The following is a 72089-nucleotide window of genomic DNA, read 5'->3' as shown; positions in this document are numbered from 1 at the left end:
AAATATTGTACTGTCCCCTGGAGTAATCACACGTCAACTTTCATAAAAGGGGAGGAAAGTCATTTATACAAGACTATGTGCAGTGTGGTGTGCATGTTCCTTATTTATTTATGGTCCTCTGTCCCAGGAAAATTACAAATGACTTATTAAATCAGTTACGGTTGCTTTGGTGACTCATGCCAGTTAACTGGGCCAGAAGCAATGTTTTAAAATCAAAAGTCTATGGGACTAAGCCTCTCTCAGCTGGCAAGGCAAATCCTGAAAGAAATTATTTCACTGGATGTAAAGGTTCAGATAAGCAGATTTATTTTAGTAAAACTATGAAGCCATTACAACTTCATTCCAGTGACTCTTGCATACCACATGGAAGCTTTCTTTATAGCACAGTACTCAATTTCTTGTCCCTCTTTCTCCTGCCTGCTCAACATAAAGAGCTAGAAGGTATTCTGTTTGGGGTGGGAGACACACTTTCCAACAATTATTTGGTTTGGTTACAGCCTGATCAGTAGCAGTTTGTTTGCTTTGAACCATGTGAGAGCTAAATTTGACATATGGCAACTTAATGTTTATGTTATAGAATCTCACAACCTTGCAGTGTTTGCTGAATGACATCAACATCTCTGCCAATTAAACCAATATATCAAAGGCATCTCTCTCTCCCCCGCCCCCCTCTCCTCTCTCTCAACAATCTCTGACAAACAAATAACAAAAACCAAACAGCAGCCCTCAATCATCCAAATTCCCAGAGAATGCTTCTGGGCCAGTAGCAACTCTATTTATAGGCTATCTGGCCATGCCCCTCCCCTCACACATCAGTTAGGAACCAGCAGGGGCAACATTGTTGTCCAGAGATTATGGCTGGGAGACATCAACCCCATTTCTTTCTGAATGCTGTGTGAAGCTTACTGCAGCTTGCTGCAGCCACCCACCGCCAGGTTTGGGAATCAACGTTCCTATCCCCGATATTTCAAGATTCTTATTCTTCCTGGACGACCAGAGAACAGCTGTGCCCACAAGAGGATGTGTCTGGGAAAAAATGGGTGTATGGTGACCCAACTGTCACTTGGGACATAGGAGACATACAGTTATGATGTATCAGACCCATCACTTAGTCCAGCTTTCTATGGTCCCACTTAGTCCAGCTTTCTGTGTCATATAGTGGCCAAGTGGACAAGGTTGTACTGGAGGGTGGTAGGCCCCTTTCACTGTCACTACCCAGCCACCAACAATTAAGGCACGAATCCAATAGCTCAGGAAGTACTAAATAGCTGTCACTGTTTGACAGCCTGATCCATCATGATCAGCCATGATCCATCAGTGCCCCTTTAAAACCATCCAATTTGGCTCCCATTACTGCAACAGCTGGCAGAAAATTCTACAGTTTAATTGTGTGCTCTCTGAAAAGGTATATCCTTGATTCTCCCAGCATTTAATTTGAACAGATGACCTTGAGGGAAAAATACATTTCTGTCCATGTTATCTATGCCAGGGTTTTTCAAACTGTGTTCTGTAGAACCCAAGAATTCACAAAAACTTGACGGTGGGTTCCATATGAGACTAAAGGCAAAAATAAATAATCACTTGAATACAGTCAATGCCTCTTGATAAGGGATCCTAGGGGCATTCACACAGATTCTACAACCTAAAAAAGTTTGAAAACCCCTGATCTATGCCATGCATATTTTATATAGTCTGTCGTGCCTCTTTTTCCCTTCCTTCATCCCAAAGGGAAGCACCCCAACTAGTCTTTTCTCAAAGGAGAGCTGCTCCAGACTGCCAATCATTTTAGTTGGCCTTTTTTAACGTATTTTCTAACTCCACAAGTAAGATCCTTCTTAAGGTGCACAGTGTTTCAAGAGTTATCTTACTATAAAGTTGTATAATAACAGCATTATTATACAGGCAGCTCTGTTTTCAGTTCCCTTCCTAATGATTCCAAGCATGGAATTTGCCTTTTTCCCAGCAGTGGCACCCTGAATTGATATTTTCATTGAATTGTAACCCCATGTTCCCTTTCCATCTGATTAGCTGCCATCCCATTACTGTAAAAGTTAATGGTAGATTTTCTGTGTAAACATGATTACTCTGCTTTTTACCAGCTTTTGTCCATCTCTTGCCACAGTTCTTGTCTCATTCATTTTTATCCTCAACCCCCATGTCACTTCCTCTTTAATTTGAGGCAGGCAACCTTATGACAGCTGGGCCTTGCATGCTTTAGAGGAAACATTGCAGCCAAACTGGTGGTCAACAAATAGAAAGATAACATGATGCTGTCACTAAAGGAGGCAGGTCCAGAACTTCTGAGAGAGGAGAAAGATTGATGAAGCACTTCTGGTTGTTGTATTTGGTGTATTACACCTAAATCATGGTTTACATGTCAGTTTTCCTCTTTTTATTTCCAAACATGATGAGAAATTACATTGCTATTTCTCAGCAATGTCCCACTTAATTTTGATGGTACTACTTCTAGGGGCTTACAGAAAAAGAGGTCTTCTATTTCCTATTCAGTATTTTTCAGTTTGAAATGTGTTCCCAGATAAGTCCTGCTGCTGTTGTCAGGGGCACACTGAGGGCTAGGGGCTTCCACAGAGTCTTTGTTCCAAAACTAATGGGATTTTCAGTCCTATGCCGCTTCCTGAAAAGCTAATTATCCAGGCCAGGTCAGGACAGGTGTGTGTGTGTGTTAAAAAAACCTTTTGCAGCTCATCCCAGGTTTTCAAGGATTATACATGTTGATCAACAGGAAAATGTCTGGTTGTTCACATTCTTTTATTTTGAGTCTGCAGGTTTCATTTGTGAAGTCAAAAGGGGTCTTTCAAAATGAATTACCCAGATTTATTCACTACTAGATTCCACTTTTAAAACTCAATCTTGCTTGCTGGATTCATTGGGGAAAATGTACCTAGGCACATAAAATCCCAAGTAAATCAGAATAACTTCTCTTTTTGGTAATGTTGAATAGCACAAACTAAGAATAATTAGGAGAGAGATGAAGCTATGACATATGAGCAGTAACATGTTTGTTTGCATTTATAAGCATTGTTTTATGTGATGTCAAAAAACCCTCTTTTACAGATTTAATATAGCTTTTTTTCCCCTTCAGGTAAGCAAAAACTAATAAACAGATATATTACAAAAATCCATCTCAGAAAAGCCATTACAGTTCAACAACCATATTAGTTGCCTTGCAGGGTTGAATCTGCTACCTTTTGAAACCAGGAGTATAGTTAATCAATGCTGAATGCTCACATACAATTTGCAGTATTGTGAAATTTGCAGGCACAATCTGAAAAATCTTACTTAGCAGTAAGTATAGAGGCATAAACTTACAAGCCTATGCATGTTTCTGAGTAAACATGCATAGACCTGCACTGTTGGACATGTCTATTTGTGTACTGGATTATTTCTAAATTAGAACCAGAATTAAACATCATGAAACAATCTGCCACAATCAGCTGTTTCAGGTCTCAAATTCATTTATATAATTTTATCTCATGTTAAATTATTCAACACATTGTTAAAAATTTGAATAATAAATGCAGCTCCCTCTACACTACATACCCTATATAATACTTGAGCACCTATACATATATGCCAAATAATTGTGTGATCTACTTCATCCCCATTTTGGAGAGAGAAATGATTAAATGTTGTCTCTGAATTGATGGGGCTCTATCTGGAAAACTGCTGTCAGATGTTGTCTTCATCAAAGCCTGGGAGAAAGAAAGAGGGAAGGGCATAAGCTTACTCCTGTATCTCAAGTGTTCTTCAGTAAATTTTTGATCATAGAATTGCCTCCCAATTGTACTGTACAGAAAGCCTATATGCCAAGCAGGACAATGAACCTTGATTTCTTTGAATATGACCAGAATTGTTCAAATCCTGAAGGAATACCTAGTCATTTCTATTCCTAAATGGTAATTATCAAATTTAAAATTGCTTAACTCACCCTCTTTCCCTCTTTCCCTTTCATCACTTGTTCTCCGTTCTCTATTGCTATTTCTCCCTATCTCACACCCCTTCAGTTTTCCTTTTTTTCCTTCTCCATTCCTGCTGTCCCCCATGTTCCTAATTTTCTTCTAACATTAAATTGAAATTTGTCTCCCTATAACTAATATCTATTATTCCATGCCTGTACTCTGAAGTAAGAAAGAATAGATCTTTCTCCTGTGCGACATCCCTTCAGGTATTTTAAGATTCCCCAGCAGTTTTCTCTTCTCACAGCTGAACATGCCCAGCTCCTTCAAGTTCTCTAGAAGCTAGGATATAGCTACTAGATCCTTGATCATCTACTTTATCCTTCTCTAATCCTGCTCCAGTTTATCTGAATCCTGTTTAAATTATGATGTCCACAATTAGACATATTACTTGATATGAGGTCTGACTAAAACAGAAGAATGTACAATTGTTCCTTCCCACAATTTGGAAATTATACTTCTATTGATGCACAATAAATTGCATTTGCCCTTTTTGCCACACACTTGTACGACTTACTCATACTCATACAGTTTACAATCAACTACTATTCTAAGAACATTTTCAGATTTTTTTTCACCAAGACAATATTCCCTATCATATACCCATTCCTTCAGCAAAGGATCATTACCTTGTCGTGGTGCTGGAGCTTGAGCACCTCAATGATGCCATGAGCTAAACCGTGAAGCACCACCCAAGACAGGAAGGTCATGACAGAGAGGTCAGACTCAATGCGATCCCTGGGGAAGGTAATGGCAACCCACCCCAGTATTCTTGCCGTGAAAACTAAACGGATCAGTACAACCAGAGATATGTCAGTATACCATCGGAAGATGAGACCCCCAGGTCGGAAGATGGTCAAAATGCTACTGGGGAGGAACAGAGGATGAGTTCAACTAGCCCCAGACGTGATGACGTAGCTAGCTCAAAGCCGAAAGGACAGCTAGCAGCCGACGGTGCTGGTGGTGAATGGCGAATCCGATGTTCTAAGGATCAACACACCATTGGAACCTGGAATGTAAGATCTATGAGCCAGGGCAAATTGGATGTGGTTATTGGTGAGATGTCAAGATTAAAGATAGACATTTTGGGCATCAGTGAACTGAAATGGACTGGAATGGGCCACTTCACATCAAATGACCACCAGATCTACTACTGTGGACAAGAGGACCACAGAAGAAATGGAGTAGCCTTCATAATTAATAGTAAAGTGGCTAAAGCAGTGCTTGGATACAATCCAAAAAACGACAGAATGATCTCAATTCGAATTCAGGGCAAGCCATCTAACATCACAGTGATCCAAATATACGCCCCAACCACAGATGCTGAAGAAGCTGAAATAAAGCAGTTCTATGAGGATCTGCAGCACCTACTGGACAACACGCCTAAAAGAGATGTTATTTTCATCACAGGAGACTGGAATGCTAAGGTGGGCAGTCAAATGACACCTGGAATTACAGGTAAGTATGGCCTGGGAGAACAAAATGAAGCAGGACATAGGCTGATAGAATTTTGCCAAGAAAATTCACTCTGCATAACAAACACTCTCTTCCAAAAACCTAAGAGACGGCTTTATACATGGACTTCACCAGATGGACAACACTGAAATCAGATTGACTACATCCTTTGCAGCCAAAGGTGGCAGACATCTGTACAGTTGGTAAAAACAAGACCTGGAGCTGACTGTAGTTCAGATCATGAACTTCTTCTTGCACAATTTAGGATCAGACTAAAGAGATTAGGGAAGACCCACAGATCAGCTAGATATGAGCTCACTAATATTCCTAAGGAATATGCAGTGGAGGTGAAGAATCGATTTAAGGGACTGGACTTAGTAGATAGGGTCCCGGAAGAACTCTGGACAGAAGTTCGCAGCATTGTTCAGGAGGCGGCAACAAAATAAATCCCAAAGAAAGAGAAAACCAAGAAGGCAAAATGGCTGTCTGCTGAGACACTAGAAGTAGCCCAAGAAAGAAAGAAAGCAAAAGGCAACAGTGATAGGGGGAGATATGCCCAATTAAATGCAAAATTCCAGAGGTTAGCCAGAAGAGATAAGGAATTATTTTTAAACAAGCAATGTGCGGAAGTGGAAGAAGACAATAGAATAGGAAGGACAAGAGACCTCTTCCAGAAAAGTAGAAACATCGGAGGTAAATTCCAGGCCAAAATGGGTATGATCAAAAACAAAGATGGCAAGGAGCTAACAGAAGAAGAAGAGATCAAGAAAAGGTGGCAAGAATATACAGAATACCTGTATAGGAAGGATAACAATATTGGGGATAGCTTTGACGGTGTGGTCAGTGAGCTAGAGCCAGACATGCTGAAGAGTGAGGTTGAGTGGGCCTTAAGAAGCATTGCTAATAACAAGGCAGCAGGAGATGATGGCATCCCAGCTGAACTGTTCAAAATCTTGCAAGATGATGCTGTCAAGGTAATGCATGCTAGATGCCAGCAAATTTGGAAAACACAAGAATGGCCATCAGATTGGAAAAAATCAACTTATATCCCCATACCAAAAAAGGGAAACACTAAAGATGTTCAAACTATCGAACAGTGGCACTCATTTCACATGCCAGTAAGGTAATGCTCAAGATCCTTCAAGGTAGACTTCAGCAGTTCATGGAGCGAGAATTGCCAGATGTACAAGCTGGCTTTAGAAAAGGCAGAGGAACTCGGGACTAAATTGCCAATATCCGCTGGATAATGGAAAAAGCCAGGGAGTTTCAGAAAAACATCTATTTCTGTTTTATTGACTATTCTAAAGCCTTTGACTGTGTGGACCATAACAAATTGTGGCAAGTTCTTAGTGGTATGGGGACACCAAGTCATCTTGTATGCCTCCTGAAGAATCTGTATAACGACCAAGTAGCAACAGTAAGAACAGACCATGGAACAACGGACTGGTTTAAGATTGGGAAAGGAGTACGGCAGGGCTGTATACTCTCACCCTACCTATTCAACTTGTATGCAGAACACATCATGCGACAAGCTGGTCTTGAGGAATCCAAGGCTGGAGTTAAAATCTCTGGAAGAAACATTAACAATCTCAGATATGCAGATGATACCACTTTGATGGCTGAAAGCGAAGAGGAACTGAGGAGCCTTATGATGAAGGTGAAAGAAGAACGTGCGAAAGCTGGCTTGCAGCTAAACCTCAAAAAAACCAAGATTATGGCAACCAGCTTGATTGATAACTGGCAAATAGAGGGAGAAAATGTAGAAGCAGTGGCAGACTTTGTATTTCTAGGTGCGAAGATTACTGCAGATGCTGACTGCAGACAAGAAATCAGAAGACATTTAATCCTTGGGAGAAGAGCAATGACAAATCTCGATAAAATAGTTAAGAGCAGAGACATCACACTGACAACAAAGGCCCGCATAGTTAAAGCAATGGTGTTCCCCGTAGTAACATATGGCTGCGAGAACTGACCATAAGGAAGGCTGAGAGAAGGAAGATCGATGCTTTTGAACTGTGGTGTTGGAGGAAAATTCTGAGAGTGCCTTGGACTGCAAGAAGATCCAACCAGTCCATCCTCCAGGAAATCAAGCCAGACTGCTCACTTGAGGGAATGATATTAAAGGCAAAACTGAAATACTTTGGCCACATAATGAGAAGACAGGACACCCTGGAGAAGATGCTGATGCTAGGGAGGCAAAAGGAAGAGGGGCCGACCAAAGGCAAGATGGATGGATGATATTCTAGAGGTGACGGACTTGTCCCTGGGGGAGCTGGGGGTGTCGACGACCGACAGGAAGCTCTGGAGTGGGCTGGTCCATGAAGTCACGAAGAGTCGGAAGCGACTAAATGAATAAACAACAACATATACCCATTCATTTAATTTTTAAATCTAAGTAAATAAAATTGCATTTTTCTATGTTACATTTTATTCAGTTACTTTTAGCCCATTTCTTTTACCTGTCAAGAGGGTTTAGAATTTCATTTCTGTGTGCTTTGGCATATTCCATCCCACCTGGTTTTGTGTTATCTGCAGATCTGAAAAATACCCCCTCCAACACTTCATCCTAATCATTGATACAAATACTGAAGAATAAACAATTTAGGACTAACTCTTCTGGCACCTCAGTTGATGCCCAACTCTAATTTGTAAGTTGACAAGCCAATATAATTTTTTCAAGCCAGCTGTGTATCCACTTAATTGTTAAGACATCCAAGCTTAACTACCATGCTAATCAGAATGTCATGTGATACTTTCCCAAAATGAAGTTGTATTATGCCTGTAGCATTCCAGCAGTCTATTAAGAAAGTTAACAAATCCACATGAAAGCATTTGTGTGGCAAGACTTCTTCTTTACCAATCCATTCTGATTTCTAGTAATTATACATTGTTTCCAAGACACTTATAGATCATTTTTTTTGTGATCTGGTCTAAAATCATTTCAGGAATGTCAGAACTGAGTGGTCACTAGTTTCTTGGATCTTCCTTTCTCAACTTTTTGATGATCAAGCCAACATTTTTTTTCTATTCCACTCATCTGGCATTTCATCAGCTCTCCAGGAATTTACAAAGATCATGAGGGTTTGACCAGCCATGAGCTAATTCTTTCAGTTCTCTAAAATATGGTTAATCTGAACCTAGATGTTTATGATCATTTAAAGTAAATAGGTATTCCATTTCCATGTTTCTGTCAGTCTCAGGCTTCAGTGATGTTCTTTCATACTGTTCTTTACAATGTCCTGAATGGAACACATACTTAATTGTTGGAGAAAATGAAACAAATCTACTCCAGAATACTTAGAGATCCTCTGGAACAGCACACAGAGTTAGATGAGGGGCTGCAGAAAAAAAATAGGAATTCACTAAAATTACTATTTTCTTCTGCTCACAGAAGCTTTTCCTGGAACAGCACTAAATACAGACTTGCTGAGTGTAATGGGCTTACCCCATTATAAGTGTTTAGGGTCATTGTCTTTAGCATTTCAGAGAAGCAAGATCCAGTGGGGTAAACACTGAATGAACATAACTGTGAAAATGTCATGCTTGCCTCTAATCTTTTCAGACTGTATATTCTAGGCATCTTCATTTCACTAAAACTGCCTGGAGAAAGAAGCAGAATCTAAAGGTGCTTCTCCAGCCTCATTTGTAATATCAGCTAGAAGAAGGGGACAAACACATCCACAAAAAAACTTTTAAAAAGCCCAGTGGTGATTGCACTACTGCAGTTAATAAGGCTGATAAAGTAATTATATCTAGCTCTGCTCACTCCATTTGCATGCTTTACTTAAACCAGTGTTTCTCGACCTTGGCAGCTTTAAGATGGGTGGACTTCAACTCCCAGAATTCCCCAGCCATCCCCATGCTGGCTGGGGAATTCTGGGAGTTGAAGTCCACCCATCTTAAAGCTGCCAAGGTCGAGAAACACTGACTTAAACACTGACAGCTTGGATTGTAGCTTTAAAAAGAACCAAGGTACACAGTCTTTGTTGCTATAACAAGATGACATGCAGTGCATTACACATTTAGTAACAATGCTATTTATAGTGTCACCAAATTATCAGGTGACAAGGATCAAAAGTACTGTACATGAACAAGGGTGGATCGCAAACAAAACAGTTACTAAATGGTAGTTAATCATCTAATCCTTTTTTTAAAAAAAAGACTATGCAAAACTTCAGCAATCCACATTTTTATTGTATTATTGTCACTGTCATTCTTATCTTTGTTGGTTACATTTCACTAATTAAATAAAATAAAGCAATCCATACTACACACTTCATGTGAATTATTTCAGCAAGTATTAACATCCACCATGCAGGCGCTTATTAAAAGTTAAGAATGGACTATATCTAAGATTGTAGACATGATTTATAATATAATAAACAACAAATACGCCATGTTGGGGGCGAATACTTTAAAATGTCAGTCAATGTTACCTGTGGCTAAATGTTTTGCACTTGGTGAGCAAAGTGCAAAAGCCCATTCATGATGCTATTTTGTATAGATTTTGTTATATTCTAAAATGATAAAGCCATAAAATGTGCCCCAGTTCTCACATTCGTTAAAACCTGGTTCATATTGATCATATAGTTACATCTGGGAAAGAACCCAAAGCAATACAATTTCACAACAAATCAGATTTCCAAAATGTTAGCCTGAATTGTATTTGCCGCATTTGATTTGGCAGTATTCCTTTAGAAGCCTTTAAAATATACAAAATTCTGCCCTTGTCTATTCAGAAGTACATCCAACTGAATTCAGTGAGACACAGTCTCAAGAAGTACATGTGAGACTAAGAAGCAAAGTCAAACTTGCCTTCGGTCCATATGCAGAGAACTGAGAGTACTGCAATGAATATTTAAAGTATGCAAATCAATTATCTTCATAGACATTTGATTCTCTGACAATATCATATTTGTTTAATTCAGTCATTTGCTCCTCGTAATGCTTTTGCATTGATTACAACGCATTAAGCAGATTTAATAAATTTCACCAGGCTAAGTTTAAATCCTGGGCCAGGCAGTCACTTCATCCTATTTCTCTCTCTCCTAAAATCTCTGCCAAATGTGTACATTCAGAAGCTCAACTTGAGACCGCTCAGCACAGCTACTGAATATGCTTGTTGCTTCAGGGCCCTGAGAAGTAAGCCTGACCTATGCAGAGCCCGCCATTCAGAACTAACCTTTTTGAAGTTGGGAAGAGAAATGGCAGCCAACTTTCCATGGCTTGCAAAAAAGAAAAGAGAAGAGAAATTAAAGCAGTTCATGTCTATAGGCCTTTAGAAAATACAGAAAACAAACAAACAAAAACAAAAAGAAAGGAAAGGAAAGGAAACTAGATTCTGTTTAACTATGTAACTCACAGTTAGAATAGTGGATGGGAGTAGATTGCAGTGGAGATCTTTCTTCTTTTGGTCTGAAAGGGTTTTTTTTTTTTTTTGGCCCAGGGAAAGTGAACTGAGACCTATTAATGAGGAGTTCTGAATCCATAACTTGCTTTGCTTCCCTTCCAGCTTGTCCAATTTGAACCCCCTGTATTCACTAGGCCCGGCAGATCTGGGCTGCAAAAATCCTGATGACCACTAGAAGACAGCAAAGAGTTGTAGGTGCCTGTACCATCCCATTTGCCACCTAAAAGATTTCTCCCCCTTCTCAAGATGAGGTCTCCTCAAGCAGGACACCAGAGTACTTCAGTCTCCAAAATGTATTATGGGTTTGCAAAGCCAGGTCAAGCACAGATGGACATGGTCAGCCACATTCCATGGGCAAGACTCCAGTACACAGGAAACAAGGTGTATTTATAATCAGGCAACAAGGAAATACGAAGTAATAAATGTGATTGGTTACACATCTATTATAAAAAGACAAAGTTTAAAATAGACCTATGTTGCTACCTTGTATCTGCTAAACGTACCTGCTAAACATCAAACCACAGCTTCTAGCTGCCCTGACCAACTTCCTCTTGAAGCTTACCACAAATACAGTATAGATACTATTTTTATTATCCACTTTCTTTTAGGGCTTGCTAAACATTTGCTGTTAGTTTCAACTCTTATTATGCTTAGGAGCTCCATGCCAAAACTTTTATTCATATTCAAATTGCTTAAATTCTTCCACACTTCTCAGGGAGGGAAGAGAAAGGCAGTCATTCAAAGGAATTGAGAACAGGTATTCATCTTAATAGAGACCTCAAAAAGTAGGTGGAGAAGCCGGGAAGGATGAATTTGATCTGTTGGCTAGGAGTCCCCAACTCTGAGTGAGATGATGAGGTTAGTTATTCTCTTGTTGAGGCCACTTTCTCAAAAGAATTTTAATGTACCATTTTTAATTACACCAATTGCCATTCACACACAAAAGGTACACACTTTCAACATTGAGAGCCAGTTTGGTGTAACGGTTAAGGTGCTGGCCTAGAAATCAGGAGACTGTGAGTTCTAGGCCTCCCTTAGGAGAAAGCTGGCTGGGTGACTTTGAGCCGGTCACTCTCTCTCAGCCCAACCCACCTCACAGGGTTGTTGTTGTGGGGAAAAAAGATGGGCAGGAGTATCAGGTATGTTGGCCACCTTAAGTTATATATAAAAAAGATGGAACAACAGCAACAGTTATAATGATGATGATAATCCCAAGTGAGCAGAAGGAAGTCTCTTGTAATACATTTTCCTGAAACTGGAGGCCTGAGTTTGAATTGGCAGTTGATAGCATCCTTTGCCTTTTCTTGTAGAAAGTTTTTTTCTTGTGGAAAGTCTTCTTGCAGGACAGTTTTAAGGCGCTGTTTCTTTAAGCCTAAATTTAATTTGTCAGGTAAAGTTTTGATAAAAAACATTTTATTCAATCTAGAATTTCGAATTTTATAATTAAAAGTTCTCCAATTAACCAACACAGTTTTGTTGTGGTTTTGTTCACAACGTAACACCTTCACACAAATACCATAGAATTATGGAACTGGAAAGTCCCATAAGATTCATCTACTCCAACCCGCTGCAATGTGCAGAAAAACCAATTAATCCATCCCTTAGAAATGACTGTAGGAAAACCAACAACCTCTGTAGGTAGACAGTTCCACTGTGGTATGGATCTTACCATCAGGAAGTTTTTCCTTAAACAAAATCTAGCTAGCTGTAATGTATATCCATTACTTCTGGTTCTAATCACTGTGGCAACAAAAAACAATTCTTGATTAGCCTTCATGTGAATCCTTTTATAAACCTGGACACTGATATTATGTCTCTCCTCAGTCTTCTTTTCCCCAGATTGAACTTCCCAGTTCCTTCAGCCTATCCTCATAGGATGTGTCCACAAGTGCCTGTTTCCTCTCTGTCACCGTCCATTGAACCTCTTCTAGCTGTTGATATGCTTCTGAAAATATGGGCCCAGAATCATAAATGGTATTCCAGATGTGGTCTTCCTAGTGCAAAGTAGAGGAGAACATGACCTCAAGCATCTTTGATACAATGCTTCTTTTAATGCTGCCCAGAATTGTTTTAGCCATTCTGGCAGCTGTCTGTAATTCATGATACTCTGTTGAAATAAACAGCAAAATATATAATTATTCAGAAACAAACTCTTTATTTATTACTGGAATATTTTTCAACATTCTGAAATATATAAAGTGCATAGATGCATGGTACATATGATGAAACCAAGAAATATCCAGCTGTATTCAGGCAGATATGCAGCTATTTTAAACACAGGTCCCATTTTACTTTAGTAGGGCAAAATTGAGAAAATAGGGATCTAATTTGGAGATGGAACCATCAGTTGTTTGAGAGTCTGAATGAGCAAAGAGAAACACCTTGAGTCAAGTGTTTTCACACTTGATTGGTCATTTGCACATAACTAACAAGGCCACAGCCTGCATTTCGCAAATCCTATTTTCTTTGGAGAGTCCCTGCATTTTTCTCTAGCTAAAATGCCTTCTCAGGCCAAGTTGCTTTTAAATGTTTGTGTTTGTGTAACTTGGATTGTAAGATCTTTTAGAACACTGCATTTTACAGCATATTAAACAACAGAAATGAATGAAATGAGGTTAAAATGAGGTAAGAGTTCCCTACAACATTCTGTTTCAATATACAGTATTTCTTCCCTTTATACTCATTAAGGAAGGAGAGTGTAGGTCCATTAGCAGATGCAAAAGGGAACAATACTTATTAAGAGGTCGCATTTCTTTTGAGTCAAGCTTCATGGCTGGTGACTTCATGGACATGTCCACATAGTTTTCTTACAATAATATGATCTAGTAGGTATGGTGCTGGACTAGGATCAGGGAAACTTGAGTTCTAGTCCTAACTTAGGCATGGAAGCCAGCTGGGTGATTTTGAGCTGGTCATTCCCTCTTAGCCTAGGAAGAAGGCAATGGCAAATCACTTCCAAAAATGTTACCTAGAAAACTGCACTGACTTTGTACATGAGTCAAGTCTGACTCAAAGTGGGCGGGGGGGAAGGTACTCCAGGATGTTTTCTTGACTTTCAGGTCCAGCTCATAGCCCTGATATTTTCTGGTGGTTTTCTTCCAAATACTAACCAGGTCCCGCCTTGGTTAGCTTTTCAAGATCAGCCAAGTTCCATTACAAGTTTCTACCTACCTGGATAATACAGTGCTTGTTAGCTAGTCCTCAGATACCAGACTGGGTCTAATGGATATTAAGACTGTTCACCATTACCAACTGTCTAGGAAGAAGTGCTCCAGACCGCATGCAAGCACTCTTTACACTATTCATTAAAGCATACAGCCTGTTTGGTGCTTCTGTGCAACTCTGACAAAGATGTATTTTTTCACACAGAAGTCTGAAAAAGAAAAGATATGCATGCCTTAATGAAATAGCAGAGAGAGGTTGCACTTGTACGATATATTAGAAGCACTTATTCTGAATCATTTTCTAAACTTGCATAGCCAATTTCACAAACTGGAGCAACTGATGGCACATGAAAACAACTGTTGGGGCCTGCTATTGCTGCTTTACATTATCTGCAATAAATATGGGAAAGACTTTCCTTTAAAAGCTGCTTATCGTTCAAAACATGTGTAATTACCAGGACAATGTGCAGTTCTGGAATGATGAGTTTCATGATAGAGCTAAGACTTCTCAGTCTTCACAGGACATTCCAGGGGCTCTGTTCTTGGAAGGAAGCTATCAGACCAGTTTCAGAAGAGTGAACAGTTGCCATGGAAGGCATCGTATATGCCTCTGCTCCTCTAGGAAAGCATCTAAGGATAATGGATGATTGCGCACGCAATGCAAACTAAGTTCGACTATAGCAGTTGCAGCTTACACCCAATAATTGTGCATATGGTTGTAGTCCAAATTTCTGTTTTAATTAATAATTGTTATAAATAATAAATATAAATTCATGTTATTCAGTTTATGACGCTCAACATGCTTACAAAGTCATAACTATGCATGATTATGCCATAAGCTGTATATTCTTTGAAAGTTCCAGAGCTATTTATTAACCTAATCAGTTTTCCTCCAACTTCAGCTCTTGCTCTCTCTTTCTCACACACACACACAGTACTCACACACACACATTCTCACACACACACATTCCTTACTCATATTCCTGGGTAAGGAATAGCAGTAGTAAGGAAGAAAGACCCCTGAAGGAGCAGGGAGAGGCGGACAGTGAGAATTGAATGTGTTCATTCAGTGAAAAAGTTTTGCAACTCTTTTGGAAAAACCTTGGCCTGCATGCTTTTGGAGATAGTTTGGATGATAAGGCTGAAAAATGGCTAATGTTTACTGAACAGATGGGGAGGATAAGAAAAATAATAGGTATTCAGAGTGCCTAAAGTTAAAGTAAACAGCTGACAATCAGAGCCATAAAGGCAAGGAGAAGGGGAGGAGACTGATAAAACGAGGCCAGGATGAAAAGAAATCCTTTTGCTGGAGACTCCTTAGGGACTAGTCAGTTTATTTAAATAATAAAATTTACTGTAACAGCTTACCAATGAAATGATGGCACTTTGGGGTGGGGGGGTTGAATTAAAGATCCCCAGATACACAGATGAGACAAAGGGGTTCCTGGATAACAAACCAGTAAGTGTCTTAGTTTGTCATCCTAAAACCATAACCTTGGAGTAAGTCCCATGGAATACATTGGGGCTTACTAAGCACACACACACACAGTCAGTAAGATTGCATTGCTAATGTGTAGCACTACCAGATCTTGACTGCCATGTGCCAACCAACCACTACTCTAGCTGTAAGTAAGGAAATAACAGAAGTGTGAAAGATACAGTCTGGCAGTTACATATGAATATAATATACAACCCTACCTTTGGAAAAAGATTCTCAAAACAGAAGCAAAGGGGAAGGAGCACATTTTAAACTTTTAAGTTTAAAAATTTAAAAGTTGTCTCTTTGGAGGCAAACTAGACTCTTGATTGGACTTATCCATGTACTTCTCTTAGCAGTATGGAAGTGATTTATGACCATTGTCTTTTGGGTTTTCAGCCTAGTCTACAATCATGATATTTCATGGTGGTCTCCCATATTAAGCATGTTGAACCTTATCTAACTTTTAGAGATGAACCAAGTTTGGTTGGGTGGCACCATCCAGATGGGTTTACCTCCATTGAGGTAAACTACTAGAAGGCACTTCCATATTGTTGCCAAAAAAACCCTACATAAATGGACAGATACATGAAATCACAAGGAGTTGAGTTTGATTCAAGGGATCACCATCATAATACATTATAGACATTATAACCACAATAGGATATAACAACTTTGACATTTGTTTTTATTTATTAGATTTATACGCTGCCCATCCTCCAGGAGCAATATACATCACATGTCCTCCCCCAATTTTTCCACCCAATCATAGGCCTGTGAGGTAGATTGGGCTAAGAGAAAAATCCCCCAATGATCTTCCATGTCTAAGGATCTGGTCTTAGTCTACCAGCATCTCAGCCACTAGATCACATTGACAGAACCATGTGAACATAAACCATGTGACTTTCCTTCAAGTGAAATGTGTGCACTGAGCCCATTAGGTTAATCCAAAGATAAAATGTTCTTAGGAGGGAAGGATGTTGAAATGAAAGGATATAAGTATAGAGGTTGGATACTTAGTACAGACTTAAAATATGGAACATGACACATAATAGGAAGAGATAAAAAAGATCTGTTATATAAACAAGGTTTCAGTAATTTGAATTGGTTGCCTTTTGATCTTCATATCTTATGGAAGACTACTGCTAGTATGAGAAATAATTCTTTCCAATGGTTGCTTGTGTCATGGGAAGTGGCTGTGAAAGAAGAGTGTACAAATGCCACCATTCCAATGCAGAAACTTGTTCCAGAACTCCAGGAATGGCTAATCAAGATTGGATTGTAAGTCAACTTCTGTTTTCTCCTTGTCTAACATAGAGCTCTTCCTCGTGATCAGATATAAGTGCTATCCACAAGTCCTTCAGCTAGCAAAAACTATACTATCATAAAACCTGCTACCCCACTGGCAAACTCTATCTTACCAAAGCCACATTATTGGCAATTGTCCTTATTTGTGGTGTACAGACATGTTAAAGACAAGTCCTTAAATTCCTTCCCCTCCCACAAAACACCACCAGCCAACAGGAAAACATCCATCATTACCTCTCCTTTATGTGAGATGGGCCTGGGGCTGGAGAGAAGGTGAGTTTTCATGGGGGCTGGTGGATTAAGCCATCTGTCAAAATTGCTTTTGCACAAGGTACTATTTCATTACTCTGAAATAGGGCCCTTCTGGAATAGCACTAAAGCTGTGTTCAAAAGCAGATTTAGTGGAGTACTGAAATGGCCCTGAAGAAGGAATTCAGCAGCCATTAGGTAAACATCAGCTTATCCCAGAAAAGAAGAAGGGAGTGAGGCAGATTGTCCTGCCTTGATTCTCTTGGCTGTAAGAGGGGGAAAAAGAATCTCTGTCAGGCTTTCAAGATTCTGTTATTATGCTCTTTAACAATAAAGCAGAGTTCCAGTAGTCCATGTGGTGTCTATTTCCTGACCTGGCCTACCTTGAAGGTCTGACAGCCGCCCAAACAGCAGTTGACAGGCATGAGGAGAGACAAGCTATGAAGAAGCAGAGAGAAAGTTCTCTCTCTCTCTCTCTCTCTCCTCTCTTTCTCTCTCTCTCTCTCACACACACACACACACTTCACAACAGAGCCCTCACTCCTGCTGCCAATTATCGCTAGCTGCTGTTCAGGCAGATCCAAGTCTCCAAACCAGAGATTGCCTTGGAGACCCAGTGACTACACAAGGAGAACTTTGTTTGAAAAAAACCGGACTTTCCTACTGTCCAAAGTAGAGCACCCCTGAAGACAATGCCCAGAGGCTGGAGGGATATTGGTGTGCCTGCACTAGCCAAATAAGGCCTATGTGTGCCAAGGTGATCCTATTCTCTAGGGCTTAGCTGACAGCAATAATGACAGAATGGTTACTGAAGCATATCTGATTATATCCATAGCAAAACCACTGTCTTGGGATAAAGGGGAAAAATACTCCTTTAATACCAGTACTCCTAAAAATGATTTAAGACTGCCTCAGGTGTGAACTGGGGAACAGTTGAAGGCAACATAATGAGGGCAGAGCAGAAAAAAAAAGGTTGCCAGTGCATGTTTGTGCCACACTTAAATGCAGGTAAAGAAAGAGGAAAACACACGTGACTGTAACTTTTGGTTCTTATTAGGATGAGATTAAAGCAGGACTTTTTGATGGAATGAGGTGTGCAAAGTTACATTCCTTTAAAAATAGATTTTTAAAATAATACCAACATTTTTGTGGTTTGGGGACAGAATGTGATGAGCTTTGCAACATTAGTAGCTCCTAGAATAGAGATCCATACTATATTTCACAAAGGTAGCTCGAGGAGGGGTGTTTATGAGGGAAGGTGATGACTCCCCCTTTCTTTAATTCAATAGATTTCTTTCCAAGGCACTGAGGTGGAAATCTAAGAGATTAATTCACTGATCTTTTCCATAAAATAAATCAGTTACTAGATTAGGTCAGCCAGCAAATGCAGTTCATTGTCATTGCCACACAGCTGCTGAAGACAAGTGTCTTATAGAGACTGAAACAGCTATTAACCAGCAACAACAATCAATCCTTGTGGAAGATTCAGATGCCAAATCTTCTCCTTTATTTAGTCTAGGAACATTAATACAAGGCCTAATAATGCCATCCAGGACATCAGGGAACAAATACTTTTCATTCAAGAAACTGTCCATTTCTATGCAAAAGAGTATGTGAAATTAGAAATGTCAGATGCAAAACCGAATAGAAGAATTTTTCATATCTCCAGGACATTTTGTCACTGATACCAAGATAGTGATCCTCGGGAAAAAAAGAATGGCAAAGACTGATTGAAATGAATCCAAACAGTGGAAGATTTAACACTGTTGTTCACAGATTAAACAGATATATCGGTTTCTTATTGGGTTACATGTGTTAATGAGCTCATCAATACAAGAATCTCTCTCACACACCTAACGTTGTTTATACTTACTATCTAATGTAAAGCTGTGTCTCAGTTCTCCTTTCCTCAATCCCCCTTTCCCCTTCTTATCTGAAACAATTTCTGTGTGTAAACAAAGGATATTGCTTTCACAGAGCTATACTCCAGGCATCAGATGAAGTGATCCATGAAAGTACATGTGATAATTATGTTAGTATCTTCAGAAGTCACAAGATTCCTTGTTATATTTTGTAAAACTAAGGTTCCCTCTCAGCTCCCAAGATCTCTCTGGCCTTCAGGACACTGACAGATGCAAAAAACAATTGTTTGATCTCAAGTTCACTTTGATTTGAAGGCAGACCTATCAGTCACCGAATCCAGTAATCTTACCCTTTCCTACTTCCAACATGCTGTTTTACATAAATAGCTGGAAGACCATATCTTTTGTTTTGCAGAAGCTTTGTGTTGCCAGGAGTCCAGAGAATAGATTGTCTTTAGAGCTGTCTGGAGCTCAGAATTGGAATAGAATGAGTTCTGGTGCTTGTTTTCCACCACTGGTGAATGATAATATGTTCTAAGTCATGCAACTTCTCCAGATTAATGAGCTTGGTCACATCCAATGCCCAAAGATCAAGGCACTTTCCTTCACCACATGCAGAAGCTGGTTATCCAGCAAAGCTGTGAACATGGGGTTCCCTCTCTCCAAAGTTTTGCTTGAAGAGGGGCTTAGTTTGAGCTTTCAATGAAGCAAAGTGCCCCTTTCAAGTTCTGCACCATTCTAGAGACCAATTCTTTAACTAGAATTTTTGATTTGAAGATTTACTGATGGTTTTAATGTTACTGAAATATCTTCCTTTCCCTTCCTCAGAGACCATTTTCTTCAAAGGATTCTGGGAGACATTCTGAGATGTCCTCTTAGAATATTTTCATGCTTCCTCCAATCTCATCAAAGGGTACTGCTATAAAAATATTGGTAATATGTATATTTATATAAATTTAATTAATTAGTAAATGGAAAAGGCAGATAGCTAATCAACTACTGTAAAATCTTTAGCTGGGTGACACAGTTCTTCCAATGTCCTGGATTGTTGCCATCCTGACAAGTAAGAAAATGTATTTAACTATTCTGTTCTTGATATGAAAAACAGAACAAGGGATATGCATAAAGAGGAAACAAGGTAAAGCAAAACAAATCACATTTCATTTTGTCTATTAAGTGCAACTTTCTCATTAAGAATTATTCTAGATGTCCACATCTGTAATAAATACTGACTGTGGTAGAAGAACACAGCAATAGCTGACAGAAATATGTTAAATATAAATCAGAAACTACAGTTTCAGAAATGTGCTTTTCATATCACAAGTATCAGTCTGGATTTCCCATACTTTTGGGCTCTTGCCTAAATCTACATGCCATTGGTTAGCAGCCTAACCTCTGAATTTAACAGGTAATAAAATTAAATGTCCAAATAAAATTAAATTTCCAAAAAGCCATGGGTTAGCTAAATTCATATTTCTTAGATGATAAATAGGTGATCTAGTTCAATCTTTTTCAGTCTTAAAAATACCTAAACTGTTAGTTAAGCTTTACATGTAGAATTGTGTCTTCTCTCTGTAGGACAGATGTCATTCTGGTATCTCAGTCATCAAAGCAAGTACATTGGAATGCATCTATTGATGGGTAGTTTGTCACAGGCAAAGCTGTAGTATGTACAATTGGACATTTTGCTTCTAAATCTACTGTACTCAGCTACTCAGCACTTACACAGCATCAAACTGTTTCATAGCAATTTTCAAATAATTCACACAAAGAGCCGTCTTTGGCTAGCTATTATTTTGGTACAAATATTGCATATGAATTTGCAACTATAGGCCAAATAAATGTATCGTTACCTGTGTGAATGCATTTGTCTTATGTCTCCATGCACAGTTTTGATTAAATAAATGGCAGCTGAGAAGAAACCTCATCAGAACCTTTAGACCCGTGTTTCTCAACCTTGGCAGCTTTAAGATGGGCGGACTTCAACTCCCAAAATTCTGGAAGTTGAAGTCCACCCATCTTAAAGTTGCCAAGGTTGAGAGACACTGCTTTAGAGTATGGACTGTGGCTGGGAAGAGAAGTTTCCTATTTAGTAGAGATGTTGTTGTTGTTTGCTTCTCTGACACTTATTCGAAAGAGAGAGGAGAAGCCAAGAGGTTCCACGAAATCACCAGTTTAGTACCAGTCCTTAATAGCAGAGTATACCATTTTGTTATTTATTTTTGATTTCCTATCAACAGCTGTATAAATGGAACTTCCTTTGTTCTTATCTTTAAATCGTTAGAATAATAGGGAGTTGTCAGATAGTTTCAGCTGGAGTTGAAGGGGTTTGTAGGAAATCTCCCAGAATAAATTGCAAGTCAGGACAATATTTCATTTTGTAATCTTTAAAGCTAGTTAAAAAATATGAAAAATAATATCATATAAATGAACCTGCCATATATATATATATATATATATATATATATATATATATATATATATATAATGAACATACATACACACACACATGCACACACACATACAGATGTATCCTTTTAAGTCAATGTGCAGTGCAAGCAAATTAATTGGAGTTCATGCCCATGTACATTATAATAGAGTCATATGGTTTATATTTAATATAAACTGTCAATAAATTAGATGAACTATATTATCAATTGAATTTTTAAAAAATGAGTATGTAGTTTCTTTTGTTTCTTTTGCAAAGCAAACTGAATAAAGCAAGAAAAAAGGTGACTTCATGGGAATATGCAAATCATACACCACTGTCACATCACAAGTTCTGCCTCTTTTGGGTGTGCATGCAACATAACAAGCAGCCATGTACAAAAAGGATAAGGCTGGCATTGCAAAGGAATTGAGCTGCTTTCTTCATTCTGTGCTCTCTTCACACACACACACACACCAACTCTTGCAGACACCACTGGATTAATTAACTCTTCTGCCAAACCAACACTATAATATAACCATTGTAGATCATTCTACTTGGACTGTGGGCATTTCCAAGACAACCTGGGTCACTTCTTGCTATGCAGATGTGCACATGACTATTTTTAGCAGCATGCAAATGCATATTGCATCAACAAAAACATCAACAACATTGCATCAACAACAACAAAAATGATTGTTTTTCACTGGAATTATAGAGGAAAGGATGCTATTAAAACAGGTGGTATCTCTATCCTCTTTGCTTCTGTGCTTTTCTGTATGATGGCAGGAAATGTGCTAACCTAAAGTATTAAATATTGGTCTACCACATCTTGATGTCTGAGCTCTCCTCCACAAATTAGGATGAGATGGAATGGAGATACAGGGTATATTTGGAGTAATGTCATTGAGTTAATCTCTATGGCAGAACGGGGCAACTTTTTGCTTTTTTATTTCTATCAAGAGTGGCTTTCCTTCAAGAATAATCAGTTCAAGGTGATATGGCAGCAGTGGTATACAGAAACAGATTAGCCATCTCCCCTCCCTCATTCTCTCTCTCTCTTTGCGTCTTCCTTCTCTTCCATTACATTGTTTTAATTCTGCCATGCTTTTGCTTAGTTCACTTTCTGTATCCCCACCTATGTTTGTCCTCTGTACTCTCCATCAGGTTGGTAAATTAGAGGAATGCAAGATTAAGTTGAGAAAGGAATGCAAGAACTATTAGCAGAACTATTAAAAGATGATAAAAGAGATTGTAAATGACAACATCGCCTCAGGAAAGGAGGGGGATGAGGAAAAAATTCAAAATAGCCCTGACTTGATTCTGTAAGATATAAGAAGGGTCAGAGAGAAATGATGGTAGGCTTTCGAGATTCTGTTATTGTGACTTTCAGCATCATTCATGTGGCGTCTGTTTCCTGACCGGCTTTACCTTGAAGGGCTGACAATAAAGGGGAGACAGTAAGGGAGTAACATTGGCCAGAGATTTAAACCAATGGCTTGGTTTCTGAATTTATTCAGGGAACTTGAAATTCAGTCAAGGACTACTTACAGCCTTTAGACCACAGGCTGTGAATTCCTCCTTCTCATTCAGTACATCCAAAGGCATGGAGTGAATGCTTATATGTGAATATTTTGACCCCTGCTTATGAAATCCAGAATGCACTTATGGTCAGTGGAGTGTCCCAGTTCAGTTCTACAGAGGCTGGTGCAGTTGGGATTAATGTGCGTTAATGCCATGTTTATAGGATCTAATAGTATATGGAGCTTAGGACCAGGAGAGCAGGCACAACTTCAATCACACAGTTCCTCACATCCTTCCCTCTCTCTAGCTATGCCTAAACATTACTAGGGACATTTGTTCACACAAATATATACTCAAACCCTACTAGAATAGGCTTTTAAACATTACCAACTTTGTCATCCGCATCTGTTTATATTAGCTCAAAGATGCAAATAAATAATTACAGTGCCAGGTACTTTTTTTATATATATAACTATCTATCAGAAATGCAGACAATTGGTAGAAGTCTGATTACACAGAAAGAATAATATTTCTTTGGAATTTGAATAGATCCCATGGTATCAGACAGAGTCAGAGCTGAGTTAGGCAGCTATAATAAATCTAAATAATACAAAATACATTTTAAAAAATCAGCTCAATGTTTTTACATGTGTGTGTGTGCATGCATACATACATGTGTGCAGTTGGTTGTAATCTTGGGTGGGACTTCTAAGAATTCCTGATAAGAGTATAGAATCTATTCTACACTATATGCTATACTTACTAGACATTTGAAGAAGTACCTAATGAATGCTGACTACTCTTTGCTTAACAACTGCCCTATTTAGCAACTGTCCAAAGTTATGACAGTACTGAAAAAGTAACTTTATGACCAGTCCTTGCATTCATGATCTTCACAGTGCCCCCAGTCACATGATCAAGATTTGGGTGCTTCACAAGTAGTGGGTGTTTATGACCATCACAGTGCCCCATGGTCACAGAATTGACATTTGGGTGCTTCACAGCTAGCTTCCAACAAGCAGAGCCAATGGAGAAACCAGCAATAAAATCACAAGTCACCGTCATGTGATATCTCACGTAATGACCATGTCACTTAGAGATGCAGTAACTGGTCCCAATTGTGGTTGTTAAGCAAAGACCACCTATAATGTCAAAACCAAACATGCTGTTGTGATTTATTTTACTGTCATAAAATTAACAAGGTTTGCCTAGGGAAAAACCCTTTCAGGCCAAGATCTCAGGGAAGACTGAAAGTCTATTTTATTTTTTCAAAGAGTTTTATGTTAAGCCCAGCCACCTCTTTAATCTGTTCTCCCTTTGGCCTGCCTTCTGCAAGCAGCCTTCTATACATACATGTTATGTTTTAAATCACAAACTTGTAAGAAATTGTTTTGATAGAGTTCTATATAAAAAACCCTGTTTATTTTTTTTAAACAGTAAAAATAACCTGCACAATGCAATGAAATGAATTTCCTATTCCATAGAAAAAATTCCCATACTTGAGTATGGCTTTGAAAGGATTGGGTGGGTATATCCTGGTAAATATTCATCAAAAGCCTATCATCTCATTTAAACAAATATTAGCAGAGAATCAGTGCTAGAATCAACTATGAGTCACACTACAATAAATTATTTACTTGCACACATTTCAAAAGCAATAAAACCCCAGGGTTTTAACAGTTAAGAATGCTAATTCATCCTACCATAATTTATTTAAAACCATACATTCCAAAAGCAATAAAAATATTCAGATGGTATGAAAATGTTCCCATCTAAAATTGATTCAGTGTTAGTCTAAGTTAAATGTTACCCTGCTTCAGATATTAGGAAAGTGCTTGTGGTTGGTAAAAGGACTGTGTCTGAGGTTAAGAAAATATTCAAAAATCAAGGAGAATATTAATTTAAGACTTGAAGAGGCCATCAATAAAATCCAAATGGCCAGATTTCTATAAAAATAAGAGAAATTCTATCTCTAATAGAACTAGAGAACATAAAGAAAAACCAAGTATTGTATAAATTACTTCTGAATGTATTGACTGTGTATGATGAAGAGCGAGCTGCTCCAGTACTTCCAGCTGTTTTAAGACAGAAAAAAATTAAGAACTAATCACTGTCCTGAGATGCTAGAAATGCTATTGTTCATTTGCATGTAGTGATAGTTGTATTTACTTTGGGCTTTTTGACAGTCATGTGAAATGGCTGAACTTGCTGAGTAAACCTGATAGCAAAGCTCAAAATGATTAGCTTCGTTTTGCAGATATGGGTGAAGCTCCAAGTTTACCAAAGGCTGGAGCAAGATCTGAAGTGACAGCTTCCTGACTCACATTCCTACAGTTCAACCCTATACATGGTTAATTATGGGATTTACATCTCAGTCTGTCTTCATAGGTTTGCATAATTGTGGGATATGTGAAGTATCAATCCTGCCTCTGGTGTGCATTCTGCAGGCAGACATAAACAATTGAATAGAACCCTAAGTAGTATGATTTTTGCTCTCTGCAAGTCTGCTACTGTGTGCTGCTCTTCATTTATAAATCTCATCTTGCAAGCAGGTTCAGAATTTTGCCTTAAGAAATGGCAAAAACATGATGCAAAGCACAGACCAATATGTAAGAGTTAATTCACTATTTCATATACACAGGGATACATGACAGTTCTGTATCAGACTTAAAAGACTAGAGTAAGTTCAAAGGATACTCAAAAGAAGGATGTTACATCTTTAACCTAAGACAGAGACAAGGAAAGTCAAGGCAGAGCTACATAAAATGCAGGAGAGATGCAAACCAAAGGAGTGGTATAAGTAAATACATTTGGCATTATAAGTTACAGCAATGCATGCTCATTTTGTCCAAGCATACATTATCTGGGTGTCAATACTGCAGAATTACATAGTGAGATGCAGGCATTTATTTAAATTTATGGTTGCATTCCAACTTGTTGTAGAAACTTGAGAAACTCATTCTCCATCTCATCCAAAGTGGTTTAATGCTCACCAGAAAATGTTGGATTCAAATACACACAATGATAAAAAGAATTTTGAAAATTAATATTCAACTGAAACCAGAACTTTTTTTGCTGAGATTAATGGACAGACAATTAGAAAAGAGCCATGGAAGATTATTCTTATAAATGGTTACTGCTGTGAGACTATTATATGCACAAAAATGGAAAGACTTTGAAATACCCACAATGAAGGAGTGGTTGGCAAATATATATATATATATTATCATATGGCATAGCAGTTTGGTGTTCATGCTGCTTTTTCTTGCTGGGAAATCCTTGTGAGGTCCAGCAGCCAGATGTGTAGACTATTTAGCCGTGACAAGTCATGTTGCCTGGGGTGCACCACGAGGAGGCTAGTCTACATTGCACTGAGTTGGGCTGAGAGAGTGTGACTGGCCCAAGGTCACCCAGCCGGCTTTCATGCCTAAGGCGAGACTAGAACTCACAGTCTCCTGGTTTCTAGCCCAGAACCTTAACCACTAGACCAAACTGGCTCTCATCTTGGAAAAGGTGATGCATAGATGGCAAAATTAACTTGTTTGCTTACAGAAAGATCAACTGCTATACTTGTTAGTGACTGGAAACCCCTTGTGGACTTTTTGCTGAAAAAAAAGAAAAAAAAATCAACTTGGATTTGATGATTAGAAAGGATAGATTATGGAAAGAAGGAAATTATGATGTAGCCTTAGAGAGAAAGGGTAAAATATAAATACATTAATAGCTGCTGTTAAAGAAAAAAAGAATGGAAGCCACTTCTTTGTAATCTGTTCTTTCTTTTCTTTTCCTTTCTTTTCTGTTTCTTTTTATTTCTTCATCACTTACTTATTGCTTTTCTTTATTCTTCTTACTTTCAATTTAAAAGTTGTACTGTTTTTAATTTGTTGAAAACCTCTTTAATAAAAATTATTTAAAAAAAACAAAGTGGTTTAATGTTCCAGGATCCATCACTCCATCAGTAAATAATACTCACACTAATATTAACTTTCTACTTGCAGACATATCTGTTTTCCAGATGTATCATTAAAGCAAGAGAAAGAAAAATCAAACTGTCTAAGTAGCGTGTGTGTAGTAAACAAGAATAGGTCTGAGTGGCACCATGATCCATACGTAGAACAGAGCTGCATTGGCAGGCACAATTATCCAACTGAATTGATCCCATCACAGAGTCGCTTGCCAAGATGGGCAGTGAAGAAACGTGAGAAGTAAACAAATAAATAATAGCATAGCCTTCTCCAACCTTTTCCAGAACTGTAGGGAGATATAATCCAATGTATCTGAAAGGCATTAGGTTGGAGAAAGCTAACACAGACATCAGCCTGGTCACTGTGCCTATCTTATCATGTTACTAATTTTACATCTTGCATTTTCATTGTTATTACTGCTTTTGTTTTTTACAGTAGTAAATCTCCTTGATGTTAGTACCTTGGATTAAATCTATTGTGCATACTGCTGCATGGTCCACTTTGTTCCCCACATCTTCATGACTGACCGTTTGCTATGAACTTACATGGTAGTAAATAAATATCTGCTGTTCGTACGTACACGGAGCAGGATGCTGAAGAGCAGAAGGAGAAAGATGATTCTGTGGTGAACATTATAGAAGGCATGTCCAATAATTTTATTTATTTTCTTCAACAAAGTTAAATTGCCTTCCTTTGTCTTCAAGCCAATGGAAAACTGCTTCTTCTACGTGCCACATTCGTTTGACAAATCAGCTGAAGAACACTGCCCTTCCACTTCAGATGACATTGCAAGGGTCTTCCTTGTCAGTCCTCAAGCAAATGGGTGCCCAGGGGCAACCTTTCATTGCCTTCATTACATACTTTGCTCCGCCTATCATTAATTACTTAGTTCATTTGTGAAGTCAATATAGAAGCATACTGCATGATTTGGAAGAAGCGTATTAAGAAAAGGACATAGTATCAGGCCGAAGCCAGGCATCCTCATAGAAAGAGCATACAGTTTGTAGGTCTAGGTAGCAAGGTTTTGTGATATCTTTTTAATGAACCTTTGCTCTAGAAATGAATGGCTATTGATTATATAACCAGTAATGTTACCTTCAACCCAACACATGTTATCTCATTACCAGAATGAGAAATACTTTTAAATATAGGTTTTGGGATATAAGATCCTTTCAAAAGATTTAGCTTGTTTGTTTTATATTTTCCCCCTTTATTAGGAAAAATACAAACAATTCATAAAATTTTCTAATAATAATAATAATAATAAAGCCTGTATATTTCAAGTGTCAGGAATGAAGCGGTCCTGACATTTATCTGAAATTAGCAATACTCACAACAATAATTATTGAAGCAACACATCTAAGATTTTTGCTTGTTGTGTCTTGTTTAATGCTAACTCTCAGCATGGTGTTTGGAGCAGCATAAGTTCCTCATAAAAGAATTGCTCTGGCGATACATTGTGATGATTCTTTGTGGTGGGGGGGTGGGGGCTGTCTGTTTTCAGATTTTATATTGGGTGAAGATGCCAATTATGTAATAATGTTATAACCCACTGATGGCAAGTCAGTGTCAAAATGATTTCTGCATTATGAACTGACTTAAGAATGTGGAAGTTTTGGCTGGTCTAAGAAGGACCTTTCCTATTATTTCAATTGGGCACAAGATTTGGGACATGGTTAATGGATGTGATTCCTGCCTTTCTATCATTGTCCACTTCCAGCAATAAGAATAGTGGTAGAAATTAAATCATAAACTGAGCTCTCCATAAAATAGAACCTATATCAGATCCTCCTTCCTGGAGAAAATCTATTTATGTGGTTGCTAAGAGTCAACACCCACTTGATGGCTCCTAATCAATCAATCAATCAATCAGTCTGATCCTCCTATATATAATACAAACAGAGCCCTAATCCTGTTCAGGTCTTGTGCATTCAGTGCAAATGTCTGCAGGAGAAAAAATTCCACATTTAAAACTTCTTGTATGCTGGCTTTCATATGAGTCAGGACTTTGATAATGCATGAATAGAATCTTTATATACTGTATGTAAGTGTACATAGGTGTGAGTGTGCATATATAAACATATATTTTTAAATTTTTGTTGTTGTTTGAGATTTTGGATGTCAATGATCCTTGCCAGCTGTATAGAATGACTTTCTTTTGTTCCTTATGATTACTTTGAAATAAGTTTTTCTTTGTTCAGTGGGAATGATTTTCAAGGCATGCACAGTAGGTAAGTAGAATGCAGTCTAAGCTGCACTATGTCAGGGCAGCCTTGCTCCAATTAACACGCAGACTCACTTAAAGGGTTTAAGGATTTCTGGGTTTATTGAAACAGAATGCATGCGGAGAAAAAAGACGGGAATGTGGGTGTGGTATCAGGGTCTCCCATTTATACCCCGGTGGCAGACCTTGTCCCCCTCCATCCCCTATTGTCCCCCAAGCCAGGTCCGGATGGGTGATTAGCGTTGGTATGGGTCCGACGATGGGCGATTCGGGTGATCTCCGACGTTCCCCTTTGTCTCCTTGTCTTCGTCCGGTGCAGGTGCGTCCCCCGGGGTAATGGGTGGGAGTTCTTCCGATCTGTTAATGGTTTCCAGATCCTGTCCTAGGTGCGGTTCATTTGTCCTGTTGATTTATTTATGGGTTTGGGTGCTTAAGGGATGATGTGTGTGTTTAAAGGATAATGGTTATCCCTTCCTCTTTCCTGATGTGCATGTTCCCCGTTGTGATGCACTTATGCCTTGCAACAGGGAACATGACACACTAGCACTATGTACGGCTGGGGTTAAATATTAAGAAAGGGGTCTCTAAGTGCACATGTGAGTAAATATGTGCCTTGGCTGAGTGTGAAAATTACTATCAATATAAATTTATTGTGGAAAATTACTCCTATAGAAGACTGATGGCAATGCTAACACTGACCTATGCTTGAAAGTCTTCTTCTTTGCCCCTTTATTGAAAAAACAAATCCTAATTCAAATGTTGACAGACATTATACAATTTCATTAATTCTGTTTTTCTATTAATTAGATCAGCCCAATAAAATTCATAGAAAGAAAGAAAGAAAGAAAGAAAGAAAGAAAGAAAGAAAGAAAGAAAGAAAGAAAGAAAGAAAGAAAAGGAAGAGGGACACCTACAGATCAGGAGCCAGATCTCTTATCTTCAGAAAATACAATCTGGTGACACTTAGCTAAGCTTCTCTTTCTCCCTTCTTCCCTCTCCCACCCCAATGAAGGACAAAAGAATTACTGACCTGTTGTAAGAATTACAGGTAAACAATGCAGCATTTGAACACTGTAAGCATTACAGCATCATTCATATTACTAACCTCTGTATACAGCTATCTACAGTATGCCAAAATAAACGGCCTGTGCATTGACATGTGTGTGTTTTTACATGAATACACATATACTATAGCCATTCAGCAAGTTATTTTGCACTTACATGTTCAGATTATTTATTAATTACCTTCCTATTTTCCCAGCATCATCTCATGACTACTCAGACAAAAGTACAACTGAGTTACTATCGGGCACATGTGCATAAGAAGGACTCAAAATACATGGGATATGTTTAAAAGAACTGAATCCTAATTTTATCATTTTTATCTGAGAAGGAAAATGCAAAATTCACTTCGCACATTGATAGTGACAATTATGATGATTAGGAAATTTTGAACATAAGGCAGAAAGGTCAAGCCTGTCTGTTTTCTGAGCAAAATCATTCAACACCTGCCTAATGGCATAAACAGTAAAAAAAAAAAAATCTTTGAAGGAAAAAAACAACCCTTGAAGCTAGTTTTTAAATGCCAATACAATCTAGATTATATTTTTCAGTTGTGGTAGTGACAGATTTTTTTGACAACCCTTCAGCTACAAAAACAAATGAACAGAGATGCACATTTGTGCCTTTCTGTGCAGGATTTTAAAAAATGAAATGAGTTACCTAATCAGATAGTGAATGAATTATGACACTGTGTTTCATTATAATTTCAAATGGCTAAGCCAACAAGGATTCAGCTGTTCACGTGGAATTCTAGGTTGAAGAGAAACTATAGTTGACCGCAGATCTGAATCCAGTTGTAATAGCAATAGCACTCAGCACTTCTAACCAACTGCTGGGGCCCCGGCCCCCTACCAGAGCCAACCAAAGCTGAATCTTGTTTGGGGCTCCTATTACAGGAATGGGGACAAGGTAGGCTGAGATCTACTGGTAGACCTCTTGAGAATTTCAGTGGTTCAGCAAGTACAGGTACTGCAATTCTGGCTCCCAAGTGATTAACAAAAATATAAATTTCCCATCTAAATTAAACTACAAAAACAAAGAAAGTTTGGGGTCTTTGGTATGAAAAATAGTGAGCTTCATTCTGGTATGCATAATGATTTCTATATTTACAGATGGGTTTAGAGGCACTTCTTTCTTTAATAATGAATTTATGCCCTTTGAGCTTGGTACTAGCAGGTAGACCTTGAAGTTTTAAGTCAAAACTTTTAGGTCAAAATTAACATTACATTTCCCACAATGCCTTATGATAATGTCACAAAGTATTGTGGGCAATTTAAGTGCTAGCTCCTGTGGAGGCTCCATTTTATCTTCTTACAAAGCTCTGAGGTATAATTGCTTATACCTGTTTGATGCTACTGCTAGATAAGTCCTAACCTTGGAGCAACCAGATTTGCACTGCAAAGATACAAATGAACCACTAGATGGCAGCAAAGAGAGTGTTGTGTCTCTCTGTGCTGCCATCTAACTGTTGCTAGGATGTTTGCAGTCCAGCCCAGGTAGTCCTATCATAGCCAAGAGATTGCTGAGGTCATCCTGACCCTACAGTTATCCTTGGTAGAAAAAGACACATTCCTCACATTCAGAGGAATGAGGCATATGAGGCTTACTAGTGTGTGTGTATTCACGCTAATAAATTATAGCTTGCAGTAACATCTTTTTATGCTTTCTTCAAGTATTCTCCTGAGCATGTGAAGGATGGGACATATATAAGAGGGCGGGACTGCTAAGCCTCCCCACATTTCCCATCTCAGCCTGCATGCCCTTGGAACCCCATCTGAGTGTCAAGCAAGTTCTGAAGGGAAGCATTATTTACGTTCACTTGAACACTTAAAACAGAACCTTCTTTGTGACTGGAGACTCTGCTTTATCATGGTCCCTCTAAGCTCAGAGAGTGTGAGGACTAATGTGGCATTGGGACAGAGGAGGTGGAACCAGCATGCTTAGCCCTGGACCTTACAAACTTAGGAGCCTCATGTGTGTGAGCGGGTTAGAATTAAGCCACAATAATTGGCACTGCATGTCCCAGCCTAGAAATGCTTATTCCAACAACTGCGGTCTAATATTAATACTTTATGATTAGTCATTAGAGACCATTAAAAGATAGCTGTTGCCCCCCCCCCCCTCTCTCTCTCTCTCTCTTCTGCAGGTCTTTCTTGAACTGAATTGATTAAACTTTGGTACAGTGCTTTTTTTCCCCCTTCTTAATCAAAGGCAGTCCTAAGTGGATTGAGTCAATCAACCCATTACATGTCAAGTGCCTTTAGTGTGAAGAAACCAATGGTTAAAAAAAAGTAAATGCTGTTTATTAGGTCCACAAATTAAAAGCATCATTATAAAATGGTACACTAAACATGATTTGTAGCCAGCTTGTCAGAAATATTGTATGTATTGAATTAATTGAGTTTAAAAGCCAGGCATTACTTCCATTTCAATATAAATGCTTCCTTTCTCAAAATAAAACATTTTGACACCCTAAAGAGACTCCTGTCTCCTATGAACCCTAAATGGCAGTTGATAGAATATACAGAAACTAAAAGGCATGTGTTGAGCTTATTCACAAAATTCATACATTATTCCAGTTCATTTCTTATAGTTACAGAATAGTCATCCCCAAATGGATGAACAAGATACTCTAAGTAGCATCAACGAATCCACATAATGCATAAACCTCTCTTCACATGTGCTACCAGTTTCCTGAGGTCCACTCATATGTGATTCTCCTTAGGTCCAACCATAATACTGTTGGACAGAACAGCAAAAGTCCAAACACACAGGAAAGTCCATGCCTACACCTTTCCTCCCATAGAATGAAATCACAGCACATCACTAGGAACACAAGTGAAAATAATTTCTGTTTGATTGACTCCTTATCCTCTTGGTACAGTGCTTTTTCAAGTATACAAGCAGGACCAGTCTTAGCTTTAGGCAGAATGACCCAGCTGACATTGGGCTAAGAAGTCAGGTGTTAGAGCACACAACTGTGTATATCACACTCACTTTACCCTACATGCCTTCATAATCACCAGCAATTCACTAAACAAATGTACAACTTTAAAGGATGGGATCTGGATGCCATCTTGTCCTTTGACTCTGAGAACAAAATTCCTTCACCAACCCTGAACACCAGACTGAAGAAGTGCAGATCTCCTTGCTATATTTTCAGTTTTGCTCTCAATAATATATGCAAGTCTGTGTATGTATGAGAGTGATACAGTACATATTCAATAGTTGAACTGGCCTCAGATACACATTAGTAGTCACATCCCCATCAACGTTCAGGTGGCTCTATTCTGCAGGGGCTGATGTTTTCTGACTGACTTCAAAGGCAGCTCTGTGCAGAATACATTAGTATTATTCATAGTCCCAGGGTGAGGCAGTATATTCACAGCAGGCAAGCATACACTGAGAAACTGTACGTGCCAACATTTCTGAAAACAGTCAGACAATTGTTTGTTTGATTGATATTTATAGGCTGTCTTTCCTCCAGGGAGCTCAGGGTGATGATCATGATTCTCTACCCTTCTTTTTATCCTCAGAACAACACTGAGGTAGGTTTGTGATGAGAGAATATAACTTCTTCATCGTAACATGGACATCAGTGAGTGCCAGTCAGTGAGGGGTTAATGTTTTGAAGATTTAAAATTTAATAAAGAGACATTTGAATTCATGGCAAAGAAAAAAAAATTGCATCCCTACAAAAGATCAAGTAAATTCCATGAGTCCATTGATAGTTACCTACAATTCTTCATTTCTCTCAGTCTGGTGAAACAATCATGCCCTTGACAGGTGAAATCGGTGCAAACCACAGACTGAATATCTAACATGACCAAAGTTCAGATTTGAGAAAGAGAAAAGATATGCCCTGGCAAGCCTGAAATCACTACATTATGTTTCTCCGCTACTGAGGCAAAAATACTCAACTACTGTCAAAAAACAGTTCTGTTTTGGTCTGAAAGAAAGCAATATTTTTATCAGCCTGACATAATTTCTGCTTTTCCTGTCTTTTTTCATTCCTTGTGGAATAACTTCTGGGAGATAAACTGGTAAGATGACAACTTCTGACACCCTTGACATTATTCTAATGTTAGGGAAGGGCAAAACTTGATTACAAAGAATCCAGAATTATTTATCTCCATTTTGCTGACATGTTGATGTCCTGAGTTATTTATTACAACTTCAAGCATGTTTTTTTCTGCTAAGACTTTTTTTTTCTTTTTTTAATCGTATGGCATAGCAGTTCGGTGTTCATGCTGCTTTTTCTTGCTGGGAAATCCTTGTGAGGTCCAGCAGCCAGATGTGTAGACTATTTATCTGTGACAGGTAACGTTGCCTGGGATGCACCACGAGGAGGCTAGTCTACATTGGACCAAGTTGGGCTGAGAGAGAGGGACCGGCCCAAGGTCACCCAGCCAGCTTTCATGCCTAAGGTGGGACTAGAACTCACAGACACCTGGTTTCTAGCCCAGAACCTTAACCACTAGACCAAACTGGCTCTCTCTAAGAGAGAGAGTCTGCTAAGACTGAAACCATTTCACAGAAAAACCAGCTAAAATGTTTCACGTAATAGCAATCCAAGGATCCAAAGGGATATTCCAAAATTTTGTGTTGTTTTGAGATACTAGGGAAATGGCCAAGCTATAACTTGAGCCAAACATGCTACAGCTATATTTCTGAGTTTTCCTTGAATGAATGCATACCAATATGAATTTTTTTAGGGTTTCTGGGCAGTAAAACCTACCCAGGAATCAGGAGAAAAATCAGTTGCATTTCATAATTAGTCTCCAAAAGCTGAGTTACTTTTTTATACGGCAACCAATGAATGAAACATCACTAAGAAAGAGTTAAAATGGGCCTTTGTTTTTTCTCAGTCCTTCCTTAAACTGTTAAGAATTCTAGCATGAGCAAAAATCAACTATTTTTTCTCCATTCTCCAACACATTTTCTGTTCTCTTATTGTCTCTCCTTTCCATTGCCTGCCTGCCTCCCATCTACATCTGTTTTTCTATGATGTTCACCCTCCCATATAGCAGTCCCAATCTCTCCTACAGCTGGATTCTCATAGCCAATTGCATAATCATTTGGTGCTGGCCAGTAAAATCACATCTGGACAATGGTATCTGCAATCAAGCCTATCTAGCATTGTGTATTTAATCTTTAATATGAACTAAAGCCTAGGAAGCTTGATGGCAGATCTCAAAAATCTAAGCAGGGTCAGAGCTTGGATGGGAGGTCACCACATTGGGAATCAAAAATGTAACCTAGAAGGCAGTGGCAAACTATTGCCATGCTTTCTCCCGAGAAAACAACATGGACATAAAATCACTAGAAATTAGGTTCAACTTAAAATTACTATCTTCCTTTACATCCTAAGAACATGCATTCATTGGTTGGTGTTATTTACCTTGCTGCTATTGTTATTTGGGAAGCCTTACTTATACACATAGGCCAATTACACATTAAGTAGTGTAATACAATAAAATGCATGAACCAAAGGACTAATTCTACACTCCAACACATATCACCTACCCACATGTGAAAACTTCTTAGACCAGTGTTTCTCAGCCTTGGCAACTTGAAGAGGTGTGGACCGACTCTCAGAATTCCCCAGCCAGCCATTCCCCATGCTGGCTGGGGAATTCTGGGAGTTGAAGTCCACACATCTTAAAGTTGCCAAGGTTGAGAAACACTGCCTTAGACTAACATTTGTCCCCAACAATTAAAAATGACCACTAAAAACAACATAAACTTAAGGTAAATCTTGTCATTGTTTTTCATGTAATCGGTCTAAAGAAATAGTTTATTTATTTCTCAAATTTAGCCACCGCCCATCTCCCCCAGAAGAGGGAGTGATGGCTTCCATTTTCTGTAAGTAGAGAGAGAATATAATCCATAACATTCCTTCAATCCATTTTAGTCCTCGGTAAAACATTTCTCTATTTTTTATCATTCCCTTTGATGTTAACTACTTTCATTTTTTTTCCAAAGGTGAAGAAAAGAATTGATGGGATACAAGGTTCTTGTATTACTTTACTTACAAGATGGCTCCTTGTCCATATTGCATTATGCAATCCTTTCTCTCATGCTGTGATCATCTTCTCAGCAGACTGCCACCTCTCTAGCTTCTCACACTTCAAATACATCCCAAGGTAAGGCACCAGGATGGAGGGTGACCTTGTTTTTGTTTGTTTGTTTGTTTTTTAAATTAAGAACTCTCAGCCAGATCACAACAGGGAAGGGAAGGGAAGGGACCCTGAGAAAATAAAAGGCAGAAAACAAAAAGGCAGAAAAATAAAAGTATTTTGGCAAAGGGGGAAAAAACCCTTCAGGAAATTGGAAAATAGATTTCAACAATATTAATCCAGATAAATGTTTAAGAGCTTCTCTAGTCAACCTGCCATAAACCTGGGTATAACTGAGAGGACCATTTTCTCAAGCTGGCTGAGAATTTTGGGAATTGTACTCCCACTATACTCAGAGAACCCCCAGTTAGGAAAAGCTGGGAAGGACCCTTCAAAAGGTTTTAATTTCTTCAGGAATTCTTCAGGAATGGAACTGAAATCAGTGGGTCGAGAGAGAATTCAGGTTCCTCCCCTCTTCTCTTTCCTTCCCATTGAAGAAGTCAAGGTTTGAGTTTGAACTGTTGACTGAGGCACGTGGTAAACATTCAACCTTGTCGCCTAACCCTTTATATATGAATTGAGAGCACAGTGCTGAATGGTTGGGGAGGATGTGGGGTATGTTGCCAAATGTACACTTCCACCATATAACATATTTATGGCCCCATAAAACTGGCAGAGGACACTGCAAAGATCAAATGTAAGCATCAATCAAGAGCAGGCCCTGTGCTGTACCAGCCGTTGTAGCACGAAAGCCCTAAATTCCAGAGACACCTTTTATTTGGGCTGTGTGGGGAGCAGGCAGCTTTGTTGGGGTCAGGAGTGAGGGGTCTTCCTCCACACGTACCAAACAGTAAATAAGAGGGCTGGCTGAATGCTGCAAAGGAAAGATGGCGAAGAAGTGATTGACTTTCCTTTTATGTGGGCTCTTCCCCTGGGCCATCAGTGAAAAGGGGGGCTTCACGGTGAATTATGAGGAAGATGAATGTTGCAGCTTACCAGCTGGAGAAGGCCAACTGAGGGGTCCTAATGGCTGGGTGGGAGAAGGGGGACAAAGGGGGACAAAGTTTACTTGTAACACATTTAACAAAATGTGCTTTTAAAAAAAAAAAAAAAAGCCTAGGATTTAACAGGGGGGCAACATTCTGAAAAGACCATGTTTTCTGAAATGTGCACAGTTGCCAATATGCGCCAGCAGGCCAAGATTAAAAAAAAGAGAGAGATAATACAACAGTGGGCTAAAGCTTTCTGGTGTGGCACCTAGATCACAACACAAAGCAGGGAGAAACAAAAGGTAAAAGAAAAAGGGAGATTCAGAGCTCTGGGACCTAAGAATGGATTAACTCTTCTCCCAGCTGTGATTTGCCCTGCTGGTAAGAAAAGGCCCAGTTCAGGGCTGGGATGGCTGTTGGTCAATTGCAAAACTTCAGGGAAGCTGAACTAACAAAGAGCTCAGCCTATGCCACATTACTTGTCCCATCTGGGCTCGTTTGCATCACAAATGGCAGCTGCCGGCCATCCTGGCAAGAAGTAGAAGAAGTGTGGAGCTACAGGAGCAGAGTATTTTTGTGTGCATGTGTGTGTATGTTCTCAGGCACAGAGGGAGGGAGAAAAAAAGAGCAATTATATTAATGGAAGTAGCCACCAATCCTAAACACATAAAAGACTTCTTCTTCTTAGGATATAACCAAATTGCAGGATCAGTGGGAACATTAATGTTACATTTACAAGATGGCTTTTTATTTATGTTGTTTCCATCGATGAAGGAATAAATGTCAAAGATAGCTTTCTGGAAAGAACAGAAAGTTGGTGTTACCAGACAGCTAGTACCAGATGACATCGAAACCTTCAGGAAATAATGAGATGTGAAAGATTAGCATCCTCCAGTTTGTCTAGCAGCAAAGCTAATTATATTTTTCTATTGTCTATTAAAAAAAAACTGCAGGCATACATAGGGTGATTAATTTTTAGATAATCCAATTCTTGGCTACAGATGTTGGGAATTTGCATAATCATCACCTAATCAAACAGCAGAAAATTATCTGGCAACTACTATAGTTGGAATGAGCAAATATTGTGTCATTTAGAGCAACATGAAGGGTTAACACATTTCAGATGTTTTTTGTGGCGGGGGGGCAGAAGATTCCTTCTTGTGAAATTTGTTAATTAAAACCCTCTAGCCCGTTATAATATATTCCTGTGAGAATCTGAGTGTGTAAAAAGAAACTGTCTGCATTCAGAGCATGTGGAGAGACATATGTTATTACATAATCAAATTCCAGAATAATAGTCATAATAAAATTCTCTCTATTTTGGAAAAAGTACATATCCTGGAATAACTGGAGCCAAAATACAGTTTGCTCTCCTGTGGAAATGAATCAATGGTGGCAAAATTGGGAAACAAACAAACAAAAAGGGTATAAAACAGAAGGAAGGCTTTGTCCGTCCATCAGTTGAAGGCTGGTGTAAGGGATATTAAGGGGGATCCTGCAAAGCATTCAAAAGGGCGCAGTGCATGAAACACCACCCCTCCAAGCGTTTGGAAGGCTCCTGGGGCTGTTCTGTGTGTGTGCATCCCCCGCGGTTTCTCTTCCTCCCTGGGAAGTGGAGCCTATCTATTCACACATGCATGCTTTCCACAACTCTCATATTTAGGGCATCATACAACGTGACCGGGATATGCCTCTGCATTTGTCTAGTCACCTGATTCATTTTGTTATTTTTACATTTATATTCTGTCTTTCATCTAGACACTCAGGGTAGTGTACCTAAAAGTCCCTCCTCTAAATTACTGCAACAAGAATAACAACCTACCTGAGAAGTAGGTTGGGCTGAGAGATAATCTAATTTAGATGGTTATGCTTTTAGTGTCATTTTATTGTAAACCACCCAGAGTCCCCCATTGGGGGAGATGGGTGGTGACATAAATTTGACAAATAAATAAATAGCGACAACCCAACTGCACTGAGAGACCTTTCATTATCCAGTGGGGACCTGGGGCTGCATGTCCTCAGTTCTAGTTAATTGATCACTAGACTGCTCAAGTTGTCTTATATGCCTTATGATTTGAAACGCCCTGGCAGTAAGGCTGTCATACTGTATATATTTGCCTGTTGGACTAGTTTTGTGCAAATTCTCATCAAGCTATCCAGAGTCTGTTTCCACCATAAACGGACCTTCCCTTTCTTCCTAACACCAAGCATTAGCCACTTCAGAAGCAGCGGTATGAAACAAAATCTGCAGGTATGGTTCATCTGCCCAAACCAACGACTCTGTACTTGACTGTCACTGTTCTTATCCAGTGAGTGAAGTCATGGCTGTGCTTGACATTTAAGGGACCAAAGAGGTTAAAATTGTCTGTAATAACGACATTCTGATTCATTTTAAATCCTTTTAAATTGCTTTTAGTCGTTCTAATCTTATTTTAATCCTTTAATATGACTGAATTCTTGATCTTTATGTTATTTCTTTAAATCTAGCTTGTACATTACCATGATAACATTTATAGAAAGGTAGCACAAAAATACCAACAGATAAAATAAATATGCAAAGTAACTCAGTGTTGTTATATCATTAGGAGGGAGACTGGAGGGCAGGACTGAATAACAATCTAAAAGTTCAATCTAGTGATGTTATCTACTCCAGTCCCCCAGCTTACTCTGTTTTTTTGTTTGTTTATTTGGAGAATGCTTTTAGAGAAATACAGCCATGTTGGAGCTATAAGGCAGAGTTCATCAGGAGGAGAGGTGATTCAATGATTTCCCTCCCATGTGGAAAATTATAGGAGGACTTTTGAAGACTTGATTAATTAAACAGTTTGAAGGGGAGAATGTTTATCCCACTGCCCCCAGTGCTTCATTTGCAAACAACTTGGCATCTTATCTCTTTCCACATTTTACTTTTGAGGGTGATGCTGGAGAAAATTGTGGGGCTTAAGAAGAACGATTAGATGATGTAAAATCAGACTGTTCACCAGAAGCACTAATAATTGCACTCAGGCTTAGATATTTTGGACAAATAATGAGAAGCCAAGAGTCATTTTGGAAAAAGAGTCACCCAGCTGGCTTTGTGCCTGAGTCAGGACTAGAACTCACCGTTTCCCAGTTTCTAGCCTGATGCCTTAACCCCTACACCAAACTGGCTCCCACAAAATGTAAAATACTTTGCATAATTTATATTAGGAAGGCAGGCAGGCAGGCAGGCAGGCAGGCAGGCAGGCTAGTTCATACCCAATTACCTTTATATTAATAACAGGAAACCTACCTGTTTTTAAAGTAGGATTACTTTGTCCTATCATTCTCTCAAGGATTACCTTATCTTACAAAGTTGTCACATGTCTCTCTTGCAGTTAAGAAATAGTTGTTGCTTTAAAACATTCTTACCAGCCAGGACTTACTGGAGTCAAAATCTCACACATCTAGTGGGCATCTCAGGAAAAGTGGGTTAGAATTCAATCAATTCTGTTGCAGGTTACAGGTACTAATTCTGCAATTTTGGGCTAGTTAACCTAAATAAGAGTGTCAGCTTTAATCCAATTTAGTCTAGTTCAGTGAACCATGGACCTCCTTTTTGTTGATCTTGAAGATCTACTCAAAAATGCTGCTTAGCACCCCACATTTGTGTAATGCACATATTCCTTTGTCCAATGGTACCTTCCCCATGTTTTGGACAATACCTCCAAATAACTTCATGAAGGATAGCAATGAAAAGGTGGATAGGATCTTGGGCAAAAACCATCTAAAGCAGGATACATTTCTGCATAAATATCATACCATTCTTGAAATGTCAAGAAAATAGTAGAAAATTTTAAGACTTGCAACAAATGTAGCAAATCTTCTGGTTCCCCAAAGATTTTCAGCATTTTCCTCTGGGTGTGGCATTTTGTTGCTGTCACATGAAAAGAATCTTCCATCTTGTCATCCAGTAATTGATAAAGATGTCAGTTTTGGATTCTACTTGAAGTTGTGTCCCTCTGTTTGTTTTTAACCATTGTTGAATTGTTCTTATAGTTCCATTCTAAATTTGAGGACAGTTTCAGAAATTCTTGAAGAAAAAAGAATTCTTCAGTCTACATTTTTCATAGATAAATAAAAGTGTTAGCCATTATTTGTTCACACACATGCACACACACACAAATATGCCTCCATCTGTTCTTAGCTTCTCTTTTCAAGCCAGAGTAATCACATACCCACTGCATTTTTGTATTAAGGCATTGTTATAATCACCCCGCAGTACAGCTGTTTTACTGTTAATCTTATTAGTAAACTTAGTAGATCGGTTTAGAATTTTACAATTGTATAAAAACATTGTTTTCATTCTGCTTGAAAATATATTTGGTGTATATTGATTTTATTCATTTTATTCATTTGTGTAATTTAACTGCTGTTTAGTTCTTATTTGTTTTTTAGGGTTTTTTATTGTGGTTGGACCTCACCTTCATAATTTATGTTGTAAATATTATTTGTTCGTTTATTGCTTTAATTGGTTTTAATTCTGTTTTTCCTTTTACCTTTTTTTGAAATCATTACCATTACAAGGTGGGCTGGCATATCAAGGAACATTGTTCAAACAATTGCCAACTTTATTACTGATCATCACAAGAGCACAACATGCAAAGCTGACCATGCAAAGCTGATCAGGATGTGCAACCTTAAGCTTTTTGTGACCCTCTAACTTCCACCAAAACTTGAGGTGGACAAAGGTGGTCTTCATTCCACCCTTCCTAGAACTCTCCTCCTGCAGGGCCATCCCAAGAGATGTATTGAAATGGAGATCTTGCCTCTGATTCTCCAAATGATAAGAAGCATTGAAGCCAGACAAATTATTTAGACATTTGAAGAGGTATTACTCTTTGAGTGTCTCCCACTTCTTCCCCTTCTCTCTGCTGATAATTATGCTAATTAAGCTACTAACTAATCAATCAAGGTGACAAAAAAAGGCCTTTTCATGGTTCCTTGAATCAGCTACCTGAAGCAGTTGCCTCATTTTGTTTTATAGTAGACCTGGTTCTGTCCTTTGCTTGAAGTCTATAAATTTTTTAAAGGCCAATTCCCAGGTTTTCAAACACTAATGGACAGCTTTAAAATAAACATGTGATCATCCCCATCCCATACTAATACTAATACTACAGTATTAGTATTGGTATTTAGTATACTGTAGTAGTATTAGTATTAGTATTAGTATACTGTCTTCAGCAAAGGATCGTTACCTTGTCGTGGTGCTGGAGCTTGAGCAACTCAATGATGCCATGAGCTAAACCGTGAAGGGCCACCCAAGACGGGAAGGTCATGACAGAGAGGTCAGACTAAATGAGATCCCTGGGGAAGGTAACGGCAACCCACCCCAGTATTCTTGCTGTGAAAACTAAATGGATCAGTACAACCAGAGATATGTCGGTATACCATCGGAAGATGAGACCCCCAGGTCGGAAGATGGTCAAAATGCTACTGGGGAGGAACAGAGAATGAGTTCAACTAGCCCCAGACGTGATGACGCAGCTAGCTCAAAGCCGAAAGGACGGGTAGCGGCCGACGGTGCTGATGGTGAACGGCGACTCCGATGTTCTAAGGATCAACACACCATTGGAACCTGGAATGTAAGATCTATGAGCCAGGGCAAATTGGATGTGGTTATTGATGAGATGTCAAGATTAAAGATAGACATTTTGGGCATCAGTGAACTGAAATGGACTGGAATGGGCCACTTCACATCAAATGACCACCAGATCTACTACTGTGGACAAGAGGACCACAGAAGAAATGGAGCAGACTTCATAATTAATAGTAAAGTGGCTAAAGTAGTACTTGGATACAATCCAAAAAATGATAGAATGATCTCAATTCGAATTCAGGGCAAGCCATCTAACATCACAGTGATCCAAATATACGCCCCAACCACAGATGCTGAAGAAGCTGAAGTAGAGCAGTTCTATGAGGATCTGCAGCACCTACTGGACAACACGCCTAAAAGAGATGTTATTTTTCATCACGGGAGACTGGAATGCTAAGGTGGGCAGTCAAATGACACCTGGAATTACAGGTAAGTATGGCCTGGGAGAACAAAACGAAGCAGGACATAGGCTGATAGAATTTTGCCAAGAAAACTCACTCTGCATAACAAACACTCTCTTCCAACAACCTAAGAGACGGCTTTATACATAGACTTCCCCAGATGGACAACATCGAAATCAGATTGACTACATTCTTTGCAGCCAAAGGTGGCGGACATCTATACAGTCGGTAAAATCAAGACCTGGAGCTGACTGTAGTTCAGATCATGAACAATTGCACAATTTAGGATCAGACTAAAGAGATTAGGGAAGACCCACAGATCAGCTAGATATGAGCTCACTAATATTCCTAAGGAATATGCAGTGGAGGTGAAGAATCGATTTAAGGGACTGGACTTATTAGATAGGGTCCCGGAAGAACTCTGGACAGAAGTTGGCAGCATTGTTCGGGAGGCGGCAACAAAATACATCCGAAAGAAAGAGAAAACCAAGAAAGCAAAATGGCTGTCTGCTGAGACACTAGAAGTAGCCCAAGAAAGAAGGAAAGCAAAAGGCAACAGTGATAGGGGGAGATATGCCCAATTAAATGCAAAATTCCAGAGGTTAGCCAGAAGAGATAAGGAATTATTTTTAAACAAGCAATGCGTGGAAGTGGAAGAAGACAATAGAATAGGAAGGACAAGAGACCTCTTCCAGAAAAGTAGAAACATCGGAGGTAAATTCCAGGCAGAAATGGGTATGATCAAAAACAAAGATGGCAAGGACCTAACAGAAGAAGAAGAGATCAAGAAAAGGTGGCAAGAATATACAGAAGACCTGTATAGGAAGGATAACAACATCGGAGATAGCTTTGATGGTGTGGTCAGTGAGCTAGAGCCAGACATCCTGAAGAGTGAGGTTGAATGGGCCTTAAGAAGCATTGCTAATAACAAGGCAGCAGGAGACGACGGCATCCCAGCTGAACTGTTCAAAATCTTGCAAGATGATGCTGTCAAGGTAATGCATGCTATATGCCAGCAAATTTGGAAAACACAAGAATGGCCATCAGACTGGAAAAAATCAACTTATATCCCCATACCAAAAAAGGGAAACACTAAAGAATGTTCAAACTATCGAACAGTGGCACTCATTTCACATGCCAGTAAGGTAATGCTCAAGATCCTGCAAGGTAAACTTCAGCAATTCATGGAGCGAGAATTGCCAGATGCACAAGCTGGGTTTAGAAAAGGCAGAGGAACTAGGGACACATTACACTATTTGTTCTCACAGTCACCTTTAATACTATTGCAGTATCCTTATGGACCACCTTCAGGTGTTACAGTGGTTCTTTTCCTATTTGCAGAGATGGTCTTCGAGAGATTATTATGCCTCTTGACTGTGGCAGCTATGTTGTGGGGTCCCCAAGACAAAATTTTAATGTCATTTAACATTTATATGAAGTTACTGGCATAGTCATAAGGAGTTTTGTGGGTGGTGTCATCAATATACTGTACATGTTCTGAAACACAGTCTGCATTCAGTTATGGGATAGATGATAGCCAATGAATTCAAACTGAATTCTAAAAAGACAGAGGGTTACTGGTTTTGGGAATCAGAACTGTTATGCTTGCCTGTTCCCCAGTGGTCTGGCATTCCCTCAGAGAAAATAGGTACACAATTAGGAGGTCTCTCTAGAGTCATTACGGTAATCACTCCAAGTGACCTCATCAGCCAGCAGCACTTGCTACCAGCTTCAGCATTTACAACTCACTTATGTCCTTTGCTGGACAGGGAACTACTCACATATTTGATCCTGAAGCAATAGCTGATGCAGAATGCTTCAGCCACGTTGCTCGGTGGAGGGTCTGGCTGTGTATATTATGCTACTATTGAATCATCTGCAAGGACTGCCAATAAGCTATCAAGCCAGGTTCAAGGATTTTTATGCGACATATAAAGCCCAAACAATTTAGGAGCAGAATATCTGATGGGCTGCCATTATGGATCTGGTTGATCGAGCCAATTGTTGAGGGATGGTCTAATGCCTTTGCTAGAACAGCAGAGTGCTTCTGTCTGTAAGATGGTGCCAATATTTTGGAATGCTGTCTCCCTGAAAGTCTGTAAAATGCTTACAGTCATGTCTTTTAGGTGCCTGTTGCAGATCTCTTCACCAAAATATTAATTTTAGATACTTTTTTTCTCCTTTTGTTTTGTCTTCATCTTCTTTTTTTTACTATGTATGTTTTTTTAATAATTAAAAATACTTCATTCTATAATTTATATTTTGTAAACCACTTCAGGATGCTTTTATATGCAGGATGCAGTGGTATAAACATAAATAAGAAATAGAACAGTTTTCTTTATCATATTGAATGGTCTATGCTAAATTCTACAGACCAATTTGGAATTGGGGAAAGACATTATTCCGATGTAAAATTTTGACACTATTTTGCATGAAGATCAAAGGTGCTACAGTTCAAGTTTCTGCTAAGTTGCAGTCTATCTCCATGGCCTTTGAAGGGTACAAGTCAGTGCACACTATACCCATCTATTTGAGAGTGATGTGCTGCAAATAACCATTGACAGATTAATCATAGGCTTCCTTTTCTTTGACATTATACAGCTTGTCAAATATAGCTCCTTAGAAACAAGCAATGCATGGAAGTGGAAGAAGACAATAGAATAGGAAGGACAAGAGACCTCTTCCAGAAAAGTAGAAACATCGGAGGTAAATTCCAGGCCAAAATGGGTATGATCAAAAACAAAGATGGCAAGGACCTAACAGAAGAAGAAGAGATCAAGAAAAGGTGGCAAGAATATACAGAAGACCTGTATAGGAAGGATAACAATATCGGAGATAGCTTTGATGGTGTGGTCAGTGAGCTAGAGCCAGACATCCTGAAGAGTGAGGTTGAATGGGCCTTAAGAAGCATTGCTAATAACAAGGCAGCAGGAGACGACGGCATCCCAGCTGAACTGTTCAAAATCTTGCAAGATGATGCTGTCAAGGTAATGCATGCTATATGCCAGCAAATTTGGAAAACACAAGAATGGCCATCAAACTGGAAAAAATCAACTTATATCCCCATACCAAAAAAGGGAAACACTAAAGAATGTTCAAACTATCGAACAGTGGCACTCATTTCACATGCCAGTAAGGTAATGCTCAAGATCCTGCAAGGTAGACTTGAGCAGTTCATGGAGCGAGAATTGCCAGATGTACAAGCTGGGTTTAGAAAAGGCAGAGGAACTAGAGACCAAATTGCCAATATCCGCTGGATAATGGAAAAAGCCAGGGAGTTTCAGAAAAACATCTATTTCTGTTTTATTGACTATTCTAAAGCCTTTGACTGTGTGGACCATAACAAATTGTGGCAAGTTCTTAGGGGTATGGGGATACCAAGTCATCTTGTCTGCCTCCTGAAGAATCTGTATGACGACCAAGTAGCAACAGTAAGAACAGACCACGGAACAACAGACTGGTTTAAGATTGGGAAAGGAGTACGGCAGGGCTGTATCCTCTCACCCTACCTATTCAACTTGTACGCAGAACACATCATGCGACAAGCTGGGCTTGAGGAATCCAAGGCTGGAGTTAAAATCTCTGGAAGAAACATTAACAATCTCAGATATGCAGATGATACCACTTTGATGGCTGAAAGCGAAGAGGAACTGAGGAGCCTTAGGATGGTGAAAGAAGAAAGTGCAAAAGCTGGTTTGCAGCTAAACCTCAAAAAAACCAAGATTATGGCAACCAGCTTGATTGATAACTGGCAAATAGAGGGAGAAAATGTAGAAGCAGTGAAAGACTTTGTATTCCTAGGTGCGAAGATTACTGCAGATGCTGACTGCAGTCAGGAAATCAGAAGACGCTTAATCCTTGGAAGAAGAGCAATGAAAAATCTCGATAAAATAGTTAAGAGCAGAGACATCACACTGACAACAAAGGTCCGCATAGTTAAAGCAATGGTGTTCCCCGTAGTAACATATGGCTGCGAGAGCTGGACCATAAGGAAGGCTGAGCGAAGGAAGATAGATGCTTTTGAACTGTGGTGTTGGAGGAAAATTCTGAGAGTGCCTTGGACTGCAAGAAGATCAAACCAGTCCATCCTCCAGGAAATAAAGCCAGACTGCTCACTTGAGGGAATGATATTAAAGGCAAAACTGAAATACTTTGGCCACATAATGAGAAGACAGGACACCCTGGAGAAGATGCTGATGCTAGGGAGAGTGGAGGGCAAAAGGAAGAGGGGCCGACCAAGGGCAAGGTGGATGGATAATATTCTAGAGGTGACAGACTCGTCCCTGGGGGAGCTGGGGGTGGCAATGACCGACAGGAAGCTCTGGCGTGGGCTGGTCCACGAAGTCACGAAGAGTCGGAAGCGACTAAACGAATAAACAACAACAACTCTTTGAGTAAGGAATTTGGTCCCCGCACCATAGTCTGTCCACACCTCAAACTGAAAATTATCATAAAATTGAATCTTGAAAAAGCAGTTGGTTTGTAGCATTTGGTAATTAGAGCAAAACAAAGGGTTAAGGCAGAAGAAAAGAACCCCAGACCAATATCCAAAGCAGTCTTCTGAATCCAAAATATCCTGTTACCAAGAAAAGGCAAGATTTGATCATGATCTAATGAGGTAAAAGCAAGCCTTGAGCCACATTTTTATAATCCAGCCACTGAACAACACAAATGCCATTGCACATAAAAATTCATGGAGCCAAGAAACATTTAAAATTCTGAAATTCTGTAAAGTGGAGGTTAGGGAATGATCCACACAGTTAAAAACAATCTATTAGACCTGCATTTATCTGTCTCATTGGCAACACATTGCCTGAAAGGCAAGTATCGCTCTATAACTAGTATGTATAGCTTTACATCATGAATGCATAAAGGGCATGCCACTTTTTGAAAACTGTAATGGGGGAAAAAAGGCCCAGATATTTCTTAAATTAAAAAGCCAGTGCCATAACTAACAAACTAACTAATTAGTTTGTATGTGCTAAAGAAGCTGCTTGATTCTTTGAATTAAAGGAGAGAAGTAAACTTGCAGCTAGAGATTTCTTTCAATAAAACTAGCAAAACTCACAAATAGTGATTTTTAAAAAAGAAAGAAGGTGTAACAATTCATTAAAGCACAATCAAAATAAAAATAGAGAGAAATATTTAGCTGATCGAAAAAGGAGGACCAATACTGACCTTCTTGGCTGCCACTGCTAAAAATGTTCTCCCCTCTGGTTGTTACTGACTTGAATGAACAACTAAATTCTATAGGTCCAGCAGATCTATCGATCTGTTCTCAGCTTCTATAGGTGGGCTATGGGATGCTTGACTGGCAGAACTGATTGGCTCTGAGCGTTCCCCCAATCTCTTATATTGCATCCTAGGCAGCTTATGCATACCCACTTTTCCTACTAAAGGTGTTCCAGAATGGTCAGTGCATCTGGCTGCCTGTCCTATCTACACACACCTTGCTCCTCTTGCACAAACTCTTGATGCTCCTGGCACAAAAATGCCCAAATCAGTCTCCATGCAGATGTTAATCATGTTTTAGCCCCCTAAGAAACAATGCAGATTGATGTTCCTCTTGGGTGTGATGCAGCAGATGAATTACTGAGTTCACAAGGTGATTCTGGAGGGAGCATCAGTGAAGTCTGGGCATATATGTATCGAAGAGTGGGGTGGGGGTCACACACTGTATGTTCCTGTGCAAAAATTGTACAGTGCTCTCTCTAACCCATAGTCGCTTTCCAGCATTTTATACATGAGAACTTCCCAGCTTTATTAAAGCCTTTTCATGTTCATAGTATATGAGCTACAATCCTTCCTAAAAGCTGCACATTACGACAGGACATTAAGCGTTGTGGCCATTTTTTTTTCGGAAGGTGCAGAGTAGTATACCCAGCCAAGAGATCTATTTTCTATGGTTGAACCACAATTCTAGGGGTTTCCTTAGAGTCCTATTGCTTTGCAGACTGGAATAAAGTGAAAAACACTATTCTGGGGTTTTCAGTGCCAGCAGATTAGTTTGGCTCTGCCAAAGAGAACAAAGCTGATTGTGTCCATGGGCTGTTTGGATGCAGTGTGAAAGAACAGTTTACTACTACGTTCCTGAGCCTCAGGATCACATGCACTTCCCTCCCGTCTCCTCTTTCAGCACAATTACAAGGAGATTGGAAACATCCACTTCTTGTTTTTAACTAACCACAATGTATCATTATTCTGTACAAGGACAACTGTAATTTATTGAAATAAATTAGTTAGGACCAACAAGCTCCAGTATAAGCATAGGCAACCTCAGCTCCCACAACCCTTTTCCATCAACCATGCTAGCAGGGATGATGAGAACTGAAGGCCAAAACTCTGGAGTACAGGTGGTTGGACCTGATTTTCCAGTGCTTCTACAATTAAACATTCTAACTAGCTTGTAACACAAAATGAATACTACCTATCTCTTCCTCATGGTTGTACCAGAAGCAATGAGAAGTTCCAGCATGCAAGTTCAAGATTCACTGCTACTCCTTCATGAAGCACCAATGCATCCAAACTGAGAATGGCTGTCCATAATGCCCACCTACCTCCCTGAGAACATGGTGTTATCGATACAGTGGAAATGTCAATAAATACAGTGTGATGGCTGGAAAAAAAATATGAAGTCCAGGGTATTGGTATCCAGGAAAGGTTCAGAAATAAAACTACCAATGTGATAATATTTTCATACAATTCTAGGGTGTAGAGCAATTCACTGGGGAGAAAAGGTATAGACAGCAGAGAAATATGAAGTCAAAGCTAAATCCATAGCTCAGAGCAGAAGAACAATGCTGAACAAGAGCATTCACTTCTTACACTGCAAACTTGGTCTCATCATGAGGTAGAGCCTAGTCAGGTTTGGTGTGAGCTTCAAACCTAAATAAGATTGTGCTTGATTAATATTTGAATAGAGACTATCCAGGGCTGTAACCTAGACTAGAAGATTTAAGAAGAAAAATCCCAGAAAAGAGAAGTTCATACAGTCACCAGGGACAAATCTGATTCAAGGAAATCTTTACTTTTAGTGAAAGGCAGGCAGGTCCAATACTGAATGCCCTAGAGCAGGTAATACGGGAAGAGAAGGTTAGTTGCTGTTGTCTGAATGTACTCAGGATATCTACAAACAGCGGCATCCAATTAATCACTGTCTTGCCATTCCTTACTTTGAAGAAGGTTGATGGAGTTGTTGGGCACTGCTCTCATAGCATCCTCAGGAAACACTCACATATGAGCACCACTCAGCAATTGTTCCATCCCTTCATCCCAAAAGTACTATGACTTGAGTAAAGATACTATGTGATTGGAGGTTAAAAGCTACTGGTCTCAAAAATAACCCATTCTGCCTTTACCTTGCCCTCTGCCTGGTATATTCTATTTACGGAAGCTTGAGGCAAATTATGTATTTTGATTGAGCCCTCCTGAGATAGTAAGGCATTTCCAAAGCCCTGTAGCCAGGATCTTTCACCTTAGACCTCTCCCGGTCTTAGCCACCTTGAAATCTTAAGCAACCTAAATAACTTGGAGGTATAGATTTGAGGCAACTGCACAATCCTACAAGACTATCAACCTATTCCAGCATGACTCTTCTTATGCTAGTGTCTTCTTCTGACTAAAGCTGCTCTGGGGTGGGAATCAGAACAAGTCTGATACACTAATCACCTAAGTCAAACAACCAGCTTTTTTTTACATGAATTAATGAAAATTTAGTACTTCTATGTCCCATTGATATCAGGAAAAGTTCAACACATGTTAAATCACTTCTCACAGGAAAAAGGTTAACATTGGCTGAATCATCCTTTACATTATCCAACTAACCAATGCATAACAATACTAAATCTAACCCAACATAAAATCTCCAAAAGCAGAATTAAATTTCAAAGACAAATATTTGTAAACTGTCTGTCTGGTCCTGCCAAATTTTATGGAAGTCTAGATATCATATTAGAAAGACATGTCTTCTGATGGTAAACTTGTTATCTGACTTGGTTTTCAATTACTGGAATGTGTCTGGAAGACAAATTTCACATTTGGGTGGGGGAAATATGAAAATGTCTCTCCGGTGAATTGGTTTGAGTTTTAGTGACAGCTGTTAGGAGGCAGCTCAGAGGATTGGAATGCTAGTTTAATTCCCTTGCAGATGCAGCAAAAGCCCAAGGCAGGTGAGGCATCAGAGATACCTCATGATCAATGGCATTTATTCCATTAACTGTCTCACATCTGTGCTGTGCCTCCCATCTCTGTATGTCTGAGATGGGAACAGACCAAATCACCAAGGGCAAGTAGGTCTAATTTGCTAAGGGGAAGTGGGAGTGAATCTAAATCCAAAATCACCAAGGGCAAGTAGGTCTAATCTGCTAAGGGGAAGTGGGAGTGAATCTAAATCCAAAAGGGTGTAAACAATCATTACATCTGGCTGCCCTCCTTTATATATTTATGTGGACACTCTGCAAGTTCTTTCCAACAGCTATAGCAGCTTAAATCCAGAGAAATCTTGTCCACAATTGGAATCATCTTAGCAAGTTAGTAGGGAAATGGACTGATGATCCCAGTTTCTCTGTCAGCAGAATTAAAGATGCATAATGTGACCAAGGAGGAAAAGATTTGTGTTTGTTTCTTAAGCAGGTGCTGCAAAAGCTCTTGCGAGGAACATCCACTGGTGGCTTTGGAACCAGTTGGAGAGGAGCCAATCATAAAGCATCCATTCATCTCTCTTTGGAAATCCAGCTGCTCAGCTGCCTTAATGTAGAGGCCCCATAGACAGCTGAAGGAGCAGAGATCCAAACATCTTCACTCTTCACCATCAGCATTACCCCACCCTACAGGGAAAAGCCTATGCTTTATGTCTAAAAAACAGTTATTGCCCAGCTGCTAGATATGCTTAAGAAGCAATCTGAAGTGGAGTCAAAGTTTGGGAGGATACCAAGTTAATGCAGGGTTCCCTCCCACCCCCTTCTATGGATTATTATGTCCAGGCTCTCAAGGGATTAAAAAAAATGCCTATTTCCACATGTGCTAAAAGAACCTTGGGAAACAATCCCACACAGCACAACAGCAAGCTCAGTTACGAGATTTTGATTTAGACTGTCAAGTAAGTTCATTCCAGCTGGAAGCAAACATAGGCCATGTATCAAAAGCATAGGCTGTATATTAAACTATGCTCAAACTATGAATCCCTTCAAGGGCTTATTCCCATAATCACATCAGTGCATGCCTGTAAATGTTCAATCCCAGCTGTTCCTGTCCAGCTGTATTTGCCTATACTATATATTGAATTCAGCCTGTTTGCAATGTTTATATTTACTAAACCCTATAAATTACATCTGTATACCTTGTGTTCCACAAACCAATTCAATTAACAATGCAGCTTAATCAAGGCTCCAGTAAACCTATATTTCCTGACTTTCTAGTGAGATGGTGATAAACTCATATCAATCTACTAATGTAGCACAGAAGCTAAGACCTTAAGTTCAAAGAAGAACTTTTGTGCTTGACATGACACTTTTGTCGTGAGGGAAGTAGGCAACCCTGTGGCCCCAGGGTCATATGCAGCCTATGAATGTCTTTCAAGCAGACCTCAGACTTCCAACTTTACTATCGAAATCTGGCTACTGCTCATGTTGAGACAAAAGCTTGTGGAAGCCTAAAATTGGCTTAACACCATTTTCAAAAGAGAACTACCCCCTCTGACCACAAAGAAAGAAGGCAAAAATTAATATTGTATGGTGGGGATGGGCAAATCCTGCAATGCTGTAATCTACTTTCCTCAAGGCTCACCAACTGGAATCAGGATCTAAATAGCAAGTGGACAGAGACCTGCACTGAGTAGAATTAAAGGCACTTGGCTCAGCCCTCTGCCCCTAAATGCTTGTTTAGAATTGGAACTGAATTAGTAGTCCCTTTGCATTCAGATCTATTCTTGGTTTCCCCTCATTTCAGCAACCTATTTCAGATTTGTAGCAGTTGAGAAGGAGAGGCAAACTGATGAGATTGTTCTCCTGGAATATTCACTATATCAACTCCAACTTTACATTATCTTTTCTTCTAGGCAGTTAGGCACATTAGAAAACAAAGCACAAGACTGCAGCACCCGAATTACATAAGAAGCCCATGGAACCAATGTAGCAGGGGTATCCACAGGAATGCTAAAAAAAAAAAATCAAGATGGTGGCTGTGGTCACACAATGGAAACTCCACCCCTTTTTATATGTGTTGCATATACAACAATGGCCATCTTTACTTTTTGGACCTCTCCCACATGGATGCATTTTTCAAAATACATGATTCTGGAGCTTAGTGCTGAGCTCTGCAGAATCCCTGATTCAGTTTTAATTATGTATAAAAATCAAAATAAATTATCTAGACATTTAAAAAGTAGAATGGGGGAGGCAGCTTGTCAAGGGATGAAGGGAAGTTTCTACAGGCATGCTGGTGCCTCTGAACACCACTTAAGGATGCTGGCTGTACAGCATCAATTGCCTTAGTAAACTTTGCTAGAGTCCCTTTTATTGTTTATTTATCAAAATGTTTATAATTCACCCTCTATCTGTGGATTTTGAGAGGTTTGGACAGTACCAGTGAAAAAGTCCAGCACAATAGCAATAAACCAGCAGATACACAGCAACATCCCAAACTACTGACAATCCATTATCAAGAGCTAGTTAGGTGAAAATAAATTAAGGTAAATAAGACCCCCAAGTTGGGTGAAGGGCCATAGCTTCTTAACTGTGAAGTGAAGCTGATATTGGTGGAGACCTGGCCTCTTTTATGTCACAGATATTTCAGTGTTATTGTTCCATATTGTCAATAACAGGGGAAGAACACAGCTGCTTGCCAAAAATTATCTCCAAACTTTAACTCTCTAAACCAAAGTCTCATTCATGTATTTGCATTATTTTCATAATGCCAAGTGTCAAAGCACTACTGTACATGCACTACATTCTAACATTAAAATACCTTGAAGTGGCTGGGCTAGTAGTTAGACTGTAGGTGGAGACACTATAAATTTGAATCTGTTGCTAGCACTGTAGAAACAATGAGAAGATGTTCATTTTGGTAGCAAGAGATTATTATTATTATTATTATTATTATTATTATTCAGATATTTTATCAATTAATTTTGGTAATTCAGTAGGTGAGGAGGAATTAGCATATGTTCCAAAGTTAAGCATATTTCTTCCAATTATCTTAATGGAAGTAGTTCATGCACATACTTAATTCTTCTTCTGAAACCAGTAAGACTAGATCACAGAATATTGTTCTCTAGTAAAGTATAATGGGAATCCTGTATATCTACATTGGTCCACAGGAACTTGGTTCAGACTTTTCCATTTTTGGAGAATGCAAACAAAATGGCATGAACAGAAGCGAAAAAGAAATCACATTTCACCTAACAAAACACAGCAGATGTTATCAGGTTGGGCCACAACACTCCCTTCTTTTCAGACATTGTTGGGTGGAATGTTCAGAATTCATGCACTGGGTGTGGTAAGCAGGGAATTGACAAGTAAGATAAGGTGACAAAAAGCATTTTCTTAATCCTTCCAAGATTCCAACAACATAGAATAATTATTCACAAACGAGTAATGTACCTAATAAAACCTCAGATTGATGAGTCATGGAGTCACAGATTGAGGAGAAGGAGCAACTGGTTATCAGCTGATGTTACAGGAGTCAGGGGCAATGCATTAATCCCAGGGCCAAGGAATGATTAGGAAATGTCATTTCTTTAAGAAGTTACATGATGCTAAGTATCTTTTCCATCATTCAAACTCTACCTTTGCTGCAATGCCTTTCCTTAAACTGCTCCCCAGCCCTCATAATTCCTAGCCATAACAAAGCCTCAATTTATTTTAGAGAACTTCCTTTAGCTGTTTTTGTTCATGATTGGTCATTACCTTTTGTTCTCTCAACTCTCCTCATCCTTTGTTTTGTCCTTACAGTCAACTTTTAAGGGAATTTTTTACTTTGGGGAAGAAGAGCCATGCTGTAGAGAAACATGTCTAAGGAAAAACCAACACCAGTTTGCCAGAAGAATATTCCTTGGCTTTTCCAGATTTCCTTACAAAGGGCCTGTTCCCACTTGTACCTAACATAGCAAACATAGCAATTTTTTTTTTCTCTCCTGAGTCCCCTTGACATTGTCTTCATCTTGTCTCAGCACATGAAGGAGACAGACTTTAGTCATCCTCCTCCATACCTTAAACCAGCAGCATCCAAATTGCTGCAAGATGTGAAGAAACTGTTAAACATCACCACCCATTATATCAGAGGCAATGTAATGAGACCACTGGTGGGAGGGATCAGAGAGGCACCATTGCAGGATGAAGGGGACATGCCCCCTTCCCCTCCAGTCCCCCATCAGCATTGACTGTTATCATTTGGCTGCTGTCTCCCTCTTGGACCTGCACAAGAGGAGTAGAACTCCCTCTCTTTCTATTTCTATTTATATTTAGCATAGGGCTTCCCTTTGCATTCCCTTCCACAAATCCTTCCCTTCCACAACACAGTTATCAGTATAGCACAATATGGCACATGGTTGTATCATTCTACATCCTCCCCAGAAGGGTGGATGCAATTGGTGCCTGGTAAATATAAACCATGGTCTATCAAAATTATGCAACAGCACCAGACTGATCAGCATTTCTCACCTATAAAAATGAGGGAAGGAAGGGGAGAGAAGTCCTAAATAGAAATACTGCTTACGACTCAGCTCTCTTTCAGATTCCAATCTGTTTCTTTTTTCCTTTTTGCTTTATTCAGTATGGGTCATGACAAAATGGGGCATAGCAAGGAGGCTATAGAAAGGAACCTAGAGATGACAGACAGAGCCCTGAAGCTAAATCCCTCCCATTCTTGCTTCAGCACGTGTTTTACCACTGGCTGGTGATGTGCAGAAGAAAGACCACAGTTAAATTACCAGAAGCATCTATCAGTTTGTTTATGTGCTTCGTATGTGAAATCAGGGCAGAACCATTCAGCAGTGAGTCAGAACAGATGCCATAGGGGTAAGGTAAAATTCAGCAAGGGGAGCAGCTAATTCCATGCCAGAATAGTATTCTGCTGACTCAAGGATGGGTGGGTACCAGTGGAGAAAGGCCCCAGATCATTCCAAAAGGATCAGAATGAGATTGATCCCAATATTATGAATGTACAGCAATTGTGAGTTCTGGGCATAAACACCCATGGATTGTGACATGTGCAAAGGTTTTCTTCCTTTGCAAATGAGGTATCTGGTTTTTGTTTATTTTTTTGCTTGCATTATTATCAAAATGCTTTAGAATTTCTTTCCCATTTTTCTTGGTGGTGTTTCCAAGATTTTAGTTTACTGATGGAAATGAAAGAGGTTGATACGTTACTGTTACACATTTTTCTATCCCTCTGAAACATCTCTGGCTGCCCACCCTTCCAGGCTGGGGAAAAAAAAAAAAAAACACCATGGGATCAGTTCACTTGAGATGTCTTCCCTGGGACTGAATGGAAGCTTTACAAGATTGAAAGATGGTGAAACTCTGGAGAAATCATTATACAATGCCTGCAGGACATTTACACAACCCCCCTGTCATTCACAATGAAAAGCCAACTAAGTAAAAGCAAAAACACCACCATCCAGAGAAATTCTTTCTTCCTGAGATGCATTTTGAAAGCAAATTCTCTTTCATCAGATCTGAATGGGCACTGGAAGGAACAAATGCAGAATATATATAATTTTTTTCCCTGCATAATATGTCTATAAGTTTGCCAGTTGCTTCTCAGTGAACTAGAAATAAGAGGTTCACCCACAAAAGCTGAAGAGGGAAGAAAAGCAAAACCGAATTAAGAAAACATTCACCTATTTAAATTATCATTTTAATTGCTTGGAACACTTGCAAAGCTGCACATAAACAGCTTCCTACAACCTGGAGTCCTCCAGATGAGTTGGCTATCCTGATTGGAGATGATGAGAGTTAAAGACTAACACCTGGAGGCTACCAGGATGGGAAGTTTGCTCTAGGAAGGCCATCATTTACCACTGATTTTCCAGTTCAGGCTTATGAATAAAATCAAAGTTGGTTTTGTACTAATTTCTCTAGATTAAGTTGGTTTTGTACTAATTTCTCTAGATTAAGCTGCATTGTTAATTGAATTGGTTTGTGGAACACAAGGTATACAGATGTAATTTATAGGGTTTAGTAAATATAAACATTGCAAACAGGCTCCTGACATAACCTCATGCTCCAGATTGTAAAGTCAAAATGTGTTCAAGAATGTAAAATTGAAGATAGAGCAGTCACTATCTATAACTAATTGTCTGTATCAGGTTTATCTGAACCTTTAGCTTTGATCAGCTAAAGAACTTGGTAAAACAGTGCACAATTCCTCTTTTCCACTTCAGTAAATTAAAATGTACAGACACGCTACAGCAACCCAAAACACCAGAAAAAGGAAACAGGCTGCCTATACAACATCTTCCAACAAAATGGATAGCCACACAACTTTATCAAAAAGTGTCTAACCACACAACCCACTACAGCACAACCAACACAACCTATGAAAAGGATAACACTACCATATTTCAAAAACATCTCAGAAACTACCGACAGACTGTTACAACCACACGGCATCACCATAGCACACAAACCAATTAAAGTCCTCCAAAACATCTTAAGTAAACCAAAAGACCCAATAGCCCAAGAAGAAAAAACAGGAGTCATCTACAACATACAGTGTAAGGACTGCAACAGCCACTATGTAGGACAGACAGGCAGAAGACTAGCAGAGCGCACCCATGAACACCAACTAGCTGTCAGAAGACACGATGAGAACTCCTTAGTCTCACAACACATGGACAGACTCAGCCACAGTTCCCACTGGGAAACTGTGAGCATCCTAGACCAAGCTAAATCCAAAAATGCCAGGGAATTCCTGGAAGCTTGGCATTCAGACAAATCAGCCATCAATAGACACATAGAAATAAACCATATTTACGCACCATTCAAAAGAGACAATAAAGCAGCTAAGAAGGAAACAAAAAGGCCAGAACACATCCTCTCCAGCAGCCATTACCCAGATAAGCAGGGATTAACACCAGGCAAACAATCAAGCAGGAAACAATACCCTAATCAAGGAACTACCAAGGAGAAAACCACACTCCCACCAACACTGGCAGGGCAAGCTCCTATATATAAACAGGGAGCAAACCCCACATTCACTGGCACTGATGAGGATACCTAGTCGAGTAATGAAACGTCTGCAAGCAAACAACCAAGCTCAGAGAGCACCAAGGACTCCACAGTTCAACCCTGAGCTACATATATTCTCTTTTATTGGAATTAAAAAGTGTTGACTAATTAAAGATTTTCAATCAATTATAAGAACTGCATTGCATCCATTGATTAATAATGGTCACAATAAAAACAATGTGACCAATTATAGTTTAAAAGCAATATATCCCATGGCTGCCAATGACCCTTTTGAATCAGCTGAATAGAATGATGAGTTCCCATATCTTTTACTTTATTGGTTGATGCCAGAGACCAAGCGAAAATAAAACAATACAATACATAATATAAACTAACAAGACAAATTGATGACAGAATTCAAAGACCACTGTAGATAGTCCCTCTGTTTAATGATGATCACACTCAGTATCTTTTGATGGCAATCACAAATCAAGCAGAACTTTGCTACATTCCTAGAGATTTCTGGGGATAGGTCTGCAAAAAAGATGTAATTTTTACATCTGACCACCCCATATGGTGCAAGAGAAGGGGGAGCATAAGTTCAATGCACCTAGTACAGTAGTGAGAATAATGGAGTAAGACATAGCTTGCCTCCTTCAGTGTTGATGGAGAGTTTGCACATCAGTGTCTTGAGTCAGCAGAATTATGCAACAGTATAGTGTCCATTGCATAGGAGATATGGACTGATCTACATGTAACAGTTAATAATTCCTATGGCCTCAAAGAAAGAAGACACAAATGTCACTGTTTATTCTTGATCAAGTCCTTGAGACTTTCTATTAAACAATACTTCGCTTTATTTACAATATCTAAAAGACATAAATTAAGAATACCATATCTGGTTGTGTAGACCACAACTAAGTGGCAGCAAGTAGTTACCATTTTCTGTATTCCTCTGCTACAATGTTGTGGTTGACCAAAATTTTGCAGCTCAAGTATGGTAACCAGATATGAACAGCTTTCAGTCTTTAGCCTGCTTTTCTTAGCAGAAATCTCCCCTCTCAGCTAATGCCTGCTTCTCTTCTTTCTGAGATCTTCCTTGCCTTTTAAAGGAGTGGCTCCTTCTTCCCTTATTAACCAATTAGGAAAACATTTCATTTGCTAAAGTGTAAGTAGCATGCACTGAACTAATCAGATATATTGCTTTTGTAAGGGAATAGTCAATGAAGGTGCCAGAACTGAAATAAGCTTATTCTTGGGTCCTTTTGTTGAGCTCATTGGTCAAACCTCTCCCAACAAAGTAGCAGATGGATTAAGGTTCCTACCACTCACCCTCTGGAAATCTTTCAATATTTCCATAATAGCATTATGGCTACCCTACTTACTTACCACCATTTATTACTATCTGCAACATGCTTGGAACTATATAGAACTTAGATGCAAGCAGCAGTATCTGCACAAGATACTTGTAGAGCTACTGTTAAATGACATCCCCAGAATAAGATTGGGAGAGCTTGGGTGACCATGCCCACAAGCTTAAAGAATTTTTCCCCTTTCTTGCTAATGAGCGGACAGCAAAGACTAGACAGCAGAAGGTAGCAAAATGAAAAAGCTGTGTTTTAATATATGACGACAGTCATTCATAATCACTTTCCTCTGACTAATTAAAAATATGTTCTCTGTCAATACAGCTGTGTTTTTTCCCCCTTGCTTAAGCAAAGAATATACTGTACAGTTAGCAGTTTCCTTTTTTCAATTTTATTTTAAAGCTTTTGGGGGCCAAGTACAGATTAAAAAGTGGAAGATTGTATTAAAAAAGTATCCACAAATAAGCTCAGCATCAACTCCCATTTTGATACAGCACTAATGCTGAATAGTTGTAAATGTATTATTATTATTCATTACTTTGACAATAATTTTGCAAACTGTTGCTGATGATATAACCTGAAGAAAGGTATCTTTGAATTAACATCAACTGTGTCTGAAGGTAGAATACATACAGAGAAGCATTTTGGTCCACGGAGCAAGGCAAACATACAACTTTCACTTCAGTTTCCCTGTAAAAAACATAGTTTAGGTGTGATGAAATGGAGATGTTCAAAGAATGCCTCTTTCTGATTTGATTTGATTTGATTTGATTTATATCGCTGCCCATCTCACAGATGTAACTCTGGGCAGCTTACAATATTATCCTGCCAATGGTTTGACGTTGTTGTGGAAGTCCTTGTGATCGGTCTTCTGTAGCAGCACGCAGTGGAACACCTTTTCCTGGAAGCTAAGTGAGCATCAACATGGGTTTAGGAAGGTTCTCTGGCACCAGGTATAAACCTTTCTTTTCTTCCAGGTATTTTGATATTTTGAGATTATATATAAGAGTGGGATAGCCGAAGAGCGTTCTGGGAATTTTGACTGAATTTTTCAATAATCATTGTCTGTTGCCATCATAATATGATGAAGGATGAGATATAAAAAATTGTGCAAAGAAAAGAAAAACTAAAGGCCCTATTGGCTATAAATAAATAGCCTCCTTCAAATCATATACCATTCCTGGTGACTAAATGGACAGGTCCATGTAGTTTTCTCAGCAGCAGTATTGAAGTGATTTGCCACTGCCTTCTTCTGGGATGTTTTTTTGGATACCCAGTGTAATCTACAGCCTTAGAATTCCTGGAGAGCTCCCGTCCCAGCCCAACTCTGCTTAGTTTCCAAGCCCAACATGGTTGGCCATGTCCTGCTATCTCAGCAGACACTGGTCAAATGAAAAGAAGACAAGACCTCCAACTATTATTCCCATGCATACCTGCAGTTCCATAGGCTTGGATGTGGCTGATGCAGCCCTTTCAAAGTTATCTCCCAATTGTAATTTTTAATGTAAAAGAAAGGGAATTTAATAATTATTTTGGGAGTACTTAGCTGCTAATTACTAGCTGCATTATTGCATTGCATTGCATTATAATATTATACTGAGCAATAATATGCTTGATAAAAGGTGGTATGTTCCTATTCCACTGCTATCAAAAGATGCACTTTCCACTGTTTAGTTGCAAACTGGGCATGGCAATCTCCTGATTCCTTCTTTTCCTTCCTTCCTTCCTTCCTTCCTTCCTTCCTTCCTTCCTTCCTTCCTTCCTTCCTTCCTTCCTTCCTTCCTTCCTTCCTTCCTTTGCTGTTCCCATAATTGTAGAATCAATGGATTACTTAGTTAAAAACAGATTAAGTCTTTAAATTCTTCAACTGGTTGACAGACAAAACAACAACAACATTAAGCTCTAATAGATAATCCGCCATTTCTACCTGTCAGTCTCTTTTAGTTCAACCTTGCCTCCAGGGCCTGCGTATGTCATGGCACCTAGAGCCAGACTTTCACAAAGCTAAGGAAGAAGGAAGTTTCTGAGAAATCCATTGAACCTGAAAGGACTGAACCTGTCCCGGTTGTGGAAGCTGCCAGTGAACTACTGTAATTTCTGCAATCTGTGAATGAAGGCTTTGCAATAGGGCTGTAGTCCCACATTCTACAAACGACAAGCACGGTCCCCCTTGACTCTAAGGGCACTGACAAAACAAGGAACCTCTTCAGGCCAACCACCTCTTCAGGTGCTAAGCAATGCAAAGAAATTGTTTCTATGTAATCTATGTCAGGTAAAGGCTACATCTGCATTTTCTCTATAGCAACACAGATCTTTCCAAAACACCCATTTGGCGACTATGGCTTAAGCCTACAGTGAAAAGCAGGGGATGCATCTTGACCTTATGCCTGAGCATTATTACCCTTCCCTGCCCATTTCTACTGCTTGTTTTTATTATCCACTGTGTGGCTGTGATGTGTATTATCCTCGCTAGTGAAAGTCCAGCAATTTCAGTTTTGCACACTCACAATTTCTTTCCTTAAAATGAAGGCCCAAAATAACCATTAGTGAATGTTACATAAATGCAAAAGGAAGAAAAAGACAGAAAACAAAAACTAGAGCTGGCATTAAGCCATGTTTTTCTCCCTTTCTCCCCATGTTTTCATATATTATGTGAAAGATCTGATCTGAACAGAGACCACATTATGGAGATAGGTAACAACACTGTTCATCTTTACTTTACTTTCCACTTCACTTCACTTCAATTTGCCCTACCTTTCTGCCCTTAAGGTGGCTAAATTCAGAGAGGTGTTTTGCTTAGAGTCAATCATGCTCACCCAACCAGGCATAATTTATCTGATAGAACTGTAGGGATAATAAAATGCCATCTGCATTTGAAAGAGACAGGGACATATTGGTTCTTTCTGTGGTGTGCTGTCAGGCAGGTTATCAATGCAATCCATACAGTATATACCTATATACAAATTGTATGTACAATTTCCTGCACTCTTTTTTCCCCCCTGAATGTTGAAACTGCAGCAGATCAGCCAGTTTCTGCTTTTCAATCCTGGCTTCTATAGTAAAAAAACTGTGGCTAAAATGACTGATATGGTTCTAGGCAACTTTCAAAAATGTCATGAAAACATTAAATAGATTCTTTACATATACTAAGCTAAGGTTGTCTTCATTAGTAATTTACAGCATTGCTAGAAAGGCCTGATGATCCTCATTTTGATCTCTTGCTTGCATGGCATCAGAAAGAAAAGAATCAGGCTGTTCATTATTATGCATACATTTCTTTTTACCCTAGAATAAGAGCTGGACTTTGCTAAGGATGGTAATAAGGAAGTGGGAACAAGCAGATTTAAATGTTATATATCAAAGTGTGTGTGTGTGCGCGCGCACGTGTGTGCATGCGTGATTTTGAGTCAGTCTTGACTCCTGGCAATTCCTGGTGACTACATGGACAAGTCCATGAAACTGAGGACTGGAAACTTGGGTTTCCCTGCTTCTAAACCAGTGCCTTAACTATTAGAACAAATTGGGTCTCATAAATCAAACACTGCTGGGTTATTAAGCAGGACAAAGGCTTCTCTTGGCCAGCAGAACCTCACTTTACACCCCCCACCCACCCTTTGCCACTTCCAAACAATCAACCTTCTTGTTATTTCCAACTGCTCTCTCCCAGTGCTGTGCAATGCCTTTCCTTCTTTTGCTTCATTCCCACTTAAGCTGCTTTCTCTGATTTCCCCTCATGTCTCATCTATCCAATAGTTGCTTCCATACTCTCCCTTGATAGTGTTTTTCTTGCTGCATTTGAAATTAGTTCTTTTCTCCTCTCTCTTTTCTGTTGAAGCTGTCCCTTCTGATTTCACCTCCAGCCACTTTCTACCAACTCACCTTTTTTGTAAATTATGGCTTTGTTTTTCTCCGCTAATTTCTCCTCAGTTCTCTCTGTCTGAGACCTCCTCCCTTAGGCCTATTTTATCCACTTTTTCTCTTGCTTCCCTCCCCACACTGCATTTCGCTTCTTTGAAATGTTCTCTTTAATTGGAATGTGTAATGGTCTGTGGGAATGACCTTAGGAGACAGAAGGAAGAGCAGCAGCCTAGACCACTGTTGTGCAAAAGGTATCTCAGCCCTCAGAAGGAAAAAAGAGGTGGGAAGTGTCTCAGAAGAGACTTTCCTTAGTTTTCTGGAAAGTAAAAGTAAAGGAGGGCAGAAGTGCTTTCAGACTTGCAAGATCAGCCCTTCGAGGTACTCCAGACAAGATGCACAGACCATGAATACTAACACTACCTTTATGGTAAGGTTACAGTAACAGAATCTTGCAAGTCCGCCCTCACCTTTACAGTCCAAGCAACTGGGGAGGGTCCCTTCTGAGATGTTTGCCACTTTCCCATTCCTTCTGTGGGCTCAGCTGCCTCTTATCTGACCATTGTCTAGTCTGTGACTCTTCCCCTTGTCTCCCAAATCATTCCCACATCCCACTTGTCCAGGCAGTCTCCGAGAATTAGACACAACTGAACAGAAAAAAATCACAATATTACAAAGACAAGATAATTCAAAATAATTTTAAGCCCACCCACTTTGAAGTATGATGTACAATGGACAACATCCTACACAAAAGCTGATGTTGACCTCAATTTACCTCTGCCTGCAATACAGGGAGGCATAGGATAACATCCTATCTTATTTCCCATGTTTAAAAATACAAGTACCAGTTAGGGAATGAGAGCCAATGCTAGACATTTGGTTTGTCCTGAGAAAAAGATATGAAGATGTCTGCCAAATTCTGCATACCAAAGAGATGCCTGGACTGTCCACTGGATAAAATCCTGCACTGGTCTATGGGAAAGTGGCTCCACTGACAGAGACTCCAATATCTCTGTCCTTAAGCAGAGGGCATTTCTTGGCACGAAGCTCAGGAAACATAGCCAGAAGTTTGTACAATGGTACTTTCCTTTTCACACACTCAGCAACTGTTGCCTGATCTCATTATGTCTAACAGTTGGGTCAACCCTGTAGACTAAAGGTAGAGAACCTTGGTCTCCATTACAATGTTAAATGGTTTTATCATTGTGCTTTCCACTGAAGGAATCCCAGGAATTTTAAGACAGTGAAAATATTAAAGGTCTCCAACAGAGAAATCAAAGTTTCATTGAACATTGTTCCCAGGTTCCTTAGGAGAATCCATGATAATTAAGCCAATCCTAAAGCCAAACTGTACTTCACCCACAAAGATGTAGTCATGTCTGACTGCTCACTCAGGAACTTTCCCATGGTGAAGATAACCTTCTCAACAGCATCATTTCTGTTGACTTCTTTAATGTTAGCCCCACCAGGTAGACCCGAAAAGGAATCAACTCCACAGAAAGGCTAAAACCAGTTTTCTTGAGAATAGCCATAATAACAGAATCTTGCAAGTCTGATGGTGCTGTACTTTCTCCCCCTTCTTATACTCATGTGAATTAGGGAGGTATCTGAGCCTATGCTGCATATTTTCTGTTGTGAACTTAAGATATGTTTTTCCCTTTTGTCACTTTGGTAACAGAGCTTGTATATCTCCAACAAGGTCATCTCTCTTACTCTCTATATCTAACCATTACTGCACACAGCAATTAGGGGCAATGACTGCAACTAGCTTAACTTCTAAGGTCCATTAATCAAAGTGAGACATTCCTCTGGGGGTGGGGGTGGAAGGGAGTTAAGACTAATTGAGACAAATCACATGGTAGGATTAATTTCACACTATTTCAAAGTTAAACATTCCATCAACATCAGAAAAGGTTCTGTGCAACATTTAGTTAAAGAAATCTCATCCTGAAAAGTCTGTGGGAAGTCTGCTACCTCCTATTAGAGTTCTGAGTAAGGCTTTGGTGATTTACTCATACCTACATACTGATTAAGGTGACTGATTCTGCATTTATTGTTCCATCATCAGCTTTTATCTCCCTACATTCCCTATCCTAAGAAGATAACATTATCTTTTCACTATTGCTAACTTAATCATTTCTAACTTCTAAGAATGTCCTATTGCCTGGTAGTTCCTTGATGTTCTTTTGTATTAGCCCCCTCCCCTCCCCAGACTGATTTGGAAACAGTATTTGAAAGTATTTGATCATAGATGACTTTTTAAAGTGATCCGCATGACACACTCAAAGTCAACTTAACTATGCTGTTGAAATAATGACTCCACTCAGAATTAATACGATTAATAGGAAATAAGAAATGAATGTAATTTGCAATCATGTTCAGTAAAGATAAAGTGAACAGGTTTTTCTTTTTTTCTTTTTAAGAGATTCATAGAAACATAGAGTTCAATGGTTAAAAGGGACTATTTGGAACATCAGATCCAACCAGCTCTTAATGCTAGGATCCAAATTAAATTATTCCAAGCAGTCAGCAATTCAACCCCTGCTTCAACATTGCATGTGAAGAGGAACCAACCATCTCTACATGGCAACTAGTTCCACTGCTCTACTGTTAGGGTGTTTGGTGTTGGTTTTTTCCTAACATTAAAGAGGAATTTGCCTTCCTGAAACCTGGAATGCAGAGAACATATTTTGACTTACTTTATGTGTTATCCTTTCAGGTATTCAAAAAGTGCTAACATGTTCCCTCCTCAGTCTTCTCAAAGCCATACATGAGTTCCTTGTGGCCTCATTTCATAGTTTTTCATCTTTTGATCATTCCTATTGCTCTTTTTTGAACCTATTCCAGATTGTCTAAATACTTGAAGTAGGGCCTACCTAATGCAGAATAAGATGGAAATAAGCAATAGCAGTATCTTCCTGGATGTGATTAACCTTCCATTTGCTTCAGCATTCTGTCAGGGGACAATCCCACCCTAATACCTTCCATAATAAGAGATAGCCAAACCCAACAGCCTTGTATGGAAGCTTTATTTTCAACTATCTTCAAGCATAATTGTTGATACATCTTTTGGCACAACATGGTGCTTATAAGCCCAGAAATGTCCATAAACATCTCTCTTGGCACTTCACAAGTCTCATGCCCCTTTGACTTTATTTCTAAAGATTTGTCTAATTTAAACAAATGCGTGGGAAGACAGCCTGCTGACAATAAAACACCAGTTTCTGGTTCCAAATAGCTGATGTAGTATAGCAGCTAATTTGTTGGACTAGTACTGGGAAGGTCTAGGTTTTCGTCCATTTTCAGCCATAGAAGCTCACTGGGTGACTGTGGGCCAGTCATTCGCTTTCCACCCAACATACCTCACAGTGCTGTGAAAAGAATAGGAAGAGGAAGGAAGGAAGGAAGGGAGGGAGGGAGGGAGAGAGGAAGGAAGGAAGGAAGGAAGGAAGGAAGGAAGGAAGGAAGGAAGGAAGGAAGGAAGGAAGGATCTCACCAAAGCATTTTTAGGAAGTAAAAATGGCCTGTGGAACAGCCCAGTGTTTTGTTAGAGGAGTGCTTACTAGCAGAGCAGAAAAAGATAAACCAGGGCCAGTAGAAAATGTCCTATCTAGAAGGGTCAGTGAAATATTACCTGGCTAGTTTGTCTTCTGATAACTAAGGGCTACCACATTTGGGTTGCAAAAATCCACACAGCTACTAAATGACAAAAATATACTGAAAATGCTACTCTTTGCTGCCTGCTGGAGGTCACTCAGAGTTTTGCAGCCTGAGTACTCCTAGCAAAGTACCACAGATGCTTTCTGTGTAGCCATACCCATCATGGCAGACATTTTATAAATAGCCAATCCTTCTCAATCACAGCCATTTTGGTTGTCTATGCTATAAAATTTCAATTGTGCCTTTCACCTCAAAATAATTACCTACCCCTGCTCTACTAATCTATGTGCTTACAAATTGAAGAACAAAATGGGGAAATTTGTTTTATTGTTGTTGTTTTTCTGGAAATCACCAGGGGGACACAGGGCCCAAGGTCACCGAGTGGGCTTCTCTGGCAGAGGGTAGCCTAGAAATTGGGTTTCCCCACTCCTATTCCAACACCTTATTGGCTCTGTGAAACTAAAGGAATGTGCTGCCATCAGGCAGGATTCAGCCTTCCTGTTTTCAGATCTGAATAGGATGCTGCTTTGGTTCATTCAGAATGGGCAAATGTCAATTCGTGCATGCTAAATAATTTGCCAAATTATCATATTAAACTCGTAAACTAACTCCTTATCACTGCTCTTTGGTCATCATTCAGGTTTTCTTTCTGTAGAAGGAATGAGAGCATAGAAAAATGTGTAATTCAAAAGGCAACACTTACGCTTTGGGGCTGGGGGCTGGAATCTCTATTAGCTGCAGATATTCTACAGAGACAGCATATTGGATGCTAGTCCATGTATCAAACATGCTGGACAATCAATATGTAGCAGTAATTAGATTCTTGCTCCATGACTGTATTATTGTGTCAAACCATTTCAAAATTAGTTACTTTCTATTTGGAACAATAAGAAAAATGTTGGTAAGTCTTTGTACATTCCCTTCTAGATAATTCAGCTGCACAGAATAATTATAAGCTCTCTGTTTCTGAAAGGTTTTCAGATCAAGTTAATAGGTCAAACATTTATTTTTCCATTTTTCCTCAGAATTGTCAACTTAAAGGAGCAGCAGACTGTACACTTGAATATGCTGTCATCGCCTCAGCCTCTTCCACAGGATTGAAACGGCCGTGCTGGCTAAGGATTCTGTAAGTTGACTCATGACACAGCTACTGTAGACTGTGTAAGACTGGTCTAGAGAATAGTAAAGCATCATCTAATACTTCCACTGTATATTTAATAGTTACTGTCCCTACAGCTGGGTCCCTACTGTCCCTTTCATTTAAATTGCATGTTTCTTTAGTTGTACAGTACTGGGAGTGCTTTCTGAGATCTTAACAAAGTACATTTCTTTCACAAATACTAGATCCCCATTTTACCTAAAATTTTATTGAAGAGCAAGGAAGGAGTATAGCCAAAGTGAAAATTAAAGCACAGACATTTCCTTAACATGTCCAAACATATAAAGTCCTGATTCACACCAAAGAAGTTGGTACAGCATATAATTTGTTTCTTTTGAGGCTTGGTTCTCTTCCAACAACAACAACAAACAAAAAAAAACCACACACACAGAGACAACCCCCATGACCTGTTGGATTTATTCCATGTGTTTAAGCCTTTGGACTGATGCTCAAGCACTTTTTCTTTCATTCTTATAAATCAGTACTATTTTCAGCACTTCAGGCAGAAAATGGCTACAGAAACCTGTTGTTGAAAAGTAGGAAACACCCACATCTGCACTCTGGAGATGTGTTTCCAGTCAATGGACAGTACAAGGCTCAACAAAGCCAGAGCTCTCCCCTTTGGTCTGCTTCATACAGATAACACAGCCAGAAGTTCTCCAAGACTGGCTAAGAACTAGCATCTGAATGCTTAGGGAATTGTCATGCTGGACCAGGAATCAGCAACCTATTCAGGGTTGTAGATGGACTAATAGCTTGACTTGATGTAAGAAAGCCTCTAAGATAGGAATAATTTCAATAATAAGACTAAGGAATAATTCCATTGACACTAATGTTTTCATTGTTCCAAAAACTTAACTGTTCAATAGCATGCCAGTCAATAGCAATATTGGCAGATGATATCTCCTAGTGATACCTTATTAGTGAAAGGGCCTATTCAGTGAATCACAAGCAAGTGTGTTCCAATTGATAGGACTTGTCATATGCCCTGATAACTTGAGGGATAATGTTTAATGAAGCTGATAAGGCTTTGAAATGCACTTCAAACTAAAGAGAATTGTTTGCTTTTAAAAGAAGGACCTTCTTAACTGACCAGTAATCAGGTTTTCCAATGGCAATATTTTAGAGTGCATCACTGGAGGCATCCCTCAGTTGAAAACAGCATGCCTCTGTATGTCATTTACTGCCAATCGAACTCCAGGCCTTTGAAACCTGGTGTGGCTAAAAAAAAGCTCTCTCGGGAGGCACCACAATTAATCAGTAGAGATCACGTTTTGTTTTGATGTAGTAATTGCTGCCAGACTATCAGGTCCTAGATTTGTTGGTAAGCTGCCTGGCATGAACAGAATGCCAGAGGAAGATTACATCATCCTAAATTATACTACTTGTCTAGATTTGCCAAATATAAATTGTATTATTAGTGACATGGTTACCTAGGGATTTTTACATTATATGTTTTACAGAACTCTCAGCCATTTTCTTCCTTTCCTTTCCTTCCCTTCCCTCCCCACCTCTCCTCTTCAGAGTCTTGTACTAGAGCTTGTAAATTGATGGAGGTATAGCTTAGTTAGCCCCAACCTAGTGCCCTCCAGATTACAACTAAAATTCCCAATGAACATGGATTGGAGGTAGTTGGTTGTAGAAGGGAGATCCACTTCAATAATACAAATGTAGCTGCTTGTTTTTTCAGCTTGTCATCTTCTGAAATTACTGTGCAAGATTGTTAGCATGAGGTAGGAGCAGAATGCAGGAAAATGAGATTTTCTGTCCTCCAGGTCTTCCCCTCTTCTAAAATTCAAATGCTCCTAGAAAGACAGTGAGTGGAAAAGGAGAGAAGTTGCCATTGCATTGCTGCAGTCAGCCACATTGATTCCCTCTTCCCACATCTTCATCATTTACTTGGAGTTTTCTGTGCTACAAAACACAACTACAGAAGGGGGGAAAGTCCCACATTACAAGCTTCTCTTCCATCTCTTCTTCAGACATATTTGGAGGGAGGAGGGAGGTACTAACTCTTTTTTAAAATTGATATTTAGGTAGTTGGGCAGTACCTGCATGTTCCTTGGCATGGACTCCATGTTTTTCTGTAGGATGTCCACAGACAAGGCTGCATTGATGAGAGATGAAAAGTTATTGCATGTAATTAAAAAGGCCATGAAATCATACCCAGGAAGTCTGGCCCTCTCAGAGCACAATCCAATCCAGATGAGACAAAAAAAAAAAGCAGTAATTGATCTGCAGAGCACCTATAACTCAATAAAATAAGCCATGATACTGTCTGCTCCAGGGAATTATGCCACACATATTCCATTGGAAATTAATGGCTGCTGCACAAAAATATAGTACCTTTTGTCTAGGAATATGGTACCATTTGTCTCCAACCTTCACTTATAGCTCCTGAGTGAATTTAAAAATTGCTGATTAGTCAACACTTACCAACTGACTTGACCTTAGTCTACTTGTCTAGCAAGTCCATTTGTTTCAGTGCATTTGGTGGCATATTTGCCAAGCTTTTTTTTTTTTTTTTTCTTTGCTTAGTCAACAAGTAATGGTTTCTGGAGATGCATGGATGATAGCTTGAGCTTTTTGGTGTCACATTTATGTTTTGTTTTAAGGAAAGTTTAGGGAATGTATGGCCCTCCAAAGGCAAAATAGTCTAAATTCCAGAAGCAAAAAAAGACCCATGTTTGATTTAATCATGGGAAAATATTGATAAATGAATCAGGTGATGAATCCATGGGAATGCAAAGTTGCAATTTTGTACTTATATTTCAGGAAATGAGCCCTATTGAAATCTAAAGGATTTATTTCAGAGTATGTATATGTAGATTGGTATAGGATTATAGTATTAATTGTTTAAGTTTGTTTGGCTTCTGTTAGTTATAGCATACTGCAACATAGGATACCATGGGATCTTGCAATATGTGCAAAGATACCATGGTATCAAATAATTGCATATGAGGTAGAGCAGAGCAAAGCAAAAATGTTATTTATTTGTACATTCTAGAAGCAAAGGGAATGAACCACCTGCCTGTGACAGTGTCTATTTTATGACTATTATTTTGCTCTACTCCGTGAAGAATAAAATTGAGCTGAGTCTTTGGTTCTTAGTAACTCATAAAACAAGATGCAACAAATGCCACAGCAAATTGTCAACCATTTAATACCAGGTTCACCTCATCTTGGTAACAAGGCTGGTGTCAAACTGTATAACAAAGCAATAATTCGTAATATAGCTTACACAGTGTTGCCCCCATGATTAAAATGAGCAATTAGTCAGTGATGATCATCCTTTTTTCATCGAACAAGAAACTTTTCTAAACAGATTTGTCTTACAAACACTGTGCTAAATTGTGCTCTGAAGTTTCTTAAAAAATTGTTTTTTTCTCTCCTTTCAAGGGAAAAAACACCACTTTTCTATTTTATCTTCAGGGTGATTGAGGCTTGATTCTGAATCTTTGTTGACATTGTTTTGAACTTTTTCATTGTTGGAAGTACTGGAGGGTGATTTTGCTAGCGGTGGTGTTTCTTCTTCTACATGTTTCCATCACTCTGAAATCTGACTGCCAACAATCTGAAAAAAAAAAAGGCCCATAGGACAAATTCCCTCATGCTCTTTTCTCTTGGAGTTTAATTGAAGTTGGGGAAAA

The sequence above is a fragment of the Candoia aspera genome, chromosome 1 (genome assembly GCF_035149785.1).
Source record: "Candoia aspera isolate rCanAsp1 chromosome 1, rCanAsp1.hap2, whole genome shotgun sequence".
NCBI lineage: Eukaryota > Metazoa > Chordata > Lepidosauria > Squamata > Boidae > Candoia > Candoia aspera.
This window is presented reverse-complemented; position numbering follows the sequence as displayed.